This window comes from Apodemus sylvaticus, chromosome 2 (genome assembly GCF_947179515.1).
Source record: "Apodemus sylvaticus chromosome 2, mApoSyl1.1, whole genome shotgun sequence".
NCBI classification, from domain to species: domain Eukaryota; kingdom Metazoa; phylum Chordata; class Mammalia; order Rodentia; family Muridae; genus Apodemus; species Apodemus sylvaticus.
Genome location: NC_067473.1, coordinates 149,871,711 through 149,942,325, shown reverse-complemented (window position 1 = coordinate 149,942,325; position 70,615 = coordinate 149,871,711). Strand labels below are relative to the sequence as shown.

Genomic DNA, 70,615 nt, shown 5'->3' with positions numbered 1-70,615 from the left:
CTTGCAGGTGACCTTCCTAGAACAAATAGTGGCCAGTGTTGATGTTCACTGGTCTCTGGAACTCTTAGCTGTTGATTTCCTGGAATGTCAGTAATCTCTCAGTTACTAAACCTTAAAATGTGCATAGTCATAAACAAACATCACAGAAGGTAGAGGGAAACTCTCTTCAGCCACTTACAGAGCCTAACATACCAGCTACTTAAGTTTATTTTAGCCTCCATCCAGGGAAGGGACTGATGTTAGTTAATGCCAGTCTGCTCTGTAACCACATTGTGTGTTGAGTGCTAGGGGCCCGGATCATTTCCAGTGTACGTGTTTGCTCACAGACCTTGTATGTATCAACCAACAACTGCCTCGCCCTTTGAGGCCAAACTCAGGCCAACTATGCCAACCTTTTGCTTTTGCCTACTTGAGTCTGGACCACAAAAGCTGCAAAGAAATACGTGCTGAAGCTTCAGAGGTACCTCGGGGTAGTCTTTTAGGCTAGTGTGTTGGAAACATACTTCCCTTTTTCAAGAGCCAGAAGATCATGTGTCTCTGTGTCTTGTTACTTCCCCCTAAAAAAAAAAAAAATGCCAACTCCAATGAAAGATTCCTTCCTCTCATGTCCTGCCATGTGGCCAGCTTATTTGGGTGGAGAACTATCTTTAGATCCAAGAACATATCCTAGATAAATGTTTCCTATATATATATATAAAAAAAAAGCATACTGCCCACTGTATAAAGTAAGCATTTCTCCCTAGGCACACAGAGTGGGGGGCGGCCACCCCTCTCCTTTAAGCATGTTCCCATAGCATATTCAGCTGCCCCTGCCTGTGAGGGCTAGTCAGGAAGAGCAGGGACTCTGCAGATTTGCCACCCTGGCCTCTACTGCCAGCCAATAGAGAAAGTCTCCTGTCTTTGCAGCCTTAGCTGAACCCTACAGTTTCCCACTTCACCGGGGAGTCACAAGATGGAACATCTTAGGTATGATCTTGGAATCATACTTTGCATATAGAGAGTGGTTAATTGGCCACATGGGTATTCCCTATAGCAAGGCCAGTGACCCTCTTGATAAGCCTCATTGGCTTCAGTGCTTCAGAAACATACTGAATGTTAAAAAAAATAAAAATGACAAGTTTATCATTGTGACTATTAAATTGGGTGTTATTGCAAGCGACAAGTGATTCTGCAGCTATGGAGACATGTTAGATTATAAGACCTGGCTAATGAAACATCTCAGGCATGGGAGTTGACAGGAACACATCTCAGTGTGGTGGCACTGCAAGGAATGAAGACTTGGAGCCCACAGCCTGAGGCCATCTAGCCACTCTGACTTTAGCAGCTCTGTCCTATACTAGGATACTTGTATCACATGACACAACAGTGCAAGTTAAAAATAAGTGTTGCTAAGGTGAGGGAGATACATTCCACAGCTTAACTATAATCACCAATTTTCAGTTTGGGGAAGACATTTTTGATATTTCATAATGAAGATAACTTGAACATGGTCAGCAGCATCAATAAAGGCTTAAGGTCCTGAGTGTCTGTTTCATCTTTTTCATGTTCATACATAGGACTGGCCCAACTGTGTTTTGTTTTTGTTTTTCTCCCTGTTTTAATCTCCCCTCACTTCGATCCTTTCGTGGGTTTAGGAGTGTGTTGTCCATGCTTAGGTAATACTTGCTGCTTACACTACCTGCGGTCAGAGGATCATGGTGGATGGTGCCTGTATCACAGCCCCATTGGAGACCTCCATTCCTATCAAGGCATGGCTTCCACATATCTTGGGTCTCCCTCAAAAGATTTAAAGGACTTGGGAATTTTCCTGGTGACTCAGGCCATCGAGCCTTGTAGACTGACATTCTTGAATTCTTGAAAGACAGAGGGTTTTTCAAGGATTAGACCTGAAGCTTGAGGAGCATTGTCAGTTTATTGATAGAAAAGTGGGCTTATGAAGAGTGATCCTTGAGAACAGGAACAAGGGGCTGGAGAGATGGCTCAGCGGTTAAGAGCACGGACTGCTCTTCCAGAGGTCATGGGTTCGATTCCCAGCAACCACATGGTGGCTCACAACCATCTGTAATAAGACCTAATAGTGTCCTCTTCTGGTTTCTGAAAACACCTACAGGGTGCTCATATAAATAAAATAAATTAAAAAATGTAAAAGTTAAAAGAACAGGAATAAATGCTTACCAGACATGGAAGATAACAAAAATCACAAAAATTGTGAGTATTCTTGACACTTGGGAGGCTAAGACAGGAAGGTCACCACTACAATGTATGACTCTGCCTCAAAAAAAAAAAAAAAAGGATGAGTTTAAGGATGAAAGAGTTCTGGCTTCTTAGAAAATACTCAGAGAAGGAAGTATTGTAGCAGATTTCAATTTTAAAGGCATATGACAGGAATTGCCTGCATCGTGGCTGCTTATTACTTGCAAAGGATAAGTAAGTTCTTTTTGTTGTTGTTGTTTTGTTTTTTGTTTGGGGTTTTGGTTTTTGGTTTTTTTGGATTTGTTTTTTTCGAGACAGGGTTTCTCTGTATAGCCCTGGCTGTCCTGAACTCACTCTATAGACCAGGCTGGCCTCGAACACGGAAATCTGCCTGCCTCTGCCTCCCAGAGTGCTGGCATTACAGGCGTGTGCCACCACCGCCCGCAAAGGATAAGTAAGTTCTTAGCTGCTAAGGGGAGAAGACTCCAACCTTTTGAACTGCTTGCAATTTGTGCAGAAAGCCCCAGGGGCTCCAGCTTCTATGGGTTGATTCCCATGCTGGAGTGGGCTTTTGCTAATGCAGCTGCCGGTGGGTCATATATGCCATTGTAAGTCACCCAAAGAAACTCTTGGGTACCCCAAGTCTCTGGTGCTCTGAATAATGTCTGTTACTGGTTCCCTGTGTGGGAGGCATAGAAATTTGTTCGTGTTTTTCAGGAATAGTGTCACACAATAGATAGGAATGAACTTGTCTGAACCTGTGAGGCATTTCAAAGAGAAATTAAGCTAACATCTATCTGACATTATCTGGGGCTGCCATGCCACTCTCTTGGGGGCACCTGAGATTAAGAAAGAAACCATCCAAATTCCTCCTCTTGAGAGTCAGAATCTAAACGTATGTTTTATAATGCCTTCTTGAATCTCACCATAAATCATCCTTTCTGGAGTTACTTGGTTTTAGCCATAGCTTTAGGCTTTAGCCTCCTGTTTAGCATAATAGTTTGACATAGCAGTTTTTTTATTGAATATATTCTTCATTTATATTTCAAATGTTTCTCTACTCCAAGAAAGCCCCCAGCCCACCCTCCCAGCCCCTGCCTCCAAGAACATGCCCCTCCACCCAACCCACTACCACCTACCCCACCTCTATTTCCCCATGCTGGGACATCTATCGCGCTTTCACAGGACAAAGGACCTCTCCTCCCACTGAAGCCTGACAAGACATTCCAGTGCCACACTTTTGGCTGGAACCATGTGTACCCCTTGGTTGGTGGCTTAGTCCCTAGGAGTCCTGGGGCATCTGGTTGGCTGACATTGTCGTTTATCCCATGGAGCTGTAAACCCCTTCAGCTCTTCCAGTCTGCCGTCCTCCATTGAGGACCCCATGTGCAGTCCAATGGTTGGCTACTAGGATTTGCCTCTGTATCTGAAAGGCTCTGGCAGGCCCCTCCAGAGACAACCATAACAGGCTCCTTTTGGCACCCACTTCTTGTCATCCATAATAGTATCAGGGTTTGGTGAATATTTATAGGATGAATCCCCAGGTAGGGCAGTCTCTTGGTGAGCTTTCCTTCAGTCTCTGCCCCACACTTTGTCTCCATAGTTGTTCCCAGGAGTATTTTGTTCCCTTTCTCAGAAAAAAACAAAGCATCCACACTTTGGTCTTTCTTCTTCTTGAGCTTCCTGTGGTCTATGAATTGTAACTGGTTTACTTTGAGCTTTTGGGCTAACATCCACTTATCAGTGAGTGCATACAATGTGTGTTCTTTTGTGACTGGTTTACCTCACTCAGGATGACACTTTCTACTTCCATCCATTTGCCTAAGAATTTCATGAATTCATTGTTGTAGCTGAATAATACTCCATTGTGTATATATACCACAGTTTATATATCTATTCTTCTGTTGAAGGACATCTGGGTTCTTTCCAGGTTCTGGCTATTTTAAATAAGACTGCTATGAACATAGTGGAGCATGTATCCTTATTATATGTTGGAACATCTTCTGGGTATATGCCCAGGAGTGGTATAGCTGGGTCATCAGGTAGTAAGTACTATGTCTCATTTTCTGAGGAATTGCCAAACTGATTTCCAGAGTGGTTTTACCAGTTTGCAATCTCACCAGCAATGGAAAAGTGACTCTCTTTCTCCAAATCCTCGACAGCATCTGCTGTCCCCTGAGTTTTTTCATCTTAGCCATTCTTACTGGTGCGAGGTGGAATCTCAGGGTTGTTTTGATTAACATTTCATTTATAACTAAGGATGCTGAACATTTCTTTAGGTGTTTCGCATTCATTCGAGTTTCCTCAGTTGAGAAATCTCTGTTTAGCCCTGTACCCCATTTTTAATAGGGATATTTGACTCTCTGGAGTCTAACTTCTTGAGTTCTTTGTGTACACTGGATATTAGCCCTCTATCAGATGTACCATTGGCAAAGATCTTTTCCCAATTTGTTGGTTGCCATTTTGTCCTATTTACAGTGTCCTATGCCTTACAGAAGCTTTGCAGTTTTATGAGGTCCCATTTGTCGATTCTTGTTCTTAGAGCATAAGCCATTGGTGTTCTATTCAAGATAATTTCCCCTGTGCCCATGTGTTGAAGGCTCTTCCCCACTCCCTCCTCTGTAAGCTTCAGTGTTTCTGGTTTTATGTGGAGGTCCTTGATCCACTTGGACTTGAGCTTTGTATAAGGAGATAAGAATGGAGCCAGGCGTGCTAATGCACGCCTTTAATCCCAGCACTTGGGAGGCAGAGGCAGGCGGATTTCTGAGTTCAAGGCCAGCCTGGTCTACAGAGTGAGTTCCAGGACAGCCAGGGCTGTAGAGAGAAACCCCGTCTCGAAAAAACCAAAAAACCAAAAAAAAAAAAAAAAGAAAGAAAGAAAAAAAAAGAAGAAAAAAAAAGAATGTGTCAATTTGCATTTTTCTACATGTTGACCTCCAGCACCATGTGTTAAAAATGCTACCTTTTTTCCACTGGATGTTTTTAGCTCCTTTGTCAAATATCAAGTGACCGTAGGTGTGAGGGTTCATTTCTGGGTCTTCAACTCTATTCCATTCCCGCCTCTCTGTACCAATACCATACAGTTTTTATCACTATTGCTCTGTAGTAGCGCTTAAGGTCAGGGAAGGTGATTCCCCCCCAGGAGATCTTTTGTTGTGGAGAATAGTTTTCGATATCCTGGGTTTTTTGTTATTCGAAATGAATTTGCAGATTGCTCTTTTTAGAGCTATGAAGAATTGATTTGATATTTTGATGGAGATTGCATTGAATCTGTAGATTGCTTTCAGCAAGATGGCCATCTTTAGTATATTAATCCTGCCAATCCATGAGCATGGGAACTCTTTCCATCTTCTGAGATCTACGATTTCTTTCTTCAGAGGCTTGAAGTTCTTGTCAGACAGATTTTCACTTGCTTGGTTAGAGTCACACCAACATATGTAATATTATTTGTGACTGTTGTGAAGGATGTCATTTCCCTAATTTCTTTCTCAGCTTGTTTATCCTTTGAGTAGAGGAAGGCTACTGATTTGTTTGAGTTAATTTTATAACAAGCCACTTTGCTGAAGTTGTTTATCAGCTTTAGGAGTTCTCTGGTGGAATTTTTTGGGTCACTTAAGTATACAAGCATATCATCTGCAAATAGTGATATTTTGACTTCTTCCTTTCCAATTTGTATACTTTTGACCTCCTTTTGTTGTCTAATTGCTCTGGCTAGGACTTCAAGCACTATATTGAATAGATAGGGAGAGAGTGGGCAGCCTTGTCTGGTCCCTGATTTTAGTGGGATTGCTTCAAGTTTCTTTCCGTTTAGTTTGATGTTGGCTACTGGTTTGCTGTATATTGCTTTCACTATGTTTAGGTATGGGCTTGAATTCCTGATCTCTCCAAGACTTTTATCATGAAGGGATGCTGAATTTTGTCAAAGGCTTTTTCAGCATCTAATGAAATGATCATGTGGTTCTTTTCTTTGAGTTTGTTTATGTAGTAGATTACATTGATGGATTTCCATATATTGAACCATAGCTGTATCCCTGGGATGAAGCCCACTTGATCATGGTGAATTATCGTTTTGATGCATTCTTGGATTCAACTGGCCAGAATTTTATTGGCTATTTTTGCATCAAAGTTCATAAGGGAAATTGGTCGGAAGTTCTTTTTCTTTATTTGGTCTTTGTTTGGTTTAGGTATAAGCATTATTGTGACTTCTTCATAGAATGAATTGGGTAGTGTTCCTTGTGTTTCTATTTTGTGGAATAGTTTGAAGAGTATCAGTATTAGGACTTCTTTGAAGATAATAATAGAATTCCCCACTAAACCCATCTGGTCCTGGACTTTTTTTTTTTTTTTTTTTTTGGTTGGGACACTTTTAACAACTGCTTCTATTTCCTCAGGACTTTGTCCATTTTGTCCAAATTTTCCAATTTTGTTAAGTATGAGCTCTTGTAGTAGGATCTGATGATTTTTTGAATTTCCAGTCTCTGTTGTTATGTCTCCCTTTTCATTTCTAATTTTATTAATTTAGGTAGTGCCTCTGTGCCCTCTGGTTAGTCTGGCTAAGGGTTTATCTATCTTGTTGATTTTCTCAAAGAACCAGCTCCTGGTTTTGTTGATTCTTTGTATAGTTCTTTTTGTTTCTACTTGGTTGATTTCGGCCCTGAGTTTGATGATTTCCTGCCTTCTACTCCTCTTGCGTGTATTAGCTTCTTTCTGTTCTAGAGCTTTCAGGTGTGCTGTTAAGCTTTAGTGTATGCTCTCTGCATTTTCTTTTTAGAGGCACTTAGAGTTACGAGTTTTCCTCTTAGCACTGCTTTCATTATTTCTTCCTTGACCAAGCTATCATTGAGTAGAGCATTGTTCAACGTATATGTGTATGTGTGCTTTCAGTTGTTTTTGTTTGAACTTAAGACCAGCCTTAGGCCATGGTGATCTGATAGGGTGCATGGAATTATTTCAATATTCCTGCATGGTCAGTTTTGGAGAAGGTACCATGAGGTGCTGAGAAGAAGGTATATTCTTTTGCTTTAGGATGGAATGTTCTATAAATATCTGTTAGATCCATTTGGTCCATAAATTCAGTTAGTTTCACTGTGTCTCTGTTTAGTTTCTGATTCCATGATTTGTCCATTACTGAGAGTGTTGAAGTCTCCCACTATTACTGTGTGGGGTGCAATGTGTGCTTTGAGCTTTAGTAAAGTTCCCTCCACCACCACCTCCCGCCGCCGCTGGGCAGTGGTGGTGCACGCCTTTAATCCCAGCATTTGGGGGGCAGAAGCAGGTGGATTTCTGAGTTTGAGGCCAGCCTAGTCTACAGAGTGAGTTCCAGGACAACCAGAACTACACAGAGAAACTCTGTATCGAAAACCAAAAGGTTTTTTTTTTTTTTTTTTTTTTTTTTTTTAATGAATGTGGGTGCCCTTGCATTTGGAGCATAGATGTTCAGAATTGAGAGTTCATCTTGGTAGATTTTTCCTTTGACCAGTATGAAGTGTTCCTCCTTATCTTTTTTGACAACTTTTGGTTGAAAGTTGATTTTATTCGATATAAGAATGGTGAGTCCAGCTTGTTTCTTGGGATCATTTGCTTGGAAAATTGTTTTCCAATCTTTGACTCTGAGGTAGTGACTGTCTTTGTCACTGAGATGGGTTTCATGTATGCAGCAAAATGTTGGGTCCTGTTTATGTATCTAATCTGTTAGTCTATGTCTTTTTATTGGGGAATTGAGTCCATTGATATTAAGAAATATTAAGGAAAAGTGGTTGTTACTTCTTGTTATTTTTGTTGTTAAAGGTGGAATTCTGTTTGTGTGGCTATCTTCTTTTGGGTTTGTTGAAAGATTACTTTATTGCTTTTTCTAGGGTATAATTTTCCTCTTTGTGTTGGTATTTTCCACCCATTATTCTTTGTAGAGCTGGGTTTGTGGAAATTTGGTAAATTGGGTAAATTGGGTAAATTTGGTTTTGTCATGAAATGTCTTGTTTTCTCCATCTATGGTAATTGAGAGTTTTGCTGGGTATAGTAGCCTGGGCTAACATTTGTGTTCTCTTAGGGTCTGTATGACATCTTCCCAGGATCTTCTAGCTTTCATAGTTTCTGGTGAGAAGTCTGGTGTAATTTTGATAGGTCTGCCTTTGTATATTACTTGACCTTTTACCCTTACTGCTTTTAATATTCTTTCTTTTTTTTAGTACATTTGGTGTTTTGATTATTATGTGACAGGAGGAATTTCTGTTCTTGTCCAGTCTGTTTGGAATTCTGTAGGTATCTTGTATGTTCACGGGATCTCTTTCTTTAGGTTAGGGATGTTTTCCTCTATAATTTTGCTGAAGATATTTATTGGCCCTTTAAGTTGTAAATCTTCTCTCTCTTCTATACCTATAATCCTTAGGTTTGGTCTTCTCACTGTGTCCTGGATTTCCTGGATGTTTTGGGTTACAAGCTTTTTGCATTTTGCATTTTCTTTGAGTGTTGAGTCAATGTTTTCTATGGTATCTTCAGCATCTGAGATTCTTTCTTCTATCTCTTGTATTATGTTGTTGATGTTTGCATTTATGACTACTGATTTCTTTCCAAGGTTTTCTATCTCCAGAGTTGTCACACTTTGTGATTTCTTTATTGTTTCTACTTCCATTTTTAGATCCTGGATGGTTTTGTTCAGTTGCTTTACTTGTTTGTTTGTGTTTTCCTGAAATTCTTTAAGGGATTTTTGTGTTTCCTCTTTAAGGGCTTCTACCTGTTGATCCATGTTCTCCTGTATTTCTTTAAGGAAATTATTTATGTCCTTCTTGGAGTCCTCTATCAGTATCGTAAGATGTGTTTTTTTTTAAAATCCAGCTCTTGTTTTTCTGATGTGTTGGGGTATCCTGGATTTACTGTTGTGGGAGAACTAGGTTCAGATGGTGCCATGTTGCCTTGGTTTCTGTTGGTAATGTTCTTGTGTTTGCCTTTTGCCATCTGGTTATCTCTGGTATTAGCTGGTCTTGCTGTCTCTGACTGTGACTTATCTGTCCTGCAAGCCTGTGTATCTGTACTCCTGGGATTCTCATTCTCTCTGTACACACAGGTATATAAGCACTCCTGGGAAACCAGCTCTCCTGTGGTGGTATTTGTGTATGTAGCTCTGTGGCCTAGGATCAGATATGTACTCTCAGACCTCTCCACAGACCTGAGAAGTTAGCTATCTCCCTGCTGAATCTGGATATGGTGCACTGTGGCAGAGGATGGTCTCCAGCCAGAGACAGAAATCAGAAGGCTCCCACCTGAGGGTTCTGGACGGGTTCCTCTGAGCTGCAGGGGTGGTCTTACCTGTGCTCCCAGGCCTCTCCACATTCCTGCAGAGGGAACAAATGCCCTGACTGCAGCGGGTTTTTCAGGATGTATCAGGAGATGATGTCTTCACTGTGGTAGACCCTGCAAGAGTCTGTCCCATCAGAGATGTTAGGCAGCGGAAGGAACAGAAAGAGAGTGTTATTTGGGAAAGTGGGGGTTTTGATGGTTGCTGGGTAGCAAGTCACTGACACCCAGCAGCAGCTCTGGGTCTCCAGAGGTGGGAGGGGGTTCCTACCAAATGCCCTGAGTGCAGCAGGACCTCTAGGATGTATCAGGATATGGTCTGCCCCAGCAGACAGGTCCGGCTGTGGTGGAAGGGGCATGAGGAACCAGTTTTTCTTCTTTTAGCTTCAAAATAACCCCTTTTGGTGGAGTCCTCCTCCTTTGGGACAATCATCTCCCTGGGAAATAGAAGTGTAAAAAGCTACTTAACTTGCTGGCCTTTTTTGCGGCAATGTAAGTCAAGAATAAAGTCACAAATATCCAAAGCAATGTACACTCAAAAAAAAAAAAATCCTGTCTTGTGTCTATGTTTGTTCCCTGGCCTGGCTGTTTGACAAGCTGTTGGTGCTATCAGCCACACAGACTGACATTTGTTTCAGGTGGAGGACTATATTCTAATGGAGAACTCAAACTGATACAGTATAGCCTGCTGGGCAACTTTTAACCTCAATGTTGATATATGGCTCATCCACCAGTAAGTATTAGGTCAGATTTCTCATGCGGATCTAATGCATTGGCATGAGGTCAGAAAGCAGGACAGTTACCAGGTTCTTTTCTTTGAAGGGCATCAGAGAGGCAGGAGTCTATGCTGTCGTGGTGACAGGTAATATAAACAGGAAAGAGCAATAGACTCTAGTCAAAAATTAGCTGACCCAGGAGTGGGAAGGACGGAAAAGAGAGTAATGAGAAAGGATAGCACTGGGCAAAACATGATGTATTCAGATGAAAATTTAGCAATCAAAGCCATTATTTTTAAAAAAAAAAAGCAATAATAACTGCCCACCTTCTTGTTGCTGCAGGAACAGAATGGAGGTGTTATTAATGCCAGCCATGAGAAGTCCTTAGTAGAATATGCATTAGGCTTCTCTAGAGAAACAGAACAAATATTATGATACCACATTACAAAGTGGGAACTGTTAGGCTGCCTCCATGGCATGGGCTGCTCAATACAACAATACCTATCTTCACCCTGGAGAGGCTGAGAACCAAGAAGCTCTTCAGACTGTGAGGCTGGATCTGACACTGAAGGGCTGGGGGATTTGCAGAGAGCTGTTGGTCTTCATTTCATTTGGAGAGCACAAAGAACCTGGTTTGGGTGTCAACAGAAGATAGCAACAGGATAAATGCACACACCAGGAAGAAGCAGAGGCAGGCAGTAAGGCAAAAGCAGTGCTGATTTTCTCTTAAACCTCTTTCCACTGGTACCACCATGGGAAGGTGCCACCTGCTCTGGGAGAAGGTCTTTCCCTCAGCTAATCGTCAGGAAGTACCCTCACAGGACCACCCAGAAGCATCTCTTAGTTGATCCCTGATCAAATCAAGTTGAAAGCCAAGACTAATCGACTATAAGTGCAGGTTTAATTATTTTTCTAGTTCTGCCTTTGCAGCACATTTGGGGAAGTGTGGATGATGGTTTCGTAGAACCTACTAGAAGTTTTAATTTGTTCTGCTCCTGCCATTTCCCCTCCCTGACTGGTATGATGCAGAAAGCAAAGATTGATGTGGAGTAATTTCAACCTGCCTGTGCATGGGCTGTTCCTCTGGAAGCTCCCAAACAGCCCAGAGGCTCTACTTGGTATTAACTATCATGGGTCCATTTGAAGAGTATGTATCATTGGTAGGTAGAAATATCTACCTACCAGCCCCCCCCCAAAATGACACGGAGACTTTTTGTTATTTATGAAAGCTTTGGCCTTATAGCTTAAGCTTGTTCCCAACTAGCTAACATCTCTAATGTTAGCTTTTTATTGTGTGATAACATTATAGTCCCGTATTTTATAGCAAATATTTTAGATACAGCTTTAAGAAGTTTCAATCTCATGTTTTGAGTCTTTTCATGGACTGCCTTAGGACAGAGAAATCCTATGGGTCCCTTTGTGGTTAAGTCTACCTGCTTTTGCCATTTAAGATTTCAAATTGTATAGGGGAGTGCCAGGACAGGGAAATGGGCAGGATGGGGGTGGGGGGAGTGTGTGATTAGGAAATAGGTGAAGGGAAGAGGGCTTATGAGACTGATGGGGAGGGGGGAACCGGGAAAGGGGAAAGCATTCAGAATGTAAACAAAGAATATAGGAAAAAAAGATTTCTAATTGTAGAGGTAGGGATAGATCAGGTAATCCTGGATTACATGCCTCTCTCTATCAGATACTGTTGTTCTATGACTAATTACTGGTATTATCCAGGAAAATCCTTAATTATAGTTTGTTTCTAGTTTTTCTGGAAAAAATTCTTTTTCTGTTTCTATTACATTTACTTACCAGGTGTGCATGTGCCCATTCACATGCCACAGTGCATCTAGAGGTCAGAGGACAACTTCCAAGAATCTCTTCTTTTCTCCTAGCATATGGCTCCCCAGGATCCAACTTAGGTCATTAGGCTTTGCAGCAAGCGCCTCTGCCCAGGGAGTCCTCTTGCTGTTGGCCCTGCCCAAAGTTTACATTCTATAGTACATATGCAGCTGATAAGAGGTATGAACCCTTAAAGAGATAATAGCATTTACAGGGACTAGACAGGTATCTGAACAAAATGCAGGGAGTTATAGACAGATGTGGAAGAGGGCAAATAAAATCAGTTTGCATGGATTCTGGGAGATAATCAGAGGGAAGTGATTTTTTTTAATTGGAATTTTATTTGGAGACTTCTGTTTTTGCAATTACAAACTATCTTAGTTAGGGTTTTATTAATATGAGGAGATAACATGACCAAGGCAACTCTTATAAAGGAAACCATTTCGTTGGGGCTGGCTTACAGTCCCAGAGGTTTAGTCTGTTTCCTTCATGGTGGGAAGCATCTCAGTGTCCACACAGACATGGTGCTGGAGGAGCCGAGAGATCTATATCTTGTTCTGAAAGCACCTGAAGACTGAGCCTTCTACCTGGGAGTAGCTGGAGCATACGTTAGACCTCAAAGCCCACCTCCACAGTGACACACTTCCTACAGCAAGGCTGCATCTACTCCAGCAAGGCCACACTGACTCTAACATGGCCACACCTCCTAATAGTGTACTCCCTATAGGCCAAACATTCAAACATGTGTGTCTATGAGGGCCATACATATTCAAACCACCACAAACTATTGCCCATTGGACCTAGGAAATACTCTTCACTTTGGTCTGTAAGGCATTTCTCAGCGGAGTGCTTACTATGTTCAGTTACTTGTTTCCAAATATTCCTTGGTGAAGTAAATGCTTTTCAGAGGGCTCAACATCTGTGATTATAAATACAGTGCAGACGCTCCTTCACTTAAAATGAGTCCACATCCTGATAAACTTATTAGAAGCTGAAAATGCCAGATGTTGCTAAGTATTTACTCCTCCTCCTCACCAAATGAACATCATAGTTTAGCAATACAACCTACTGTAGCATGCTGACTGTTGTCTCTTAGGACTGTGTGGCTAATGAGGAGGTGGGGGAGGGCTGTAGCTCAGCATGAGAGCTCACTGTTGCAGGTTACCAGTGAGGGAAATAGAATGGAGAACATCCACAAGCCAGAGAACCTGAATCTAATTTGTGACCACCCCAGGGAGAGGAGAGAGCCTGTGCAGTCGGCTGTGCAGAAGACCGAAGTGCAAGCGGCAGGAGTCTGGAGTCAGGCAATGAAATGCTGACTGAAATGTCACCCTACCTTTGGTTATCAGGACAGGATCTCATCCACTAAGATTTAAGCCTGATGCTTGCAGTCTAGAGCCTGAGCTCAGAGAGTGAGTCACCCTCTACAGCTGCCTCTCTGTCACTCACTGCTGTGATGCTTGACATTTCTTTATCTTCAGCCATCTACTTAACAACTCTGCTGCATCCCTCCGGCGGGGTGATTAATGTTTAAGGGTCTTATAAGTGTGAGGATAGAGTCTTACAGACTCTAGATAGCAGCGCTGTGTTTGCTTCTACTCCCTCCAACAACTGGGAGACACATCCCAGCCAAAACAGCCACCTCAGGGTTATTAGCCTGGAGATTGAGAAGGGCAGACCTGCTCAGCCCACAGGCTACCAAACGTAAGGAGCACACAAGAGATTTCAGAGGAGAAGAATATTAATATGTGTCCTAGGGATTATTCTTTTGATATTTTGGTGAAAGTGTGGCTGGTTTTTGCTCTTCTGCCTGAGGCTAAATTGAAGATTTTTTTTTTCACTTAACTGCATTTGTAGAGGAGATTTCAAAACAGCCTAGTGTTGACTGTGTCCTGTGGTTATTAGTAGCCAGTCTTATGCAAACCTATGATGAAAAGGAGCAAGGGAAAATACAAAGTGTATAGTTGGAAGAGAAAAGGAGCACCAGGAAGTGTGTACAAATTAAATAAAAACTTCATGCCAAGTGGAATAAGGGCAGTGGTGACCTCCGAGCGAGACCTCATCCTGCTAAGCTTCCAATTTGTAAAAAGGAGTTTAAAAAAAAGGAATTAAAGAAAAGCTTAGGGCCAGGCATGGTGGTGCACATCTTTAATTATAGCACATGGAAGGCAGAGGCTGTAGGATCTCTGAGTTCAAGGCCAGTCTGGTCTACAGAGCAAATTCCAGGACAGCCAAGCTTAGGCAGAGAAGGAAACCTTGGAAAACAGAAATCTAGTGAAAACGTATTTGAATAAGGGGGCCAGGTTGCTGTTCCAGCAAGTCGTAAACTTGGCAGCTTTGACCATGTGGCTCTGGCTTTAGAGTCAAAGGTACAAGAAAGGGGCTTTGAAATCCCACCCCCCCCCCAGTAGGGAAAGGCATTAAAGCCAGGAATATATCAGGCACGTTCTTTATGGAAGTCCAGAGAAGCCATTGTGGGAAGCTATGCAGATGAAGTCAGGATTACTTTGGAGATCCCAAATACCAGACTTGTGGGATACCTGCAAGGAGAGCTGCTAGCTAGGAATGGAAGCAGCCCAAGAGAAAGAGACGTACAGCAGTCAACAAGGCTGAGTGGAGCTGGAGATCTGAGGAGTGCTTTGACATCAGACATGGAGATGCCGAGTTCAGAGTTTGCTCAGCTGAGTTTTGATCTTGCTTTGGTCCAGTATTTCTTCATTTTGCTCTCTTTCCTCCCTTTTGGAATGGTAATGTATATCCTGTACCCACTGTATGTTAGAAGTATGTGATCTACTTTTTTATTTACATTTTGTAGAGATAATAATTAAGAGATTGCCCTGAGTCTCTGAAGAGACTTTGGACTTTTAAACAAGTTTAAGACTGCTATAGACTCTGGGGACTTTTGAAGTTGGACTAAATGCATTTTGCATCATGATATAGCTACAAGCTTACAGTTGCCAGGAAGTGGAATGTGATGGCTTGAATGAAAATGGCCAGTAGGGAGTGGCATTATTGGAGGTGTGGCCTTTTTAGAGTAGGTGTGGCCTTGTTGAAGGAAGAGTGTCACTGGGGGGCGGGGGGGGGGGGGGGTTGAGGTTGCAGATGCTCAAGCCAGACCCAGTGTCTCACTTTCTTCCTGCTGCCCAATGATCCTGCTGTAGACCTCTCAGCTATCTCCCCTGCATAAGTCTGCCTGCACATCACCATGCTTCCCGCCATGATGATAATGAACTAAGCCTCTGAAACTGTAAGCCAGCCCCAATTAACTGCTTCCTCGTAGGAGTTGCCAGGGTCATGGTGTCATTTCACATCAATAAAAACCCTAAGACAATGTGCATATAATTGTGTTTTCATTTCTATACATATATGTGCATGCCTGTCTTGTGTGTGTGTGTGTGTGTGTGTGTGTGTGTGTGTGTGTGTAGGTCTTAGGGATAGAAGAGACTATGACTGGGAAGAAGTTATCCTAAGGGAAAGAGCCAATCCTATTATGGTGTTGTGCGGCATTCCTCCTGGGGAGACCTGAACAAATGTCTACTCACTCCAGATAGGGAACTGACAACAAACAGATCACAGTGGTAAAGATACTGCCAAAGTCCAACATGGAAAACCAATGAGTTCTATTGGAGTTACTTATAGGAGCAAAAAGGACTCAGAGAGCTGCATCGCCAGAAGCTCCAGCAACACGGGTGACGGCTTGTGAGAACTGGAGCTCACTGTACAACTTGAAGGCAGATCCACAGTTGGAGATGATCGCTTCTAGATAGCTCAGATAACTTCTCCGGGCAGCCAAGTTGCCTGAGAGTGTCCTTTAGCAATCCTTGCTTTAGAAGAGAGGTAGGTAGGTGGTATGTCTGGTCAGTTTCAGGGACTTCCTGATGCTTTTTTGTTGTTTCCTGAGCTTAACTACGGTGGGGTGGAATGTTTCACCTTTAAAACATTCTTAAGGAGCCTGATTCCTCCTGGGGAGACCTGAACAAATGTCTACTCACTCCAGATAGGGAACTGACAACAAACAGATCAAAGTGGTCTTTCCAAGATGAAAGATTTTCTGTTGAAGGAAATTGCTACATAACACCTGTGCAGTGACTCCCTTCTGTTGCTGTGTAAAAATACTGACCAAAATCCACACAGAGAGGACACAGCTTGTCTGACTTTCACTTCCACATCAAAGAGCACTAAGATCACTAAGTCAGAGAAGTAACTCAGCTAGGAGCCTGAATGTGGGAACTGAAACTGGAGTCACAAAGAAAGCTGCTTACTCGATTGATTTCCATGCTTTCTCGATGTACGGTCTTATACAACCCAAACTGTGTATCCAGAGCTGGTGTCACCCACAGTGGTCTGGGCAGTCCTACATCAGCAATTTATTAGGCCAATCTAATGGATGCAAGTCTTTAGGTGATGATCTGTTTGTGTGTCAAGGTGATAAATTACAACAAACACAACCTAGACTATCTTCCGCCTTTTCATTTTCTCTCTGGAAACTGAAGAGCCAAACTGTAGGTTTGGGACAGATTCAAAGGCTCAGCTGAAGAGCCAGGAGACACACCCACTGCACAGTGTGTGCACTGCATAAAGAGTATGCTCTGCCTGAAATGTGATCAGGAAGGAAGGAAGATAAAGGGAAGACAGCAAACACAAGCAGGATAGACGCCCAGCATCTGTGATGCTAGAAAAGAAGGAAAAGACAGAAGGCCGTCAGTGGACGGATTGCCATGTGCTAAAAAGTGGGCTGGTTTTGAATTTGGTTAGTGGGGACATTTATTTCTCTTTTGGGATTTGCCAGAATTTGTCCATTCACAAGTTCAGTTAGAGCCTGTGTCTGGTACTGAGATGCCAGAAACTGCAGAGGAGGTCTCTCTCATTCTTTCCGCCCTAGTCCCCATCCAATTTAAAGTGTCCCTAAGGAAAATCCAAGCCCAACCATTTCCACGGCTGAACATGAGCCCAGAGGGCACATTCTAAAGGTCCCTACATCTGTGAGCTTTCTGTGTGTGAGACAGGGTGTTAGTATGTATCCCAGGCTGGCCTGAAACTTACTGTGTAATCCAGGAAGTCCTTAAAGTTAGGATTTTTCTGCCTCAACCTCCTGAGTGCTAGGAGGCCACACCTGGCTTCTGGGGACTTCTCAGTAACTGTTAATGAAATGTCAGGTATAAATGTAGGTGCACCCTAGATATGAACTTGGACTAAAAGTGTCTGGCATCATGATTCGCTAAGATTTCAGTGAGGTGACATTTATAATTACTCTACTAGTACTTAGACAACTTTTGCCTTATCTTGGCAAATTAGCAGTGCTGGCCACTTAATCATTTGCTAAAGGTTCCCATGCTCCAAGTCTCCTAGGAGAGAATTCTTCTGCATTCTTACACTCATATTTGGGACTATGGCTGGTAGACAGCATGCAGCTAACCCATGCGTGTTGACTGTTGTTTGTGAATGTACCAGAGCAGATGGATGGCTGATGGGACTTCAAAGTGCATCCGAAAGAAGCAGCTTTCCAGGGGAGAAGCTTTGTTCCTGACTACAACTTCCTCTACTAGCTGACAGTTGTTGAACTATCTTCTGCCCTGATGGTCTCCTCTAATGCTACAAAGGATATCCTAAAATCTTTAAGGGTCTGGACCACCTATTTCTAAGACAGGATTGCTGACTGCATATCCAGTCTCTTCCCAACTTTGTCAGCATGTGCATTTCTGAAGAGGCTAGATTTTGACCTTCCCTGAGCAGAAGGCACGTTGCTATCCGCAGCCTTCCCACTAGTCAGCAGCTCTCTGCTAGGTTAGCTTTTGTGTGAAGATTAGCCACATGTGAATCTAAAGTGTCTCTAGTGCATGATGTTCCCAGGCTATTTATCCCACAAGTCTTGAGCACCCAACTCAGCTGTCTGTCAGTAGATGAATCAACTCTGTCAGCTCTGGAGCTTTCTGTGCAGGCTTTAGGACAGAAGAGGGGAAGAATGGGTGTGTCCTGGCTATAAAGAGAAAGGCCTGGCCCTGGAGGGCGGGACTTGGCCGTGGGAGGCGGGACCTGCATGTTAGAGTGCAGAATCTGACTGTGGAGGACGGAGCCTGGCTGTGGTGGGCGGGGCCTGCCCGTGGAGGCGGGCTCGCGACGGCACCACACCCTCATTTCCCCTCATTTCCTCGCACGCGCCGGAAGTGGCGGTGCTCCGCGGCGGCGCGCCGGGCCCGCCAGCGCAGGGCGCTGGCCAGGTGTGCAGTTCCCTAGAGGCGGCAGCGCTGAGCTGCGGGCACGGTGAGTACCGCGGTCTCCGGCCGCACCTCTGGGCGGCGGCCGGTCCCTTCCGACGAGCCCGCTGGGCGCGGAACTTCATTGACGCGCCCTCCCGAGTCTGGTTCTGTTTTGGAGACCGCTGGTTTGCGTGTCAGTTTTTTTTTTTTTTTAAAGCCTACTCATCATCATCTCTGCTGAGTGGCTCAACTTTTTACTGTGGGGTTGAACGCGCCCTCTGGCAGCATCCCTGCTGCCTCTGACAAAACGCCCCCCTTTAAAAGATGCTCTTGGGGTAGGAATTGGTGACCCCGGAGCCTGGAAAAACCGAGAATTGTCAGAATGACCAGATAGTTTAGAAAATTCCTGCATTTCTGAGCAAGTGACTGGGTAATTTGTCAAATATCATAACGGTGCTTGTGTTTGTGATGATGACATTGGCAGCATGACAGTTTGGTTAAGATCTAAAGCTTTTCTTAAGTCCTTGTTAAATCTGGAGGTGTGCTTTAGCCTGCTTTTGAAATGTCCATGCAGTGTCCTGACAGTTCATGTCATTGAAGGCCCCTGGGCCTCTAATTCTTTGGGAATTAATGCTGTCTCTTAAAGGTGTATTTAAAAAAAGCACCTTTGACTCCGAGGTAATAAGAAGTGTTTTATGGCATAATGTTCAAGAATGTTTGCTACTATTTTTTTTTAATTATGTGACTAAAAGAGTACAAAAAAGGATGTTGGGTTTTCAGTATATGAGGCATAGAAGAGTTGATAGTAAACAACTAGCTTTAATTTCAGATAATTAAGAAATTATTGTTTATCCTTCTACACTTCTTTTGTAGAGATATAAAATATATACGAAGTCAACAAATGTATAAAAATTAGCTGTCAGTGAATCTTTTCATGCTTATCACCTTGTCTACTGCTACACACATCAGATTGTAATTGTAGAGCATTCCCATAGTTCTCTGCTTCTTCCAAATAGGTTGTACCCCTGCTTTTACGTCAGTATTCTGACTTTCTCATCAGCCATTAGTTTGGACTATTTTAAGCTTCATGTTATTGGAGTTAATATATAGTATTTTCAGAATATTGCCCGTGGAAGTCACCCTTCATGTTTTTTGATATGATACCATTCATATCATGATAGGGTATTGATAATTCTTTCTTACGGTGTAATATGCCATTGTGTGATGTGATTATTCTTCTGTTCATAAATATGTGTGTTTTTAGATTTGTGGTATTATTTGTTTTAGATTTTAGGAATGTTATAACATTCTTGTGAATGTCTTAGCATGTGAATACATTTTGTCAGATGTAGAATGACTGAGACATACAATAGGGAAAAATTACATCTTAACTAACATGGACCCTTTCCCTTTTAAAAGATTATCTTAACTAATACAGCAGTGAAGGTTAGTTTTAAAAGTATGTCTATTAGGAGTTAGGGCATGGTAGTGCACACCTTTAATGCCAGCACTCAGGAGGCAGAGGAAAGTATCTCTGTGAGTTCCAGGCCAGCCAAGAATATACCCTGAGTTCCTGTCTCAAACAAATACATATATATTCATTAAGTTACAATTTCCATTTTGTATTTGCACAAGTGACAATCTTCTAGAAGACTCATTACATTTAACTATCTTTTACCCACAAGTCAGTTAGAGCAGGCCTTGATATGACTGTACAGTTTGATAACAATTAGGTAAGAACTGTGTTGCTTAACTTAGTGGCTGTCAGGGGAAGTGGTAGCTGTTAGGGGAAATGAAGCACCAAAGGATAGCACCAAAAATGGATTGGAAAAATCATGAGATCATAGTTACTGTCACTCCACAAGTACTAGGTATCAGTGTGAAATTGAATTATAAGGTTAGTTTCAGATGTGGATTTTTTATATTAGTATTAGTATTTAAATAACATAGCAATAATCACTAAATATCTGTAGGAAGCCAGCATGTCATTTGCACAAATACAAGAAGAAGTTGAGTTTTAAGTATTAGTGCCCTTAAGTTTGGAAAGGTGCTTTGCCTACTGAACACATGCGCACACAAGCACACACAACCACTCAATCACTCAGGTTTGGAATATTGAAAGAGAGATGGCGAGACAGAGACAGACATCAGGGACAGGACAGATACTGGCAAGCATAGATCAACCTTTCCCTTTCTAATTTCTGGTTTTCTCCTCTGTGGGCAGAGATGAACTGAAAGAATGACCTTTCAGAGAGCATGTGGATAGATACCTATGCTAGCAGTTCCTGAATTCCACTCTCCTACCAACACATAGAAGATACCTAATATGTATCAAGGAAATAATGATATTTCTAAAAGCAGAAGTATAGAAGTTTATAAGTAAATTGATACAGCAAAACTCTTAATATTGTTGAAGACACATCCTCAGATACATCATAATAAAAAGTTTAAACTATGGAGAAAATTTATATAATTTTATAAGCATCCAAAGATAATGTTTTGTTTGTTTATAAAGGACTAGAAGTCAGTTTCTTAGACATTGTCTGACAGCAGTGTGGTCATGCATGTGTGTAGTTCCAGCACTGTGTTGATGACTGAATTGACGATTGTGAATTCTAGGCCAGCCTTGGATACATTAGGAGACTTTGTCCCGGAAAATAAACCGAACAACCAAAAAATGCCCATAGGTCTATTTTGAATTTACAACCTTACCTCTAACCCAAATCATTTGACCCACATCCAGTAGAGTATACAGAATATACTGTATCAAAATGAAAAATTTAGAAAAAATATGGAGTTCAAAGAAAGCAGCAGTAAAACTTACTTCTAAGTTTCAAGTCGTAGACAAATTTAACTAAGAAATTTAATGTAATGCTAAGGATTTTTTAAGTCTCTTTTGTTTGTTTGTTTTGGAGGGGGTGTTTTTGGTTTTGTTTGCTCAAGACAGGGTTTCTTTGGGTAAAGCTGACTGCCCTGGAACTTGAGACTAGGTTAGCCTCAAACTCAAGAGATCTACCTGCCTCTACCTTCCTTGAGTGTAAAGGTTAAAGATGTGTGCCACCATATCCAGCCTGAATTTTTAAGTCTTTAATAAACTTTAATGTGTCAGTCAGTGTTCTAGTATTGGGGATAAAAATCCCTAAACTAGAAGGGAAGGGTCATCTTTTTCTTGAGTCTCAGCTTGTGCTCACTTGGCCCCGTTGCTTTGGTTTTATGGCAGTATAGTCAGCATGGTGGCAGGAATGTATGGCTTACCTTGGGTCCAAAAAGAGAGGGGGGAACCCAAGCTCCAATATCCCCCACCCCAAAAACACACCCCCAATCACCTAGCTCCCTTCTGCTGTCCCATAAGCAGTGCTAATGGTTCTGCTACCTCCATTTGGAGGGACAGTCCAGATCTAAGAGCAAAGGAGAAAAGTAGGTAAAGCTATTAGAAGCTTACCCTGGCTAAGAGACAAGTTGCGTAAACTAATTATGTTTAAGGGAATTTAGGCAGCAGTTCCATTTCAAGGATTTGTCTGTTAGTAAAATCCTGTGTTCAGAGTTGAATATATGAAAGCCAATCATGCCAAGATGTTTAATTGTGGCAAAAGATTTCAGAAGGATATATAAAATTTGGAGGTGGGGGTGAGTTAAGAGAGAGACTTTTCACTGGATACCCTTAATTCACAGTCGACCTTTTTTATCCTATGAGCTCACTTTATGATATTTTAGAATAAATATCTTTAGATATCTATCTTTATCTATCAGCCCTTTCTTTTTTTAGAGCTGGGGTGGTAATGTACCACTGCAGCCTAGCTTTCTAGGAGGCTGAGGCAGGATGATCACTTGAGTTCAGGAATTCAGGCCTAGTCGGAGCAACATAGACTGAGTCTCAGGAGAACTTAGACATCTCTGAAAAATAAGCTTCAGAACAGGAGTAGCTCTAACTGGCTGGCTACCTAGACTACTATGACCTATGGCCCAAATGGGACAGTTATATTTCTAAAAAACTGTGGGAAGGTAATACACTATGATGCGAAGATTATATGAAGTTCAGACTTTCGTGTTCCTTGAAACTCAACTCCTTTTGTAATTTCTGCTTAGTCTGTGGCTATTTTGTGTTACAAAGGCAAAACTGACTGCCTATGACGCTCTGACCTAAAATGTTTGCTTACCTCTGGTTTAGAGGCCAGATAAAGACCTCTCGACATAAAGGCATTTTGTGTATGAGAAAGCTGCCATTCCAAAGGAGTGTGAAAAGAGTAATGAAACTTTCTTACCTGCTTGAGAAAAAGGTGTGAATTTTGTATTAGGATCACCTCTAGTAGAGAAGCTAAAACTTAAAAGTCATATAGGAAAAACTTGATAGAAAAACATTGCATAGCAGAAAATAATACCTGATGGTTACTGAGCACAGAGTGCCTGTCGGGGTTCCTTGGCTGGTGCGTATGCCTCCAAGGAAAGATCTATAGTCAGCCCCACGTAGATGAGGAAACTAAAGCTCACAGAGATGGAGGAACTTGTCATGTAGAGCAGCTATCCAACTCTGACGCCATTTATAGAGACAAGAAGAACTGAGAAAAATAATTGACAACATATTAATGCCATTTATAGGTAATATCTGTGTTGAAAGAAGGATCTGCTTCATTTAAATATTCTGTTGTATAAATGTCTATAGTTTGCTTCATCCTTCCTATCTTTTGTTTTTCAATAAATTGCTTCTATTTCATTTTTTAAAAATTATTGTAAGAGTATATTTTGCCTGCATGTATGTCTATACACCTTGGAGGCCATTGAAGGGCTTTGGATCCCTGGAACTGGAGTTACAGACAATTGGGAGTTGCTAGATGGGTGCTAGGAGTTGAACGCAAGTCCTCTAGAAGAGCAGCAAGTAGTCTTAACCACTGAGCCATCTCTCCAGCCCTAAATTGCTTTTTATTTTTATTCTCCTATTATATAAACATATCTTATACATTTGATATTATATACTAATATTGAGAATTGTACAGTAAAAAATCTTAAAAGTGGAATTACAGATTACAGAAAGAGTGTATGTATTTTTTTAAATATGTTCCACAAAAAGGAGTGCATGTATATCTAGTTTGTCCTTGATTAAAGGAATCATAATGTTTTGGAAGAAAAAATGGCTATCTAGGAGCTATTAAAACTGCATCTGGCTCTAGCAGGGGACTTGAGTTTGGTTTCAGTACCACACTGGGAAGTTCATAACTGCTTGGAATTCCAGTTCTAGGGAATCTGACACCTATTACCTCAGGGCACCTACACTAACACACACACACACAATTAAAAGTAAATAAAAATTTTAAAAATGGCTATTCTAGGCAAACTGCCTCATTTTATAAAAGAAGTCCAGAGAGGTTAAATATTATGCCCAAGATTATATAACTGTTATGTAGCTGACTTGATTCTCAAACTCATTTTCTACCACAGGCTGGCCCATTTTGTGCCATTGTTTGGCCAACATTCAAGAACTGTGAATATAGTTTTCTCCAGAAACACCTTATCAAAAGGATCTCTTTGCTGTTATTCTTGGTACTCAGCACAGTACTTGGTACACAGTAGGTACTCAAGTATTTGTGGAATAAGTGCTGCTTTCCAGTGATCAATCCCTTTGTTTTTAAATACTTAAAATTTGTAAATGCTTAAGTAAATGGTTCTAAACGCCTTTTTCCCAGATACTTATACTTTAGAATATTATTCTGATAGTGATCATGTCTTTCAGATAATTCTGTGGCTTTGTTTTGCTGTGTTAAAAAAATAACTTTAAAAGTGCTGTGGTAGCTCATGTACATAACAACCCTAGCACTTGGGAGGCTAAGGCAGGAGGATAGCCATGCATTTGAAGCCAGGCTGGGCTACAGAATAAGAACCTGCCTCAAAATGAAAACAAACAAAAAAACCAAAAACCAAAACAAAACAGCCAAATATAGCAGCACTCCTTTAATCCCAGAAGGGGAAGCTCTGTGAGTTTGAGGCCAGCATAGAAAACTGGGCTACACAGAGAGACCTTGTCTCAAAAGAAGGAGGAAGAAAGGGAGGAGGAGGACTTAAAATGAGGTTTTTTGTTTTTTTGTTTTGTTTTTTTTGTTGTTGTTGTTTTTTTTAAATTTACAGTAAGAAACCAGTTACCAGTGTAGTGTTTGCATTGCTGGAGCTTTACATTGCTTTTTCTAGATCTGTTTTTCTTCTGTCCAAGGACTTATAGCATAGGTGTGATAGTGATGAGTTCTCTAAGCTTATTTTTAATGTCTGAATAAAAATATTTTAGCTTTGTTTTTGAAAGATTCTTTTGATGAATCCTATACTAGCTCAGTTGGAAGAGTGGAGAACTGTAGCAAGCACTCTCCAAGGTTACTTTGCTGGGCATGGAATTCTAGTTTGGCCTTTCTTAGTATTTAAATTGTTTAGACTTATTTGTTTTATTTTATATGTGTGATTGTTTTGCCTGCATACAGGTATGTGTGCCATGTGTGTGCCTGGTGCCCTTAGAGGTCAGAAGAAGTCATGGATCTCCTGGGACTGGAATTACTGTGGTTGTGAGCCACAGTGTGGGTGCTGGGAACTGAACCCAGGTTCCCTGGAAGAGCAGCAAGTGCTCTTAATGCTGAGTCACCTCCCTAGCTCTTCAAGTATTTAAAATACCACTCCATTTTTCCTCACTTGTATGGTTTCCAAGAGTTTATTTTGTTTCATTAATATTTTGTGACTTTATTTTTATTTTTGTGTTTGGGTGTTTTCTGCATGTATGTGAGTACACATGTGTGCAGTATCTGAGGAAGCCCGCGAGGGTGGTGGATCCTCTGGGGTGGCAGTTCCAGATGCTTGTGAGCTCCATTCAGGTGCTGTGAGCAGTGTTCTTAGCCTCTGAGCCATCTCTGCAGCGCTCACAGACCTGGGTTACTATTGTCCTTGTTCCTTTGAAGGTTGTCTAAAAATAGTCTGAACTGCTGTATCATGAGACCCTGTGACTTCTTTATTGATCTTATATTTGGGATTGATGAAGCTGCTTAGATTTTTTTATAGTTTTCGTAAAATTAGGAGATTTGTCAGCCTTATTTCTTTATATGTCTTTTAATTCCTCCACCTTTTGTGGACTCTAATCACAACCTTTCTACATGCTTGAGTTATCACATATTTACTGATTCTGTTTATACTTCTTTTTTCCCTCCTGTTTCTGTTGCTTTGTCTCTAATTAACTAAAATATTTCTTCTGAATTATCTAAGAGATAAATCATACTTTCTAATGATTTGAGTATAAAATCTCCCGCTGCTATCTCTAACCCCGCCCTTTCCCCCTAGGCAGGTTCATATATTGAGCTCAGTCCCAGTGTGTTTAACTTTTGTGGAGCTTTGAGGTAGGGCTTTGTTGGCAGAAGTAGATTGGTGTGGGTAGGCCTTTAAAAGTTATTCCTATACCTTGTTCCAGTCTACCTTTCCTGGCTTCCGCTGGTGCCTTAGGATTCCACAGCCATAAACAGTGACATACTTCCCTCTACCAAGATGGACTGAAATCTCTCAGAACTGTGAGACAAAGTAAGCCTTTCCTCCCATAACTTGTTTCTATACAGTATTTTGTCATATGATCAGAAAAGTCACTGATATTGTGCTTCTCTGTATCTCAGACTTTGAAATTTTCATCTGTGTTGGCAGCACTAAATCAGCTTTAAATAGTGATGTTCTGATATTTTCCAATATGACTGTTATTTTTTTTTGTTTTATTTTCTTTCTTTCTTTTTTTGAGACGGGTCTCAGGTACCTGAAGCTGGTTTTAAAATTCCTATGTAGCTGAGGTTGGCCTTGAACTCCTGATCTTCCTCTCTGTACTACCCAAGTGTTAGGGTTTCAAGTGTGCTCCACCATACATAGAATAATTTTTATGTGAATGTCAGATATTGAGAATTATATTTTGTTGTATGCTAAGTGTTTTATGTTCCTATAAATATTCTTGAAAATTATGGTATTATGTGGAAACAGTTTAATTCTTTCAGGATTTGTTTTTAATATTTGTTGGAAGGACATAGATGAATGTTTATTATTAATAATTTCCCATTACTGAGGCAAGCCTTTTTTGAATAACCAATTCCCCATAAGTTTAAATTTTCAGTTCGTCAGCTAGGAACTTATACTATTCCTGGCCTTCTATAAATGCCAGGTTTGTGTCCTCTAGTTTTTTATAGTCTTTTCCTTGGCTTCTTTCTTTATAAGCCTACACTAATGAGCAAGTATTCTGCTGAATACCCAGAGGATGCCCACTTTAGGTCTCTGGAGTTGTATGCTTTGAACCCTTACTGCCTTGGTCCTTTCAGACAGTTGGGTCCATCCTGTCAACTCAGAGAATCTTCCGGATTCTGCTTACACTTGCCTTCCTGAATTATGCGTACATAGATTTTATTTAATATCAGAAACAGTTTCAGTAAGATTGGTAATCATTTCTGTTCTTCATTTTTCCAAGGATCACTACACTTTATTAACCAATGCTCAATAGCTGGAAAACTGTTGTTTTATGTTTTGTAGTGTTTGCAGGGTATGATTTAGTTGTTTCAAACATAAAAGTAAACCTGGTTCCTGTTTTTCCATATTGGGATGAAGTCTTAGTCTCTTTTTGGGTTGGAAGTGATTACTCTTAAAAATTCTTTCAACTAACTCTAAATATATTTCATTTTTGTCTTATGTACCTTTACTATCTGATTTTCCTGTCACCACAGTCTTCCTTTAGCTTGTCAGACATTTCACTGTGTTTAGGAGGCTGGTTGAATTAACTCTGAGCTGTGAATGAACATCATATGTATAATGGATGCACAGAAGGTAGAATCAAGATGTAATAGCAGAAATGGGTATGTGCATGTGGGTGGTGTGTGTGTGTGTGTGTGTGTGTGTGTGTGTGTTAAATCTACAACCTCACTCATGCTTGCAATTTTCCACCACTGAACTATAATTCTAGTGCATCTAAGATTCTTAGTATTTTTGTATTGTTATAATCTGGTATTCTAGTATGTGATAACAAAGTTCCTTTTAGGAATGAGGCAAGTAAAGATTTAAACAATTAATTACCACAGAATTATACAAGTACATTCTAAAAAGTTAATTGCAGTAGCCTTTCTTTCAAATCAATGGATATCAACTGCAGCATTAAGCCGCACTGATATTAGAAACCTATATTTTTTTATTAAAATGAGAGAACACCTTAGTTTTAATGCTTCCACTTGGTGGTTATATAACCTTATTTAAATCTGTTCATTTCTGTACAATTTTTCTTCTATAAAATGAGACTAATACTACCTCTATCCTGAAAGGATTGTATAGAATATTCGAAAAGTGCGTTTTAAACTAGTGTCTTTTAGGATTTTTTTTAATTACAACCCAATTATTAGTATGTTCTAGATGGAGATCTCATGTGTGTCTGTGTATATTTGTGTGCGTGTGTGTGTGTATGTATGTGCATATTTATATATATGTATAAATATACATATTTATATACATATAAATATGCATACATATATATACATACATGCATATACACACATTAATCACAATGTAAAACTTATTGTTACAGTTGGTATTTCTCTTTTCCTTGAAAAGTAAAGTGGCCCATTATGTATTATAAGTCATTGAATAAAATATATTGTCAACACAAAGGAAAGGACTATAAGGTGACCTATTAATAAAAGGCTGTCATCCATAGGGCATACGTTGCTTTATGATCAAGTTATACCTCAAAACCATTTGAGTTTATTGTAATAGTTAAGTATATCAATCTTTATTAGCAGGTTTTGGTTTTGATCTTATTTTTTCAAGGCAGGGTCTTACTATGTAGTCTTGGCTTTTCCAGAACTCACTAGATAGACCAGGCTGGCCTTAAACTCAATAGAGATCCACCTGCCTCTGCCTCCCAAGTACTGGGATTAAAAGTGTGTGTGCCATCATGCCTGACTTACTAACAGCTTATGAAAAATTATGTTTCTACTTTTTCAAATGCAGCCTTTCTTTTCCCTAACAAGTAGGATAGTAATAACTTAAATAGTTAAGAAATATCCTCAATTTATTTTTCAGTAAAGACATTTAAATGGTTCTTTTATTGAATATTATATTTTTGAGTAATGGAGAACCCTTAGAACTAGTATTAGCTTTGCATTTTCTTTTAGTTTTTTTAAAACTTAAGCCTATTCCCATTTTCTCTAACATTTAGGTAAGATTTGCAATCAGATGTCATAAGACACTCAGTGAATTAAATTTTTCAGGATACTTGGTAGTCATTTGGTTTACTAAGGTAGCAAATGGCTTAGGGAAATTAAACCCATTATTTGTGGTCTTTTTTGTTTGTTTGTTTGTTGTTTTTTTTTTTAAGACAGGGTTTCTCTGTGTTGTCCTGGCTGTCCTGGAACTCACTCTGTAGACCAGGCTGGCCTCGAACTCAGAAATCAGCCTGCCTCTGCCTCCCAAGTGCTGGGATTAAAGGTGTGGGCCACCACTGCCTGGTTTATCTGTGCTCTAATAGTAATACAAAGTTTTAATCTTGACTACATTTTAGTGCAAACGTGCCACAAAAAATATATGTTGCAGAAATTTCTGGAGAAGGCACCCAGGTTTTCCTAGTGACAACACAGCAGACGATTGACTAGGACGTCCTAGTGGTCAGCTTCCAAGGTCGTGGTGCACTGCAGAAAGCATCCCTGTGAGCAGTCGCTGTCATGTCAAGTTATCCTGCATAGAAGTGCTTGGTTGGAATGGAAGTTCTGTTTGCGGCAGAGGACTTCTTGCCTCTTCTTGCCTGGGCTTAATCTCTTCTATTTCTAGAGTTAATAATCCTACTTTAGAATTAGACTGGGAGGGCTCACAAGACTGGTTGGAGCATGAAAGGTAGTGTGTAGTGTTATAAATTGACCATTTTTCTCTATACAGACAAATATAATTAACTCATTTGTGGTTTTTCTCTATATCAACTCTAAATCTTCCAAAATTGTAAGGAATCTTGCTGTGTCATACAGTGGAAAGTGATCTAATGCTCAAGTAATCTACCAGAGAACTTTGATTGTAAAAATGTTTTTAATGTGTTTTCCAGATGTCTGTGACCTTTTGAAATTGTACCCCACCCCGCTTGATTGAAATTAATGAGCAAGAGTATTTGGGTATAACTGGAGGAACTTTTCCTTGCAGACAATCATTATTACTATAATAAAATTACTTACAGAAATCCAATTCCCACATATTATATGATTTTTGGGGGGAAGTGGTGTGCTAATAAAGAGTTATAAGCAGCATGATTTTAAAATAATTTAATTATTAAAAAACAGCATAATTTTACTGTATATAATTTGGATGCTTCTTGATTCAGGAGGTAATGGGTGTTTAAAAAAACAGGCTTAATGTTTTATACACAATATGTTAGTATTTTGTGTGGTATTTTTCTGAATATTTTCTTCTAGTGCTTACCAATTACTCTAAATTATATTATCATCTCCATGGAACTCTATGTATAGTGGTAACACAGCCACGCTTATTGAAGCTGCCAACGATGATATACGTAAAGAAACAAAATTCTGATTGACTCTGATCTGTTTCTTGCAGAAAAGTCACCACCCAGATAATGGATTTTATAGATCAGATTGCTTAGTGTGGATATCATGGTAACAATACAGGAAGTATTCTTAATTTCTCACTTCTGCAAATAGTTATGACTACTGAAGAAAGAATCTTTTAAAACTACAGCAGAGTTCATTTGGGTAACTTCTATGGAAATCCTAATTTTGTTTTAACTTTTGGTAATTGCTAAAGTCATGAACAAGCAGAGTGCTTGTCTTGTCAGGCAAACCCACAGTAGTGAGGATGTCTAGAAGAGGACCGATTCTTCACAGCCGGACCCAGTGGCTGCTGGTGGGCCTTGCTTTGCTCTTCAGTTTGGTGTTATTTATGTACCTCCTGGAATGCGCCCCCCAGACTGATGGAAATGCTTCTCTTCCTGGTGTTGTTAGAGAAAGCTATGGTAAAGAATACTACCAGGCCCTCCTGCAGGAGCAAGAAGAGCATTACCAAACCAGGGCAACCAGTCTGAAACGCCAGATTGCCCAGCTAAAGCAAGAATTACAAGATATGAGTGAGAAGATGAGAGCCTTGCAAGAGAGAAAGAAGCCAGGGGCTAACGGCGTAGGCTATCAGGGCAACAGAGAGCAGACACCCAGCGACCTCTTAGAGTTTCTGCACTCTCAGATCGACCGAGCTGAGGTTAGCACAGGAGCCAAACTGCCCAGTGAATATGGAGTCGTTCCCTTTGAAAGTTTTACTTTAATGAAAGTATTTCAGTTGGAAATGGGTCTCACTCGCCATCCTGAAGAAAAGCCAGTTAGAAAAGACAAACGAGATGAATTGGTAGAAGTTATTGAAGCTGGCTTGGAGGTCATTAATAATCCTGATGAAGATGATGAACAGGAAGATGAGGAGGGCCCCCTTGAAGAGAAACTGATATTTAATGAAAATGACTTCATAGAAGGTAATATGAAAAATATGTTGGTAAGATTCATGCAAGTTGTCATCTGACCTCCATCTGTGCGTACAGACATGCAAATATAAAAACATTTTTTAATCTTTTGGTAAATTCTTATGTTAGTATGGCAGCATTCTAGTAGCATGTGCTAATATATCATTACTACTACAGTGTTAAAGCAATTATATTTATCCACTTAATTTCACCAAAAATTTGAACTGGCTTTTGGACAAAGTTAAAATGAGATCATAATAAAAACAAGAATAAGAATCAGGAAAACAGAATAAGTCTAAATATAAGAACACCACGTTGAAGGGCTCTTGTGGGCATGTGATTTGCATTCCTTTCTTATCTGGTGTTGATGTTCCTCTTATGTTTTTTAAAATGTATGAACTAAGGCTCAAATGTGAAAATCATTTGATAAGGAAGGAAAAGTCTAATGTAGTAGGTCAGTGGTATTTCCATTTTTAGAGAAGTAAATGGTCACAGCATCGAAGGAAGTATACGATTTTACATTTGGAAACAAAGTGATAGCACATTTTAATAATACAGATTGCCAAATCGCGGTGAGGTCTTTCCTCTGTTTATATGTGTATAAGTGTTTTGTCTGCATGTATAGTGTACCTTGTGTGTACAGTGCTTGCAGAGACCAAGGAAGGTGTCTGCTGGAAATCAAACTTGGGTCCTCTGGAAGAGCAGCTAGTGCCCTTGACCACTGAGCCATCTCTCCAGGCCCAGCATATGGTTTTAAAATGCTATGTAGCTTAAAGGTCATATAAATTTCAGATATTTGTAAGTTTTAAAAAAAAAAAAAGAAGTAAATGTATATTCCTGCCTGTCTCCATATTAATGCCCACTGCTAGGCATTTCCATGCTACTGCAAACAAAACCATTTTAGCTGTGAGTGTTTTTTAAAAGTTTGTTTTGCTGTATTCTATAAACAGCCTACCATGTACAGCATTTTGTTGGACTCCAAACCATCATGGCTATTACTTAGCTATCACATGACTTCTGAGGTCTATCAGTCCAGGCATTCTGCTTTGCACGGACATTTTAGCTATCTTCTTCCTATGGCCTCTTTTTCTGCTACCAAGTCATGATATTTTTTTTTTTTTTTTGGTTTTTTGGAGACAGGGTTTCTCTGTATAGCCCTGGCTGTCCTGGAACTCACTCTGTAGACCAGGCTGGCCTCGAACTCAGAAATCCGCCTGCCTCTGCCTCCCAGAGTGCTGGAATTACAGGCGTGCGCCACCACCGCCTGGCCATGATAATTTTTATTAGTTGTTTCTCTCAAAAGAGAAGCATTCTTCCAAGGTTTTGGAATGCTTAGTTTTTTTTTTATTTCATAGCAGAATTGAAAGCTGCAGATGCAGTAGGACAGTAAGTTGCCTGTGCCACGTCCCCATTCCCACTCTTCCTTAAGAGCAGGTAAATAGTGACAGCTGTGTGCTCTGCTGCTTCTGCTTATAATTCCCTGTCGCTTCTGTAGACTGTCCTTCCTGTTTCCTCCACTGTGCCATGATTGTCTCCTAAACTACCAGCAACCTCGGAACAACTCCCATTCCTCTTCCAGGCATTAGTGTAAATGGCATTCCTTCCAGGAAGAGGCCTCTAACATCAAGCCTAAAATATCAGTGCTTTCTGTGTCACCCCTATAATGCATCCTCTGTCATAGAACTTGTTGCATTGTGTGCTGTTGCCATCTCCTGGTTGAGTTTTCTGTCTAGACTAGAATCCTTAGAAGAGGGTAAGTCTAACCTTTCTCTCCTGAGTACTTAAAAAAAAATCATACTGCCCAGTCAACCACCATACTTTTTTCTAAACACATCTCAGATCATTGTATTGAAATCTATACTAGTATTCTTTGACTACAACACACATACACACACACACACACACACACACGTACACACGTACACACACACACATGTATAAGAGAGAGACACACACAGTATATATGTGCATATCCATGTGCATATACACATTGCACATTATATTACTAGTGTTTATATTTCTGACCTTTTCACTAGACTGGGCCTTGCTCATAACCGAGACCACATGGTCTCTGTATCCTCAATGACTAACATGAAAGTACTTACTTCATTTTTGTTGAATTGAACAAAGTAATAAAAGTTTGGACTCTTGGGCTCAGAATTGAGTATTCCAGAAGCAGTTTGTTTGGCACAGTGGCAGTAGAGTTTGGATTAAGGGGAAGGAGTTGCATGTAAAGAGGAGTCGTTACCACAGCAGGTTATTTTGTGGATTGGATAATGTAGCAGAGCTTTGTTTGCAAACCTCTCTTCTTCAGAGTAGCTGTTTCTAGCTGTAGGTAGGGGAGATATTTCCACAAACAGATGAAATCTTTGTAGTCTGGTTAATGCTTTTGATCCTTGCCTGAGTGAAATCTGTATTCCTCTTGAATTTAAATATTGACATGAACTTGTTTTTGTTCCAAACTCTTCGCTTTAGGCTATTATCGCACTGAGAGAGATAAAGGCACACAATATGAACTATTTTTTAAGAAAGCAGACCTTATGGAGTACAGACATGTGACCCTCTTCCGCCCTTTTGGACCTCTCATGAAAGTGAAGAAGGAACTGATTGACATTACAAGATCAGTTATTAATATCATTGTGCCACTTGCCAAGAGGACAGAAGCATTTTCACAGTTTATGCAGAACTTCAGGTAACTCGGAACTTGCAGATTTGGCTAAGTTCTTTACCTTATTTTGTGCAGACTTGCTCAATTTATCTTCAAGTATGATTACACAGAGTTATGGAATAACTATATAGGCTTTACAGGATATTTTTAGATTTTTATTTTTCTCAAAGCATGTTTGGTGCATTATGTTTCTTGACAGTTTGAATTATGATACAAATTTGAGGGTGGCAACTACTTGAAAATTCATTTTGATGACTTTATAATTGTGTTTGAATTTAAGACAAGCTGAACTTTTCAAACAGGTTTATTTATGTACATGATTGTTTGCTCTCATGTACATAATGTGTACAACACGTGTGCAGTGCCCATGGAGGCCAGAAGACTCCATCACGTTCCCAGGAACTGGAGTTACAGGAGGTTGTGAACCTCTGTGTAGGCGCTGGGAACCAAATCCAGGTCCTGTGCTAGAGTGGTTCTTAACCACTGAGACATCTCTCCAGTCACATTAAGTTGAACTTTTAAAAGTCAACCTTATTGAAGATTAACTCATGTACAATAAAAAAATCCATCTAGTCTAAAGATAACGTAAAGGATATTTGAAGGTTAAGTCATGTTTTCACGACTTCTGACAAATGTATAACCTCACAAACCACCACCTCAATGAAAACCTAGAACATCGCCCTCTTCCAATAAGATCTCTTGACAGCAATTTGAACTTTAAGATTGAAATAAACTTTAAAATGTAAACAGTCAACTAAAAGTAGAAGAATTTATGTCTTTTGTCTTTGCCATCAAGTTGTATTTTAAATGTAAGTGTTAAAGTTATATTAGAAAAAAATCAGTTAAGGAAAATGCTGCATCTTTGTTTGAATTTAACAGTTGTTTTAATACACTAATTTTACTTCTTTATTTTCCTATTTTAAAGTTAGCTAACTCTATCCTATGGTAGAATATCCAGAAATCATATTTCCAACTGGGTTTTGCCTGTTTGAAATAGCGCCATGAGATACGATTTCCTACGACTTTTTAAACTTGCTTTCCTTGCATTTGCTTTAAGAGGCCTGCCTCATTATTCTTTTTAGTAAGTAACCTGCATCATAGTAGCTACCTTTTGATCATAGGTATCATCACCGTATACCAGCTATTTTTTTTAATTTTGTTCCATTTGAAAACAGCCTCTTGATCTGAGACAATTATTTATTTATTTGAATTGATTGAATTTATTCTGAATTGATTGGGCATACTTTCTTGAATAGTTTTTAATTTGCTACTGAAAGCCATCCCACTGCAAGTGTTCCAAAAATGTTTCTAAAATATAACAATAGCATAGCCCTGGCCCTCAGATGGGTTATCTTCACTGACCCACAGACTTTGAGCTTTGCTGTAATATCTCCAACAATTAAGTGGTAGCACCACTTTAATATTAGCTTAATACTGCATGTGATTTCATTCTGTATTGGTAGTATCTTATTTATTTTCTTGCCAAAACTTCATGTAATAGATTTATGAATGAGTGGTGCTTTGTATGTTTTTTTAAACAAATTTTATTTTTCAATTCTGTTAGAGATGTTTGTATTCATCAAGACAAGAGGATTCATCTCACCGTTGTGTATTTTGGGAAAGAAGGACTATCTAAAGTCAAGTCTATTCTAGAATCTGTCTCTAGGTTGGTAAGCCAAGGCATACTGAAGTCTGTAATGCTGTGTTAAAGTGTGAGAGAAGAGTGAATATCTCAGATACATAGTGTTTAAAAGTCTGGTGGAGGGGCGGAGGGGCTGAAGGGCGGAGGGGCTGAGGGGCAGAGGGGCTGAGGGCCTGGGGGCTGAGGGGTGGAGGGGCTGAGGGGCGGAGGGGTGGGGGGGCTGAGGGGCGGAGGGTTGGAGGGGCACTCAGTCAGCAGAGTGCTGCTACACAAGCCTGAGCGCCTGAGCCTGAGTCCTCAGAGCCCAGAGAAAGCTGGGCATGGAAGCAGGCATGTGGAACCATGTTATGACAAGATGGCAGGCAGAGACAGAATCTCCAGAAGTGCACAAGCTGGTGTTCAGTGACAACACAGAGACCCTGTCCCATACAATGTAGAAGAAAAGAATAACACCCAACATTGTCCCCTGATGTTTACATGCATGCACACAAATGTGCACACACATGTGCATGAATGTATATCATACATATACACGCATGGCACACACTAAGTTGCCTGAGCATGTATGTGTATGTGGCTGGTTGGTAATGACAGTAAGTTTTCATCTTATGTGACTCTACAAATCCCTCTTCTCTTCTTGCTTAGCAGGCAGCCCGGGGTGATCAGGTTCTGTTTGCTTTTCTAAGTCTAATCTCTGTTTTGATACCATCATCTCACCTTTCTTCCCTCTGCATACCCATGCCTCTGCTCTCTCCTGAAAATGGTGCTTATATCTCCTATGTCTTCACCACTCCCACCAGCTGCTGCAGTACAAGTACACAGTAGACACTGTTTTGTTTCTGTTCTTTTATATCCAAACTTAATGGAAAAGTAGTTCTGCAGTAAGTGGCCCATGTTGTGCCTGGCATATAAGTGTCCGAGGATTTGAATAAATAATTTAGAAATTCCTTAATAATTTTTCATTCTTTAAGATGAAATTTTCTTCTCCAAATCGTGGGCCCAAATAGAAAACTCAATTGTCGCTGGGCGGTGGTGGCGCACGCCTGTAATCCCAGCACTCTGGGAGGCAGAGGCAGGCGGATTTCTGAGTTCGAGGCCAGCCTGGTCTACAGAGTGAGTTCCAGGACAGCCAGGGCTATACAGAGAAACCCTGTCTTAAAAAAAAAAAAAGAAAGAAAGAAAGAAAGAAAAAAGAAAACTCAATTGTCAAAGTCAGCCTTTTTCTCTTATACCCCATTTGTTGGTTCTTTTACATTTGATAGCCTAATCCTCCTCCTTTAAAAATGATATTATGCATGTAAGTTTTTCTCTTCCTAATGTAAAGATGCTGCATTCTGTTAGGTTGGTTAACTGCTCTTACTACACACAACCCGCATATCTTTCATTGCTTTTTTATCTTTCTGCTGGTTGGAAACAGCCATTTTTCTAGAATTATTCGGCTCCCATCTGCTGTGTCCCACCTACTATGTTCCAGGTATGCTTCTTGAGAGTCTAACTCAGGCGATACGAAACATAACTGAGAGAGTAGAGCCCGTCCCTGGCCTGCAAGGGCTCTCACAGCCTTGATGGGCATAAATATGACTCACCGTCTTTCTTTCCCACATCATGGTGGCCTTCTTTGAGCTCAGGATTGGGCCATTTTCATGGCCCCTGGGCCTCATACCTGAGAGCCATGTGTCTTTTTACTGCTAATTGTCTCTGCTGAGTTGCTTTCTATTTGGGACCTTTTCTCTGTCTCTCCCTTGCTTGTGCCACAGCCTAATTCCAGTCCTCACTTCCCTGTTCCCCACTCCCCTCTTTATTGCTTTCAGTCACCTACTGAGCACCAGTCACTTACCCTGGTGGATTACTGAAACCACCTCCCTGTGTTGTCAAGATTCTTCTGTAGAAAATGGTGGAGGCCTTGAGTCTGCTTAAGGAGACTGTGAGTAATGTTGAAGGGTCTTGGTTGCCTCCCAGAAGTGATGGTGCAAACAAGCTTGGAGAAGAAAGTAACAAAAATAACTTTGGAGCCCAAAGGACTGGAATCAGACACTTGACTGCCATGAAGATTTTCTGTGGTTTTGTCTGCTTTCTACATGTTGACTTCATTCTCCTACTGCAGATTGGCTTCTTCCACATAACAAAGGATCCCAGCTCACACCTTAGCTTTTTCGTCAGAGAGTTTCAGTAGAGACAATCCCAGGAAAGGATGGCTTACCCACTCTTGAGCTACTCAGTGATTGTGCTGAGTGGAGTGGAGGCTTCACAGGTTGGCCACAGAAGCCTAGTCCTTAGCATATGCAGTTACTGCTGTGGTGGGAAGCTGAACCACAGACTGAAATCAGGGAGGCTGGCAGTGGGAGAGATTTTATACCCTAAGATGGAAAGGGAGTCTGGGCACCCCATCACTCAAGTCTCTCCATGCGATGCATGGGTCTTTGCTTTCTTTCCATTACCATGCTGTGCTGTTGTAAGAGCAGGCTTCCTCACAGGCCTCCTAGTTCAGTGGTTCTCCAGTTAGTGCCATTGGTGTACCTAGTGGGCGTACTAAAGCTGGAGGCCTTCACTCTGAGAATCACTGACCTATGGAAAACCCTACTGACTCCTTCCTTTTCAAGTACTAACATAGTTGTTTGTCCCGGGATGACCGGTGGACTCAGGCTGGCTTTCCTCATTCTTCCTGTTGTAGGGTTCCTTGGTGTGGCCCTCACACCTTCTCGAATGCTTATTCTGACCCATCTACTTTCTCTAAAATGTTTTGTGCTCTTGTACTTACCTCTATGCTTCTGAGAATTGTTGGAAATGGCCTTCCACTTGCATTCAGCTGACTTTGGGATTCTACCAAGGTGTAATTCAAGTTCACTATCTGACATTTAGCTACTGTAGGCACAAGCAATCTCTTCCTGAAACCACTGTTTGTTCATTAATTCAGTAAATATTTACTGAAATACTTGTGAGGGCCAATGTGTCATATTAGTGAACACAAAATCTATTTTGAATGAGTAGGGAGATACACAAATAAACATGTCACATGATACTAAGGGAAAGAGCCGAGGAAGAGAGGAGAGAGGTTAGAGAGCCTGCTTCCCATGTGGTATCAGGGAGGAGCCTCTAACAGTGGAACGTTTGTGTGAGGACCTGAAAGGCAGCAGGAGAGCACTCTGTGTGTCTCATTTGTATAGAAGGCATCGTTGCTTACCCGAAGCTATGGCTGCATTTCCGTGTATCTATGTTTCTCCCACAATGCATTTTTAAGATCTCAAAAGGCAATGCCCCTTTTGAAAGTCATACCATTAGTATGTTGCTTCAAATGTGGACTTTTTGTTAAAATCTATTCCTGATAAAGAACAAATGCAAGAAGCTGAAGGTTTCCTTTCCTTATGTAAATAAATAACCAACATAATAAGTTATTTGAAATATAGTCCATTGTAAGTTCTGTTGACGAAAGGACATTGCCAAACTTTTAATGGGACTCATCAGCTCTTGTTTTTGCTTTCCTCATAGTGAGTCTAATTTTCACAATTACACCTTGATCTCATTGAACGAAGAATTTAATCGTGGACGAGGACTAAATGTGGGCGCCCGGGCCTGGGACAAGGGAGAGGTCTTGATGTTCTTCTGTGATGTTGATATATATTTCTCAGCTGAGTTCCTTAACAGCTGCCGATTAAATGCTGAGCCAGGTGAGTAAAACACCATCCCATGAGCTTAGAAGGGTATCAGCATGGTCCAGCACTGAGTCACACTAATCTGAGGGGAACACACTTTATTAAACCTTGGGAAGGTTTTAAAAGTATATTAGGCATAATTTAATTGAAGCAATGAATAGTAAGTTGAAACTTTGACCTCTGATGTTCAAATCCTTTGTTTTCTTGGCATCAAATTCCAGTGGTTCTTTCTGAAGGGTTGGGGAGATCTTAGTGGTAGACTGGTGCCTAGCATATTAAAACCCTAAAGTGGTGTGGAGGCATGGAGAAGAAGGAAATGCAGAGGAAGGTAAACCTGGAAATTGATGATAAAGAGGCAGCTCAGAGCAGGGAAAAGTCACAGGTGCTGTAGAGGAGAGAGTTGGAAGCTCTTCGTCTCGGGAAGATGGTGTGTGCACACACCTTACACGGGCATGCAGAAGTATGCTATGTACAAGTAGTGGTTGGTCTCCAGATTGGACATGGTAAAGGGACTTATCGTACATCACTTTATAGTATAGATATAAAACAAATTTGTAAATTTATAAGTATAGAAAAATTAAAAGGCCGCCATGTAAGGGTTCCTTGAACATTACTGAATACTTGATGCTCGAATATCTGGCTGAAGCCATTCATTAGCAAGGGTTCCTCTGCTGAAGGGAAATGACCTAGTTAGCTGGTGAGGTCCCTGAGTGCCATCAGTTTGAATGACATGGTCTTCTCAGAAGATCCTAGATCTTGGTTTAAATCTGTCTGCAGTTCTGTTTTACTATTCTTTATATATCTATGCATTGTGCAGTATTCTGTGTACTTTCTGTTTTTAATGACTCTTTGAAGAGTAATAGAAATGTTTGAGTTTCTTGATGCTTGTCAGAGGTTAACATACATCTGTTACTGCTGCCTAGTGAAAACTGAGAATATGACTGAGAGAGGGAGTGCCTTTGTGTTCCTCCTGTGCTTGAAAGGAATAGGGTGCAACATCCTTGAGTCTGTTTTTATTGTTGTTTTTGTTGTTTTGCAGCTTCAGTTTCAGTTTGACCTGTTGTGTGTTATCAAGTGAACCTTGGTATTCCAGAGTATTGATAAAATTAGCACAATGACAAAAATAGAAAGTCTCAATAGATACAGTAATAAAAGCCCTTCATTTATGTGAGATAAACATCTATTTTTATTTATAGGTAAAAAAGTGTTTTACCCTGTGGTGTTCAGTCTTTACAACCCTGCCATTGTCTATGCCAACCAGGATGTGCCGCCCCCTGTGGAGCAGCAGCTGGTGAGACTTTGTATCTTTGTTTATGAAAGGCTCCATGGTTTTTTTTCTAGTTTCCTTTATGTTTGTTGTACAAGTAAAAATAAAGTTTCAATTAAAAAACATAGCTGTTTCAAGTCCCATAACCTCTTTTGCATTTCCACCTCAGTGAAGGCTTTCATTTCTGTTGCTTTAGTGATAGAAGACATTGACCACAGGAAGGCTCATATCCCAGAAGGTCCTGATTATACAGTCACATTTCTTCCAACATGCTCTGGGAATGCTAAAACTAATATTAATGTTTAAACTCCATTAACTATAAATTAAAGAATCACTATCAGGGAATAGGATGCTATAGGAGGTTATGTAGAGTAGCACGCTATGGGAGGTTATGTAGAGTAGCACGCTATGGGAGGTTATGTAGAGTAGCACGCTATGGGAGGTTATGTAGGGTAGCACGCTATGGGAGGTTATGTAGAGTAGCACGCTATAGGAGGTTATGTAGAATAGCACGCTATAGGAGGTTATGTAGAGTAGCACACTATAGGAGGTTATGTAGAGTAGCACGCTATAGGAGGTTATGTAGAGTAGCATGCTATAGGTTATGTAGAGTAGCACGCTATAGGAGGTTATGTAGAGTAGCACGCTATAGGTTATGTAGAGTAGCACGCTATAGGAGGTTATGTAGAGTAGCATGCAAGGCAGTTGCCATGCATCGAGCCCTACAGTTAGTACCTGAGCTTTACTTAAGTGATTTTGGAAATGTTACATAAGCTTACTGTTTGAGTAATATGGCTCACAGAGATGTTGTAAAGCTGGCCTGCAGTGCTCCTGTGCTTCATTCACTGGCTTTCTCAGGTTAGATGGATGTCCCTTCCCCTCTGTGAACGGCAGGATTGTTTGGGAATATATATACAAATAGAACCAAAATGACAATTGTCACTCACATCCACCTTAATCTGATACCCCAAAGCCCTTGATCTCATTAGTATTTAAAGTAATACTAACAATAAGCAGTAACCACACATAATAGAGAAATGAGCTAAAAAGCCGACAGTAATTCACACATTAGTCACCTTTGCTAAGAAGGAAAGAGCTTTGTGAAGTTACTTCTTTTAAAAGTCACAGCCATGCAAGTGAGGCTAGTGGGAATATAGGCCAGCTCTCTAGGCTCAGGTTTAAACAGATTCATATCTGTTATTGGTAATACCTACTCCTGGGATCTTGGCTGAGCAGATAGATAATCAGGGCCTAGAATAGTAATATGTATAAAGTGACATTAAACACAAGCAAAACTTTAATTAAAGAAATTTACGAGTAGTATAGTGAGTATTATATATCAAGAGGAAGGCTTGAAGTGTAAATAAAGTAAATATCAAAGTGTAAGTGTAGAGAAAACAGACATGTGGTTATTTCCAGATGACTTTTTATTGTTGTTATTTTGGAATTTTCTTTATTTCTTTTCTATCTCCCTCTTTTCCTCCCTCCTTTTCTTTTCTTTCTTTTTGAGCCAAGGTTTTACTGAAGCCCAGGCTTCAGACTTAAGCCTCAGATACTGGGTATCACAAGTATGTACCACCATGTCCAGATAGATGGCGTTATAACAACAGTTAATGTTTACGTGCCCTTTACTGTCTGAATGATTCTGTTCCATTCTGCCTGTGTGTTAACTCAGTTAGTCCTCCTGACAACCCTCTGAACACAGCTGTGTTACTGTTGTATCTGGTGAACTGAGCAGCCTGGTGCCCAGGCCGTGTGCTCCATGGTCACAGTCAAGCACTGCGCAGACTGTCTCTGTTATGGTAGTTCATCTAACAGTGAAGATCTGTTAAGAAAAACACTGGGCACCTCAGCACCCATGACCCTACCTGTTCACAAGGATTTTTATTCTGGAAGAAGACAAAAATAAAGTCAGATGATAAACATGATTAAAACAAACCAAGTAGTAAAAACTAAGGAGGTGATTTCTGTGTTGTGTTCAGTTACAAAGGCATTTCAGAGATGAGGCTGTTTATAGCCATGGAAGGAAGGGGCTAAGCAGTGACTGGGTGTCCTCTGGTGCTTAGAGCACAGCTGGCAGGGAAGGGGCAAGTGCTGGCCCAGGTCACATAGAGTGTATGGGATCTTAGAAGGAGTAGGCATTGTATGCTACCTGTGCTAGCATTTAGAGAGAAGAAACACTATAACTCTGACAGGAAGCAGCCAGTAGGGCTTTAGCAACAATGGAAGTGGAGATGTGGTTATAGCTTGGCAAAAGGTGTTAATTATACAGAATTAGAGATTTTTGAACACAGAATTGATTATCTGTTGTTGGGGCAGATATGGAAACTGAGGAAAAAAAAGAAGTGGAAATAGGAAAGGTCAGGGGTTAGGTCTGGCCACGGTAGATGTGTGTTACTATATACACTAGATATTCCCCTGCTATTCCTGGGGATGGGATTGTGGGGGCTGACATATGTAGGTTTTGGTTAGTGTCTTAGTTAGGATTTTATTGCTGTGAAGAGACACCATGACAAAGGCAACTGTTATAAAAGAAAACATTTAATTGAGACTGGCTTACAGTTTTAGAGGTTCAGTCCATTATCATTATGAGAGAAAACATGGCATTGTGCAGGCCGGCTTGGTGCTGGAGGAGCTGAGAGTTCTACACCCTGATCTGAAGGCAGCGGGGAGACTCACACTGGGCATAGCTTGAGCTCAGGGACACCCTGCATCTGAGCCACTGTGTCTGCTCTCTTCTTACTTTATATAGCCCACAAGCTGAGGATTATATTTATAGTGTTAATGGTTTAAAATTTTAATATTTTATCACACATGAAAATTATATGAAGTTGAAATCCTAGTGGCCATAATAAAGTTTAGTGGAGCATAGCCTGCTCATTTAATTATTTATTGTCAGTGACTGTTTTTACAGTAGGAGAATTGTGGCAGACTTAGTGTTTCTTACAGCCTAAAATATTTATTCCGTGGAACATTGGCTACAGTAGCTCTCCTTGAGACTTACCATCCCTAATCCCTACTGGTCTTCTTGCCTGCAGGCCTTTGTGAATTGTCACTCGCAGCACGTCTCTAACAAGGTTCCCCTATCAATCAGAGCTGACGTCCCAGCTTGTTTCTGCGGGCAATTGTCTCAGTGTCTGAGTTTGGATGCGCTGCCTTGCTTCGTCCTCCTCACCTCCGCATCCTTCCCCAGGCTGGGCCCGGTGCACCGGAAGCAGCCTGGGTGCTCTCTGTGTGCTCGCCTCCTTTGTCTCCCGCTCTTTCCAGTGCTCTCCCAAGCATCCCAGCCTGTTAGGGTGGCTGGTACCTAGACCCCGGGGAGGCTAACCACAGTCCTGCTCCACAGTGGTCTGCCTCAGCTGCCCAGGCCTGGGCTCCTGAGCCGCCTTGGAGCCTTGTTCTACCTTCTCCCTGTCCCTGGAACCACGCAGATCACTCCTGCCTCTCCCCTTCCAGAAGCCTTCACCTTCAAGTACTGTGTTTCCTGTTTCATTAGGAAAGATAAACATCTAGTTCTTCATTTCCCCAAGAGCTCTGTCTTCCTTACTGCCCCAGCCTCTGCATTCCCAGCCGATGAACTGCCCATAGGAGGGGCGATAGGAACAACTTCCTGGGACATGCTGTCCTTTCCTTGTAACTGATCTACCCCGTTAACAAGCACGCCTTTGCCATCGCTCCTCACTGTGATCCTAGCAGGTCTAACCTAACCTTCTTGTAAGTCACACTAGGGCCTCGCTTACTGCCCTCTCGCCACAGCCGTCCCTTCTCCCTTCTGTGTCGAACACTCAGCAGAGCTCTGCGCTTGCTCTTCTCCTGGCCTGTAGTGTTGTCTCCGAATGCTTGCATAGCTTCTCTCACTTCAGTCAGGTCCCTGCATGGCTTACCTCCTTAAGGAAGTGTTGTGTAAGCAACTGTTGACAGGATGGGCCCTCCTCTGTCAGGTTCTCCCCTTGTCTTGACATGTGGCACAGCCTTTGAAAAGATTTATTAGTTTGCTAGTTTCCTACACATCTTTGGTTTTGTGTTTCTCTACTTGGATTTCATCAACAACAACTTTATTTTAATGTAGGTTTTCCTCACATAGGAAAAGGGTTTGGTAATTCCAAAGGTATCTTCACCAGCTGTTGGCAAACTTCCTGTAAAGAGCCAACGGAAGATATTTTCAGCTTCCCAGGCCAAATGATCCAGTTGTAACTACACAGCTCTCCCCCTGTATTGTGAAAGCCCCATATGTCTTTCTCATGATAACTTATTTACAAAGCATGTGGCAGGCCAGAGTTAGCCCAGGGCTGTAGTTTGCTGACCTCTTGCTTATGCCACATAAGCAGAACAAGTTGCCTTTTCTACAAACTCACTCATGAGAGTAAAAGGATCTTCAGTTTCTAATGTGCCCAACAACCCTCCCTTTTTAGCTTGTTGGTTTGAATTCTGTCTTAATACCTGTTAGTGAGCACCTTACACTAACTGGAGTAAAAGCTGTATCTCAAGGCTGCAAAGTATTCATATCCTGTTGAAAAGCTACAGGTGACAAGATTATCAGAGGAAGCCAGGAAATGGTTGCTGGTAAACGCCCACATAAGGTGTGTGTCTTAGAGAGTCTCTTGTAAGCATCATCTGTCAATACACAAGCTGATGGCCACTGAGCTGAGGCAGGGAATAGGAGGTGGGACACTGGAGGAAGAAAGTGGATTCTGGGAAACAGAGAACAAAGGGGAACGCAGAGAGCGATGTAGGAGAGACACTGGGAGATGCTAGAAGATGCTGCTGGAGGTGCTAAGGGAGGAGCAGCCTGGCCTGAAGGGGAGGTGACTAACCATGTGGAAGACAGAATATTCTGAATGGGTAAATAAGCTACCAGCTAGTCAGGGAGTGAAGCAAAGCTTCAACCGAGGCATTTATGAATAAATATGTCTCAGAGTTGTCATTCTGAGAGCAGGGGCTGGAAAGAGGAAAACATGGATTTTTTTTACAGTGTGTAGGGGTGCTGGTTGTAAATTATTTTATACACACACACGCGCGCACACACACACACACACACACACACACACACACATATTTAACTCTTGTCCTCCTATCATGAGTCCATTGAAGTCAGGACCATTCTCTTTTGTTATTAGTAACCTCAGCTTGAATGCAGTATAGTAATTGAGGTCAAGTGATAAAAATCCTGTGCTCGTGCAGATTAGGATATTTGTTTGTTTTGTAAGGACTTAACAGCATATGATCCTTTAAACAAATGACAGGAAAAAATTTTTTGTAAAGTAGTTGTTTAATTATTGATTAAAACTTCTAGTTATTAAAGATTAAATTGAATTTTTTCTTCTTTATCATAAGGTTCATAAAAAGGACTCTGGTTTTTGGAGAGATTTTGGCTTTGGGATGACTTGTCAATATCAATCAGATTTCCTGACTGTCGGTAGGTATGCATCCATCTGAGGATAGAACTTGATGCCTTTCTTCTAGGCTTATGCCGTTGTCCCGAAAGGTGTCAGAATTGAGTGCCTTTAGTTACATTGTGAGCATGTATATGTGAAATATGAAAGGTAAAGCAAAGCTCATAATTAATGTCTTAGATTGTAAAAATGAGGTTGCAAAGGCAAAAACTAAATTTACTAGTTTCTTTAAAAGCAAGCAGACAAAAAAGAAATGATTTATTGGCATGTTGCTGTGTTTACAGTTGTTTGGAGCACTCTTCCAGAGCTTTCCAGAACCATACTGTTGGTCTTTAGGTGTTATAGCCACTGTAATCCTGGAGTACCGAGTTAAAGCCTTTCTCTTTTTCATGTAAAGACAAAGCCCTTTTCAGTCTTCTGTCCGAGTACTATGCAGAACCTCAGGAGGGAGATAAAGGGGAGGGGCATCTCGGAAGTGGGCATCCCTGAGGCCAACAGTCTGTCCCTCGCCCAAAGAAGTGCTCAGCCGCCTGGGGTCACCTCCCTCTCCCCCTCAGTCACACTGTACCCACAAGAGTGCTAAGGAGCAGTCTGTAAAGAGAAGAGTCTTACAACTGCAGGTTATCTACTGCCTCCATTTCCATAACATAGGAGAAGCCATAGGATGCAGCTTGTGATAGTCTTAATCTATATGAAATTCACTTCTATAAAGTCCCTCCACTCCTGTCTCTTTGTCATTATACTTGAATAATGGAAAAGCAAGAAGTAATGATAGAACAAATGCCATCTTCCTGATTTTTTTACATATTAAAATAGTATTTACTGTCTTTCAGAAATAGATTTTTGTAAACTGTAAAATATTGTGATATTTTGAGTAGTATATTGATTTACAGATTACATGTAAAATTTAGCAACTTGAAATGTTCAGGTACCTAAGTTGTCTAGTTGTCACCATTCACTTTAGACTATTATCACCTTAAACTTCATGCCCATCAGCAATTATTCTTCATTTTCCATCAGCTCCTTCACTCCCAAACTCATTGACCTGCTTCCTATTGGTTCGCCTCTTCTGAGCGCTTCCGTAATTACAGTTGGGCATGCCATGGTCTTTCATTGCTGCTTTCTTCCGCTCATCGTGGTGTTCTCAGGGTTCAGTGCTTATCCTCAGATGTGTGTCATGTATTACGTACCTCATTACTTTTTAGAGCCAAATAATGTTGCACTGTATGGTTAGAACACACATTTTCTATCAGTAGATAGACATTTGGGTTCTGTTTTTAGGCTATTATGAGAATTTCTACTATGACAATTTAAATATCTGTGTATATGCTTTTGTGTAGACATAAAATTTTTCATTTTTTCCTATGGTAAAATTGCTAATTATATGGTGTGATGGTTCATCTTGAATATCACACTTGAAGGGATTTTAAATCCCAAGGGAAACAAGACTGTAGACAGTCTGTGAGGGATTCTCTAGATTGGATTAATTCAGATGGGAAGACCCACACTAAATTTGAGCCATCCCGACCACGGACTGGCATCCTGAGCTGAACAAAAGAAAGCAAGCTACACCCACAATTCATCACTGTCTGCTCATGACTGAATAAAGTGCAACTAACTGCCTCGCACGCCTGTGGCCATGCCTTTCCTGCTGTGAGGCACCCGCAAACGAGCCAAAGTCATCTTTCCTTAACTTGCTTCATGTTGGATCTTAGTCACAGCAAGGAGAAAATAATACATCAGGTTCTCAGAAACCACCGTGGCACCTTCAAAAGCACTGCGCCCTTTCCATTTTCTCAGCAGTGCACGGGAGGGAGTTCTAATGTTTCTACATCCTCAGTAGTTTGTATTATTATCTTTTTAAAGCTTAATTAATTAATACAATTAATTAATATAATACATATTTAATGTATGTATCCTATGTATGAGTATGCTGTCTACATGCCAGAAGAGGGCATCAGATCCCATTACAGATGATTGAAAGCCACCATCTGGTTGTTGGGACTTGAACTCAGGACCTCTGGAAGAGTAGCTAGTGCTCTTAACCGCTGAGCCATCTCTCTTCTCAGTCTTGCTTTTTTGTTTTTGTCATTGTTTTATTATTACTTCAACTGTTAGAGTGTGTATGAAATAGTATCTTGTTGTTGGGGTTTGCTGTTGTGTTGTTTGTTGAGGTCTCAGTGCCTTAGTAACCCTGTGGTCTGTCTAGAGGGGGATGTAGTTGGGTATTGCCTTAGTTTAAGCTCTGACTTAAGACAACAACCAAAAAAAAAAAAAACCCCTCAACAGGCTAGGTTCTGATTAAATACTTTCTCTTGATGTCAGGCCTTATAAAAACTGAATTCTCTTCCCATAGAGGTGTTGCAGGTGTGGCTGCTGTGTCACATGTGCGTCAGTAGGTGGCAGAGAGGAGAGAGGCTATGTCTATGCTCAGTGTTCTGACCTGTGAACATCTGAATGATGAGTAGCTTAATACGTTCTGTAAAAAGCAAGCCCCAGAACCGCCAGTCTGGCACCAGGCAGTCCCAGATGGGCTGCCAGGATGGGGAGCAAGCCAGAGACTAGAGGAACCCCGTCTGGGACCACAGGCCCTTGGTGGGTGTGAGCCTGAGATAAATGGCCTTCACAAGAGGCCACTCAGGCAGGCTGGGCAAGAAGCAAGCCTGGATGGCCACCATGCTGGTGCCATGGAGCTGGTCTGAAAGCTACCCTGAGATGACCACCAGCCTGATACTGTGCATGCTGGGGGCATACACCATGCCTAAAATGACCCCTGCCCAGTGCCCTAATGCACCATCCGGCATAGCACTCCTGAGACCACTCATGAGACAACCCTAGACACTCAGAAACACCAGGTGCCACTACAAGGAACAAGTAAGTGGTACAGAAAGGAAAGAGAAACAGAAGGATGTGGGCAGAGTGAAGAGACTAAGGGTAGTGAGGGGCAGCCTGGTGTGAGGAGCTGGGCATGGGTCTGTGGCCCTGCAGCAGCAGGGATCTGTTACAGCCAAAGCCCTGGTCTGGGTTGCTGCCCAGAGACAAGTTGATGTCCAAGGGATGTGTAGAACTGGCCCCACCCTTCTTCTGGGCATCATGGGAGAGGTGGCCCCGGAAGCAGGAGAGCAGGAGAGCAGGAGAGTGCCCCTAGCCAGCTGCAGTACTCCGGAGAACAGCCAGCTCAGCGCAGAGGATGCAGGTGAAGGGGCCCTGAGGATATGATCATGGGAGAGACGGCCCTACCATTCCTCTTCCATGCAGTGGTGCGGGCAAGGGAGAGATACCCTCCTCCCCTCTTGGTTGTCACCACCTGTGGCTGGCAGGAGACCTGGTCCTGGGACCACAAGAGCCGGAAAGTTGTCCCTGCCCCTCACTAGCTCAGCATTCAAGAGACCAGGTCCTACACTTTGCCTGGGCAGCACAGTAGAGTTGACCCTGGTGGCAGAGGCACAGGCAAGCCAGCCCCAGGGTTGTGAGCCTGAGAGAGCTGGCCCTGCACTTCACTTGCTGCAGCTCTCAGGAGAGCAGACCCTGCCCCTTGCCTATGTGGCACAGAGGAGCTGGCTCTGGTTGTGGGAGTTTCTCATGAGCCATCCCCAAGGGCATGACATCTGGAGAGCCTGCAGGCTGACCAGCTCAGATACCTCTCAGGCCCAGATCCAGAGCTTTGAATTGGCCCACCCTGACATCCACCCCATAGGTGAACCTCTGGAATGCATGAAGGAGCCGATCCTACAGATCCAAAACTACAGGATCTCTATAGCACAGGGCAAAAACAGGCTCTCCAAGAAGAACCCCATCAGGTCCCAGTGCTGATAGAGTAGCAAAAACCAGAGGCCTCATACCAAACCAACATCATCGTAGTGAACATTTGCAAGCCAAGCAATGTGGACAAAAGGTTATACAAGAGGACACACTGTGACATGCTACACAATGAGATTTTTCTTTTTCTCTATTGGGAGGTTGCAAGCATGGAGAGTGGTTACAAGGGGAGGAGGAGATGAGTGGGATTGGATTCTTGATGTAAAATTCACAAAAAACCAATACAAAGTTTGCTAAAACTTAATTCACTACTATAATTCAGACCCGTTTCCTATCCCCACTCTTATACCTCGGTTTCTAGAAATAAAGTGTTTTAAAAACCTGGAGGATATTTTTTCTGTCTTCACTGTGAGAACCTAGTGGAACTGGAGGTGCAATTTCCCACGTGAAGTCCCTCATAGGTAGGCCCACGTGGAGCCCTAACTCACACACCTGCATTCAGGAGTTAGAGTGTTCCTGTTCCAGACTGGCTCCTGAAGACATTTCTTCTCTGGAAACTAGTGATATATATATATCACTATATATATATTTTTTTTGTATCTGCTTGTCTCTCTCCAAGCTTCTCAGAAAGATCTACGGGAAATGGTTGATTTTTCAATGTGTTCAGCTTTTTATCTGTTGGGACTGTGTGGTGATTTCTGAGTTCCTTATATCTACACTTAAGGCATTTCCTCTGTATTACTGTAAGCATCTATATGATCTATCTTTAATATTTAAGCAGCTCATTCCTATTTGTAAGGGAGAAAACCATAGTATATCACATTTAGCGGTTAGTACAGATATGACAGCTTAAACTATAGCGATCTTAGGCATGAATGTTAATTTAGAAGCCTGGGTCTTAAAGAATTATTTATTTATTTATTTTATGTATGTGAGTACAATCTCATTGTCTTCAGACACACAAGAAAAGGGCTTCTAATCCCATTATAGATGGTCATGGGCCACATGTCATTGCTGGGAATGGAACTCAGGACCTCTGGAAGAACAGTAACTGCTGATCTATCTCTCCAGCCCAGATTTTTTTTTGTTTTTTAAAACTATTTTCTAACTGTTCAAAAAGCTTTGAATACTTTTTTGTTCTTCCTGCTTTTTAAAAAAAAAGTCAGTTGTTTAGTGTGAACCCAATTTTAAGAGCTATCTCCATTTCACCATCACCCACGGCTGTCAGCCTTTGTCCTACAACTTGTCAGACTTGTGCTAGTAAGATTATAATTACATCTATATGCCATGGCCACTGGCATGCTCTTTCTCTTTAATTTCTTGGTACTGAGGACTGGACCTGGATGCACAGCCGTTACGTTTTTGAGACCGGCTCTTACAGCTCAGACTGGCTTCAGACTTAAGATCCCCTGCCTCTTCCTCCTGGCTGCTGGATTATAGGTGTGCAGTACCATGCCCAGTGCTCTTTGGTTTTGTTTTTTTCTTTTTCCTTTTTTTTTAGTTCCTATTTGAGTAACAGATATCTGGCACTTTCTTCCTCAAGTATCTTCTTCAGTTGGCTATAATTTTGGTGTCTTTTACAGAATTGTTTCCCTTGCTAGAGTTCATGTCTCCACTTCTGCCTTTCTCTACCTATGTTTAACCTCTAAAATTTGGCATGTGTTAGTATTTAAACCTAAGCCTTATTTTTTTCTGCAACTCCTTCAGCAACCCCAGTTTATTCCTGTGAGTTCAAACCATGTGCTGCTAAAATTCCTTCCTTAAGGAGGATGTAAGTAATATCTCCCTTTCCTCCAGACATCCCAAGGATTAAACCAAGGTCCAGTCCAGCATTTTACTCCAGTGAATGTATTAGGCTTACTTACAGACCTGTGGGAGTTGCAGGCAAGAGCATAGGTGATTTGAAAGCAGCCACGTGGGAAAGTATGCACCCAACATGGATCAAGAGTGCCTGGGACCCTCTCCCTAGCCCTTCTGTACTGTGTACTTCTAAGCCCTCCAAGAGGCCACCTGCAGTTGAGACAGAATTGCATGTCCCTGCATGGGCGACACGGCAGGATGCTGCAGTGGGGGTCCCTGCTTCTCCTGTAAAGGAGGTCAGTGGTCTACAAGTCCAGCTGTGGTGAATGCTTGCAAACAGACACAGCTAAACTCATGAAGATGGAGGCAGTGTGGCCCAGACAACAGTTCTGTGTAACCCCATCTGTGCACCCAGTCTTAATCTTCTGTCTCCTGTTTGTCCAGTTCTTGTGGTTTTTCCTATGGAAAGGTTTTTGTATCCCAGAAGATCTTGTTTCTTGAAAAATAGAAAAAATATTAATGGTGGGGCGTGATTTATATTTCCTTCTCCTTTGCCTTTCTGTAGAATTTGGTGTTCTAAAATATTTATCATGATAGCAGTGTCCTCAGCAGCTGATGTTGAACTCTCATAGTCTAAATGTCAGTTGGAAGTTATCCCGCCATGCTGTAGTCTTGTGCTGTACCACACAGCCTCATTTGAAGCAGAGCATCTAATACTCAGATACTTGTTTATGCTCTGGCTGTCAGACACTGAGAGTGTTAGTTTGTACCTGCAGGTGGATTCGACATGGAAGTAAAAGGCTGGGGTGGAGAAGATGTTCATCTTTACCGAAAATACCTACATGGTGACCTCATTGTGGTTCGGACTCCAGTTCCTGGTCTTTTCCACCTCTGGCATGAGAAACATTGTGCAGATGAGCTGACCCCTGAGCAGTACCGAATGTGCCTCCAGTCCAAAGCCATGAATGAGGCCTCCCACTCCCACCTGGGAATGATGGTCTTCAGGGAGGAAATAGAGATGCATCTTCGCAAACAGGCTTACAGAACAAACAGCGAGGCTGCTGGGTGACAGAGAGTCGACGTGTGAAAGTCTGAACGACAAACCAGCACTGTTTATCCAGCCTTAATTCCAACTCTAGATTCTGTGCCTCTTCCAGAGAAAAACTTTTACATGTTCTTTCTGAAATTTCTTTGTAGCTCAACTTGATGTAAGAAGAAAACGCGGGTGTCTTGATGTAAAGCCTGCCTTGTGAGAGTACTGTAGTATGAAACAGTTGACAAAATGAAATTTGATATTTGTCCCCAAAATCATTTGAATTAGAGTCTGCCTGGTACCTGTGTTCTGATTGGTCCTGGATGCGTGGGAGGCTGATGTTGAGTTGGTCAGCACACTCCTACAGGGAGCACAACATTGGTTGGTCATCATGTTCGGGCAGATAGACCTGCTGACCACTAAGTCAATCATTTGACTTCAGTCTTTAGATGAAAGCTTTCATTGATCATGTGTAGAATATTTCTGCACAGAGAATAATTAACATATCTGAAATCTACAGCCTATCATGAAGGCATAAATCAAAACTCCTTAGTTTCATGTTGCTTTCCCTTTTAATATGTTTTTAGGCAAATGGATATAGTAGATGTAGTTTAGAATTTATGGTTTGATTATAAATAAAATATATTGTTATATTACCAATGTCCAAAATGCATAGTCAAATTGTAGTAGATTGTTTTGAACATTTTATTATATTGGAATGCAGGAAAATAGCTATGTTTGGGAACATCTTTTTATATAAGCCAGATGCATCAGAACCTTCCTGAAGAGGTGCAGAAGATATGAACATTATAGCATGGTTTTGTATGGCTTTTGTTTTGCACTGTCTTGTTTAGCATGGGTACATATATTTTATTTTCTAGTATGTTAATTTTTGCCACAATTGTGTTTGCATTTGTATTATACTTTTAGTTGAAAGAGTTTTATTTAAAAAACAATTTAATGCATTATATAATGAGATCACCCTTGATTTGAGAAAAGGGAAGGAAGGAAAAGTGATCTGATAAAAATATGAATTATGGAATACTTTAAAAAATGTATAGATTGAATGCTATTTTAATTGAAATGTAAATTATATTAATGAGACAAGATGAATAAGAAATTATATTCCAGTGGAACTGTGCTATAGTATTTATCACATATGGATATTTTATCATTGGGCCATTTACTAGATCCAGAAACTGGATATAAAGTAAAGGCATACATGATTTTTAACCCCTGACTTAAAGGGACCTGCTATTTGTATATAACCCATGAGAGATCAGAAAGAGTCATTTTTGTTCAGTAAATCATACCATCTCAAATGTTACAAATGCCAAATTTCTAGGTGCTAATGTGAATCCGATTCAATAATAACTAATTGCTGAGGGTTCTACCTGGGTTAGTGTTGAGGTATTTTCTAAAATGTATAAAGTGCTTTCTGCAAAATAAGCAGAGCCAGTGTCTCCTTTGCACATACTTATTTATTGTAGAGACCAGTAACCATGGTACTTAAAACTAGGGTACTTCATGATTTACAAAGGTGGCTTCAGCTAGGTTTTGAGATAATCAAATGATTTTTACTTTAACACCTATTTTTTTAAAACTAGCTTTTATTTGAAGATGGAAGTTAAGTAATGAAAGTATTACTCTATTTTTTACATTAAGTGGTACCAATAAAGTATTTTGTTACCAAAAGCTAAATGAAAATGTGGTAAATTAATTTCTTCCTAATTTAAAATCTAAGTTCATGAATATTCACGGCATGCAGTTGTGACATTAAAGAATAAGGTGAGCACCAGCGCCCAGCGCCCGCGACACCGTGCCCTGCCTGACGTGCCCTCCCTGCCTGGCGTGCCCTCCCTGCCTGGCGTACCCTCCCTGCCTGGCGTACCCTCCCTGCCTGGCGTGCCCTCCCTGCCTGGCGTACCCTCCCTGCCTGGCTGGCGTACCCTCCCTGCCTGGCATACCCTCCCTGCCTGGTGTACCCTCCCTGCCTGGCGTGCCCTCCCTGCCTGACGTGCCCTCCCTGCCTGGCGTGCCCTCCCTGCCTGGCGTGCCCTCCCTGCCTGGCGTGCCCTCCCTGCCTGGCGTGCCCTCCCTGCCTGGCGTGCCCTCCCTGCCTGGCGTGCCCTCCCTGCCTGGCATGCCCTCCCTGCCTGGTGTGCCCTTCTTGCTGTACACATCCTCACCTGTCACAGGCCAACCCTGTGTCTCTACTGTTCAACTTGTCTGTTTTTGAATTCTTGTTATTATTTCATTATAGACTTTCTATAATGTAAGGCATTGTGTTCTTAAAGTTCACCCACGTTGCTGGGTTTGGTGGTGCATGCCTTAGATCCCAGCTCCCAGGAGGCAGAGGCAGGTGGATCTCTGAATCTACAAAGTGAGTTTAAGAATAATCACAGGTGTTACATAGAGGTTTACCCATGTTAATATTCAAATTCATTTTTATTACTGAGTAATATTTTGTAAACATACTCTGATATTGACTTCATTGATAATATTTGTGCCTCCAGAGCTTTTTTGTTTATTTACTTTTGTTGTTGTTTTTGTTGTTGTATTGTTGGTTAGCTTTTGGTTGTTTACACTTTTTACTGTTTTCTTTTTCTATTACAAGCAGAGCTATTATGAGCATGACTATACACACTTAGAAGTGTGCCACAATTTCTGTACCTTCAGCTGTAAATATCATGAGTGAACTTACTTTCTAAAGTAAGTTACTTGCACCAGACCTGAAAACAGTACTCCTCAAATAATTCTGTAAAATAGCAAAGGAAGGATCTCTTTGAAATTATTTTTTTTACAAAGCCATATTACCTTAATACCCAGGCCAGACAAAGACCCTGCCCTCCTACCCCAACGCCAAAGAAGAATGAATTGTAGGCCAATCTCACCCTTTACACAAACCAATTCCAACTGGATCAAAACCCTACATGTTAGATCTGAAGCTGAAGGAGCAGTGGGTACACTTCAGCGTGGCTCACCTAAGGACTTCAGAGCAGGACTTTGGCAGCTCAGGAAGTAAGGCCAACAACCAACAAGTGTGAGTTCGTGAAATTCAAATGCCTCTGTACTGCAGAGGATCCTGTTAATTCACTGACAAGGAGTCTGCAAAATGGGAAAGATTCTCTGTCAGATATATCTGACAGAGTATGGGTGTCTATAATATATGAGGCACTCAAAAGGTTAAACACCAATAAAACAGCCCTGTTCCTTAAGTGAGCTAAGAAAACTAAACAGTTCTAAGAAGTACAAATGCCTAAGAGGTATTGTTAAAGTGTTACCTGTCCTTAGCTGTCAGAGAAATCCAACTTAAAATTTCTTTGAAATTTCCCAGTCAAAAAAGCTAAGATGAAACAGAAGAACAAATGTGGAGGCTGTGGGAAATGGAGACTCCTGGAGCGTTTGGTGGTGGGAGTGAAAAATTTGATTAGCTGCTGTGGGAATCAGCATAGCAGTTCCTCAGAAAACTAGAAATAGATCTATCTACCTTATGGCCCAGTGATGGCACTCCTGAGCATAGACCCAAAAGACTATTTCCTGCTATAGACACACATGCCCGCTTATGTTTATAGCTGCTCTATTCACAATAGCTAGGACATGGAAACAACCTAGATGTCTACTAATTGATGAGTGGCAGTGCAGTGCGGTACCTATATACAGTGTGATACCTGTATACAGTGTGGTGCCCGTATACAGTGTGGTACCCGTGTACAGTGTGATACCCATGTACAGTGTGGTGCCCATATACAGTGTGGTACCCGTATACAGTGTGATACCCATGTACAGTGTGGTGCCCGTGTACAGTGTGGTGCCCGTGTACAGTGTGATACCCATGTACAGTGTGGTGCCCGTGTACAGTGTGGTACCCGTATACAGTGTGGTACCCGTATACAGTGTGATACCCGTGTACAGTGTGGTGCCCATATACAGTGTGGTACCCGTATACAGTGTGATACCTGTATACAGTGTGGTGCCCATATACAGTGTGGTACCCGTATACAGTGTGATACCTGTATACAGTGTGGTGCCCGTATACAGTGTGGTACCTGTATACAGTGTGGTGCCCGTGTACAGTGTGGTGCCCGTGTACAGTGTGGTGCCCGTGTACAGTGTGGTGCCTGTGTACAGTGTGGTGCCCGTGTACAGTGTGATACCCATGTACAGTGTGGTGCCCGTGTACAGTGTGGTGCCCGTGTACAGTGTGGTGCCTGTGTACAGTGTGGTGCACGTGTACAGTGTGATACCCGTGTACAGTGTGGTGCCCGTATACAGTGTGGTACCCGTATACAGTGTGATACCCATGTACAGTGGTGCCCGTGTACAGTGTGGTGCCCATGTACAGTGTGGTGCCTGTGTACAGTGTGGTGCACGTGTACAGTGTAGTGCCCATGTACAGTGTGGTGCCCATGTACAGTGTGATACCCGTGTACAGTGTGGTGCCCATGTACAGTGTGGTGCCTGTGTACAGTGTGGTTGAGGAATTTTTGGGTAAATGGATGAATCTGGAAAATGGAGTGAGCCTACACAGACGAAGAAGGACAAACATGTTCTCGCTAACATGCAGCTCTTAATGTAGACGCTTTAGGGTCTCTGTGTGTTTAATCTTGAGTACGTGTAAAATCTGTGGAACTACAAAGGGACCATCAGTGGAAAGAGGTTAGAAAGATTTTAGTGAGGGTAGATATAGCAGGTAATATGAAGGAGAAAATGGAAAGAGTGGGAGAGAGTTTGATGTGGAGAGGGCAGCGGCATGGGTAGGGGGGAGAATTACTCACATCTAAGGATCCTTGTGGAAACCTGTATTGTATAAGCTGCCAGCACGGCAAGACACGTCCATGGGCACTGTGGTAGCTGATCATGGTTGCCAAGTTTATTGAAAACTTAAACTGGGCGCTCCGGGGAGGGATTTGCTTATTCAGATTATTGGAAACAAGAAGACCCGCCATAAATCTGGGCCACATCTTCAGGTGGCACCCTATATGAAAGCATATGGAAGGAGGAAACTTTGCTTTCTGCCTGCTGGGCCTCACTCTTACCAGCAAGTCCGTTTGTCTGTTGCTATGTTGTCCTTTCGTCAGTGTTGGAACCAACTTCCTGGTGACTCCAATCTCAACCGCTGAGACATCCAGCCTTGTGGACTGAACCATCACCGGTGTGAGACAGTGTGGCTGTACCACATGTTGTAATTCAAAAAGAAAACGTGTGTGGAGAGAGAGCATGAGAGAGAGAGAGACAGAGACAGAGACAGAGACAGAGAGACAGAGAGAGAGAGAGAGAGAGAGAGAGAGAGAGAGAGAGCTCCTATTATAGCATAAATGTTGTAGAATAACCAATGACTTTCCAATTGGGTTTAAGGTCTGTTCCACAGAAGGAAACACATGGTGTCTGGTACTGAAAATCTGACCAAGAACTTTTTGCAGGGAAGCTCACAGACCTCATGGGTGAAACTAATACTATCATTTTGCTAAATACATGTAGTATCAAACTGCCCTCTAAATTTGTATCTTTCTACATGTAGATTAGTGCAAATCCCATCAAAGAAATTTCTTTGTACAATTAATATAGAAACTCACAACTGGCCAAAGGGTTGATAATTAGGAAGTATTTATGATTATCCCCGAGGCTTAGGGGCTAACATGGAAGGAGTGGAAAGATTGTAAGAGCCAGCTGTTAGGAGTGACTGGAGCAAAAGCAGTGTCTTCTGGACACGGCAGGCCCTCCGTCTGCACCTTTGAATTTCGCCAGCTGTAGCTGCCTGCACAGTCAGCATTCTAGCATGGGACAGGAAGGAATTCATGAGCCCCCAGCCCTAGCTAAGGGGCTGGGAACAGTCATAGCTTCTGGGGCAGGGAACGTCATTTTACTTTAAGGCTGTGGCCCCTGGTAGACTGACCGTACTTCAGTCACCGGGGTCACCTACTGTGTGACCGGTATCCATGGACAGGATATTTGGAATCAGTGAGTTATTAAACTTTTTTTTAAAAAAAAAAGGATACAGCTTTAAAATGGAGCAGGGAGGTATAGGGATTGATCTCAGAGAAGTTAGGGGGAAGAGTTGGGTGTGAATGTGATCAAAATATATTTTATGAAATTCCCCCCAAAAAATTAATAAACATTTATTTTGTAAAAACTGAGCTACTCTCGGGACTTGAGATCATGAAGAACAATCAGAAGGCAGACAGAGTTGTAGAGATCAGAACATCCAGACATGTAGACACTCAAAGGCACAGACAGCAGCAGGCTCAGCTCAGGCAGGTAGCTAGATACTCAGGGAAAATTAACCCTCTCCTAACCCTCTGGCTAGGACATGATCCGAGAGTCGTCCAGAGTTGCACAGTATTGAGCCTGAAGCCAGTCAGTGGATCAACCTCTCTCTAGAGCCAGCTACCTGTCACCGCTGAAGAGTCACTCAGGTTCCAGGAATATACTTGATACACCACAGCCTCATTCCTTCAGTAGGATGACTAATACCCAAGACTTCTGGAAAGCAAGAAGACAAGTCCTCTGCCTGAAAAGACCCCAGCCTCTGATTGATTCCCACACTCTCATGGGACCTTGGGAGACACACATCCTAAAGCTAAAACATTAGTAGCCCCTGGGGGTACCATCTGAGGGGTCTCAGGAAGGTGAGAAAACCTGCTCAGTTTATAGACTGCAAACTTCAGTGTGGCCAGCAGGGGCCTCTGGTATGCAAAGAAAGGCAGCTGTAAGGTAAAGAAGCTCAGGCAGACGGCAAACACTTGTCTAGTCCAGTCACTGGGCAGTGGCATAGACCGGGATCTCAAGGTCACCCTCATATGCATAGTAAATTGGAGACCAGCCTGAAATATATGAGCTCTTGTATTAAAATAAGTGAACAAGAAATCAGAAAGATCTTAAGTCACCCAGTGAAACACTTCAAAGTCTTAGAAAAATAAGAGCAATCCAAAACCCCAAAACAATAAATAGTAGAAGGAAGGAAGGAAGGAAGGAAGGAAGGAAGGAAGGAAGGAAGGAAGGAAGGAAGGAAGGAAGGAAGATAGGTAGGTACATGGGTGGGTGGGTGGATGGATGGATGGATGGATAGATTAGATAGATAGATAGATAGATGATAGATAGATAGATAGATAGATAGATAGATAGATAGATAGATAGATGGATGGATTAGATAGATAGATAGATGGATGGATAGATCGGGGAAGAAATTAATAAAATGGAGATGGAGAGAACAATACATACACTCAATCAAAGACCCTAAAAACTTCACAAGAAAGTCTTAGAATATCATTTTTCTCTTTCTCTTTTGGAAAAAAAATCTTCATACAATCTACTCTGATAAGTTTCTCCTCCCTCAACTCTTCAAAAATCCTTCCCACCTCCTCCCCCCGCCACCTCCATGGACTTTATTTATTTTTCTCTCTTTAGAAATCAGGCAAGCAAACAAACAACAACAAAAAAATTTTTAATGAGAAAAAACCGCAAAAAGACCACACAGAAACAAACCCCATAAAAGCAAAAAATGATCACTTTCAGCAAAGTGGTAAAACACACAATTTCTCTACAAAGATCTATAGCTTTTCCATACTGACAATGAGAAAGCTTCAGAGAAAGCAGTGCTTCTCAGCCTTCCTAGTGCTGCAACCCTTTAACACAATTCCTCACGTTGTGCGGACACCAACCATAAAATTATTTCATTGCTACTTCATAACTATAATTGTGTACTTATGTGACCCCTGGAAAAGGCACATTCAATCCCCAGGGAGTTGCAACCCACAGGTTGAGAACCACTTATGGTGGGGGTGGGGGTGGGGATAGGGGGATCCTATTCAAATAGTTTAAAAGAAAACGTAGGAATAATCCTAATAAAAGGGTGGAAGTCTTACAAATAAGAATTGGAAGATACTGAAGAAAGATAATTGGAAAAGACACGGCAGACAGCAAGGCCTCCCACGCTCATGTATTGGCAGAATTAATACTATTGTCCTCATCAAAATGCCAGTGGGATTCTTCACAGAATGATTTTTTTTAAAAAAAAAAAAAATCCTAAAATCCCTGTGAAAACACAGACGTGTCCCAAACAGCCAGTGCAATCCTTAGAAAGCACTTCTGGGAAAGAATACCACTGACAGCGGGCGTGCTCGAGCGTGGGCAAGCTGGCACAAGCTCAGCTTGGGGCCGGGGTTAAGGGCACTGGCTTCTCTTGCAGACCCCAGCTCAGTTCCCAGCACCCACTTGGCAGCTCACAGCCACCTGTAACTCCAGCTCCAGGGGACCTGATGTTTTCTGGCCTCCATGGGTACCACACATCCACATATTACACAGACATGCATGCAGGCAAAACACCCATGCACATAAAACAAAAATACATGTTCAATATTTTTAAAAGAAGATCCCAGGTCCAGAGTCAGTGGGTCTCATACACTAAGGAGACTTACACATGTTTCTAGAACGTTGTAAAAACTAGACGTATTTGTGGGACGGAACAATGGCTCAGCAGATAAAAGCACGCACTGCTCCCGCAGAGGATCTGGGTTAGATTTCCGGTGTCTTCATGGCAATCCACAGTTATTTGCAATTCCAGTCCCCGGGGATCTGACACCACCTTTGGGCCTCCAAGAACAATAGACACACACATAGTTCTATACATATACGCAGGTAAACATTCAAACACATTAAAGATAAATACTTCTTCAAAAAAAAACTTGGGTTTTTTTCTATGAATAGTTGGGGCGCAGGGGGGAAGACCTGTAAGCCATTATCTAGAAAGATTGTTTTTAATCCACAAGTTCAACTTATTTAAAAATTCAACTTTTCTGCTTTTTCTCTAGTTTTCTCTGTTTTGAGTGAGTTGTTTGGATACATTACAATTTTATAATGGTAAAATAGAGTTTAGATGAAATCCATAATGTTGCTTGGATTATGGTCTTGCCTTCTATGCTATCGACAGAATTTAGGCTAATACCACCTCGTTGTCATTACTAATATCATTTATTCTTGTCTTCTGTTTTGTTTCTCGTCAGCCTTGTCAAACTATTTCCAGTCCTTTGCAGTGAATACCCCTTATCAGTCATGAGAGGCCAGCCACTTCAAACCCTCCCCACGCACGACTTTTTGTGTCTTTAGTTAATATACATCAAGTAAGTCTAACCTCCGGTAGGTGGGGCATCTCATTTTGGCTTTTAGTTTATTCTTAGGGAAGAGGTGGTGGATACCTTAGCATTTAGTCTTTAGCCATCTTTTGGGAAATACCTGTTCATGATTTGTTTTTGCCAGTTTTTTTAAAAATGGCTTGCTTTGGATTATAATATTAATTTGACATAACTTCAGTCACCTGCAAAGGAAACCTCAGATATGAATTATCCTGATTGACTTAACTGATGTGGGAAGACTTGGTCCAAGTCTGGAAGCATCCTAGGTGAAAGAGGATGTGTCCAAAGAAAGATGATTCCGGGTTTGCTTGCTGGCCTTCCCTTGCACTGAGTTGATCTATCCTGTTGTTGCTTGTTAGGCCAGACCCCCTGCTTACTCAGGCACAAGCTGGGAAACCCCGACTGCCCTCCTTCCTCCCCCCCCCACCCCCCCACCCCCCGTCACTCACACACAGAGAAAATCTCCCACCTGGTAGCAGAAAACTCCAGGCTAATATGTCATCGCTCCCAGTCTCTGTATTTCCGTTTCCAGCAATCCACCCAAGAGTGCCCACCCAGGGGCTGAGTTTTCTACCGCAATCGCAGATCCTAGCTGACACATCATCACTCCTTGCCTAAGGTCTGTAAACGCCCTTGCTTTAGCCTGGATGCTGACTGCCTCCTGTGAGACCGGTAAACCAGATAGAGAGCTGCCTCCTAATAAACCTACATTTACCTGTTTTAAATCTGGTCTAATCTGGCCTATATCTGCATCACTGATAGAGAGAAAAAACATTATTGCTCATGATGCTCCCTTCACTGATATCAGTTCCAGTATCTCCAGGTTTCTATCATTAACTAAGACTCTCCAGGAAGCTTCAAGGTCTTACGCGCCAGATTGGGACTGCTGAGACAGCCAACCTCATGGACTGAGCGACTTAACTACTAGGTTGTCGGCCTCCCCAGGGTGAGACAGCTACCGTGGAGTTACTCTGACTGATGAGAGTTAAATAATTACTGGGTTCACAGTCACTCAGGTGTGAGAAAACTATTGTTACCATTGTAACATAAGCCAAGTTAGTAATATATGTAATTATATATAATATATATTATGTACACATGGGTTCTGTTCCTCTAGACAACGCTGACTGATGCGAATTGAACAGAACAGTATAAGACGCTTCGTGGCGCCCATGGTGCAGTGCAGGCTGCTCTGTGCTACTTAGGCCCAAGTTGGATTTGTTCCCAGTGTTTATCACAGCAACAGAAAGCAAACTAGAACAGACATCAGTAGCAAGAGTGGGGGTGCTACGAGAGTGGGGTGCTGGGATGGACCTGGCCACATCCTTTGTGCCTTGGACTGTTTGAGAAGAAAGGTAGAAGATTTTGGAGCTTTGGGATAGAGAGTCAAGGAGTGCTCAAAGCTTAATGAGCTATTGTGGGACCGTGAAAATAGTACTGATACAATGTGGATAAGGACAGCGGCTCGTCAGCTTTTAAAGGGAAGCTTGAGCGTCCCGGAGACTCTGTCAGGACCCTCTGTGTGATATATCTGGATCTAGAATCATCGGAAGGGAAACCTATGCTTTACTAGGACAACAGATGCTGGTCAGCTGGAGCTGGGGAATTGTCATCATTAAGATTTTCATCATCAAGGCAACGTTCTGGGAGGTATTTCCGGCAGGTTTGCGCAGTCCCACCCCTCCAGCCCTGCCACCCGCCACACGCACGGCTCGTCTCGGAGGCTCAGGCTCCCCCGCACTGCACACCTGCTGGTATCCTTGATGGACACCCCTACAATCATGGCGTCCCCACTGCCGCTCAGGTGGCACCTTCACCAGCAGCCTCCTGGCATTTCTGCATGGACTCTGACCTTGCCACATGATGCTAAACCTCAGTCTGCGACACCTTCAATCCTTCTAAGCCAGTAGCATGTGGGTGACTCTTACACCTTATTTGCCAAGTTCTGCTGACAGGTTGATGTGCAGCCCTGCCCTGATGGACCACAGCTTCTGTGCTTATTATTAAAATCTCACCCAAATTCTGGATTTGAGACCTTTTAAGATGCCTATATTGTAAATAATTTCTTCTGGGTGTCGGACTATTTTTCACTTGCTTGGTATAATTGAAAATTTTTAATTATAATGAAGTTCAATTTGTCAATTTTCTTTTATAAAAATTTTCTAAATTTTTTTGCATTTCATACATGAATACCATATTTATATCATTTCCCCCTCCCTCCTCTCACCTCAAATCCCACCCTTGTTTCCCAGTTCTCTCTTAAATTCATCTCTCTCTGTCTCTGTCTCTGTCTCTGTGTGTGTGTGTGTGTGTGTGTGTAACCACTTAGTGTGGCTCATACGTGCATATTTACAGCTGACCACTTGGGGTTCAATAACCAATCAAGGCACTCATCCCCAGAAGGAACCGACTCTTCCTCTCCCATCAGTCACTGATTTCCTGTAGCTCTTCAGCGACAGCTAGGGCCTTGGGAAGTAACTCCCATCCACGTTGGCATGTCAGTTGGTGTGGACATTACATAGGACTCCTTCAGCCAACCCTATTGTTGAGATATCACGGGTGTAGCATCCCGGCCATGTCTAGAAGAAACTATCCCAACAGCTGGTGTCCCCTGGCTCTTACAGTCTTGCCCCCACTACTAATATTCCCTGAGACTTAGAAGTAGGGGTGTCATTGTCAATGTGTCCATTGAGCCTGGGCTCTCCTGGCCATTTGTTCTCCATATTTTGAGCAGTTGTAGGTCTTTGCAGTTGCCTCTGTCTCCTACAGAGGCAGTGTCTTAGGCGAGTCCTGAGAGCTAGCTTCTCTACTTCAAGGGTGAGCATTTAGAATACAGTAGGTGAATGACAACAGGAGGTTCTCCTCGTGTGTCTATGAGCTCTCCAGCCACATGTAGTGGGGTTTATAGTGCAAGAATCCCCACCTGTTGAATAGGCCTTAATTAGATAACTGTTGTTTTCCCCAAGGTGGAAGTACCCCTACTGAACCTGGGGATCTTACCAGGCCAGTCATTGTCCTGGTTTGCAGACTTCACTGCTGAATAAGACTGTTAATTACTTTTCTCTTTTAGCAGCCTGCATAACGCCTTCAGTTTCTATGAGAGCTAGTCCCCCAGGAGTCAGCTGCAGCTCAATTCATCTAAGTTCCATCTCTGAACAATGTGGTGCCTTCAACAGCAGGGTCTTACATCTGAGTTTGGAGGAGGGCAGCCAAAGGCAATGGCTGTACTGTTTTAGGGGTCTCTTAGACCTCCTACCAACAGCTGGAAGGGAGGTCTCCTTTGCCTGGTACTGGGTTTTTTTTTTTTTTATTAATCTGTGACTCTTTTGAATTTTTACTTTATTATTTTACATCTGTGAATGTTTTGTCTGTATGTCTGGCTGTGCACCACCTGCATATAGTACCTGCAGCGGCTGAGGAGGATGTCAGATCCCCTGGAACAGGAGTTATGAAGGGTCGTAAGCCACCATGTGGGTGCTGAAATCAAATCCTGATTTTCTGCAAGAGCAGCAAGTGCCTTTAGCTGCTGAGCCATCTCTTCATCCCTAGTCTGTAACTCTTGAAGGAGTACTGTCACCCTGTGAACGTGTAACTCCATTGACACTGGGGTACTCTCTCTCTCTCTCTCTCTCTCTCTCTCTCACACACACACACGCACACACACACACAGCCTTTTCAAACATCCTTAGTGTTATTTTTCTCTCCTTCCTATTACTCTCCCTTCTCCCCAGTTAAGCTCCTCCCCCTCCCCCATCTCCCTCTCTCCCTTCACAGCATCTAGACCTACCATTGCCCTCTCAAGAGCTACTGCCTCCCTTCACGGTCCACTTTCCTAGCTTCCTTGTTTGCTTCCAGTGATGTATTTAAATCTAAAATTTCAGAGCTAGGGCCCACAAGTCAGAGACTAGAAGCAGCATGTGTTTCTTTGTGGCTGGGTTACTTCGCTGAGTATGATATTTTTCCAGTTCCATCCATTTACCTGCAAATTTCATGATTTTGTTCTTCTTCACAACTGAATAGGATTCCATTGCGTGAATGTACCACATTTTCATTATCCATTTATCAACTGGGGACATTTAAGTTGTTTGCGGCTCCTAGCTGATGTGACTAGAGCAGCAGTGAGCGCAGCTGAACAAGTGACCCTGGGACAAGCCGCTGTCCTTTGGACACAGGTCAGGAAGTGATCCATCTGGGTCATAGGTATGAATAAGCTATATTTATATATTAGGTTCAGCATTTTGATAATTCTCCACACTGATTTCCAGAGTGCCCACCCACAGTGATGAAGTCTCCCTTTCCCTACATCCTCACCATGATCCTCAGGCATTTCCTTAATCCTTCTGGCAAAAGTAGTTCTAATTTACATTTTCCTAATGCTAAGAATGCTGAGCGCTTTTTAAGGCATTTCTTGACCATTTCTCTTTGAGGTGCTCTGGTCACATCCATAGCCTTTTTTTTGGATTGGACCATTTGTTTACTTGATTCCTTTTGAGTCTTTGCATATTTTATAGTATGTTGTGTTCCTTGTTTCGCTTGCACAGTTACTAATCTGAATGTCTACGAAACATTTTCCAGTTCCAAAGTATAGAAGAATCTTTTATGTTATCTCTTAGACTATTATGATGCTTTTTAAACTTGCATTTGTAGTCCATCTGGAGGTGGCTTTTACCATCATGGGTTCTGGTAGAGGTTAAGAGTGTTCCTCTGAAGTCTCTTTTGATGAAGATCTTCTGATAGCAAACTCCACTTTAGTATGTATCTTGTATTTTCTGGTTTAAAAAAATATATGGTTTTGAAGGGCAGACAACTCTAGACTGACACTTTTTCTTCTGCCCCAGGAAGGTCATTCCCGGTGTGCTGGACTCAGTTTCCCGTGTGAACCCCATGCCTGGCAGACGGCTTTACAGGAAGGGATAACAGGGTACCTGCAGGAGATAGCAGTCCCACAGGCAAGAGAATCTGACTAATCTGACGAGCAGATGACCCTAACGTTTATGTGCACACACTGCACCCTTGGGTGTGTTGTTTGAGAAAAGCAGGACTACACTCACCCTGTGCATACTTTTTCCAGTCTCATTAATCATCTGAAAAGTCGTTTGTCAGAATGTAGTTCAGCTGCAAACAAAAGCTGCTTGCTGGGTTCCCTGTCTTTGAAGCCTACAGTGGGTCCCTGCAGTCCCTGCAGTCCCTGCCACCTCCTTCCTAACTCCAGGCTCCAGGGGCGCGCGTGCGCGCGCGCGCGCGCACGCACACACACACACACACACACACACAAGACAAGGGAGAAGAGCGACATGTTCTTTTATTGATGCAGGTACATTCAGTCACACCACAGCTGACATCCTGCGTATGGTACAGCTTTAGATCAGAGATCAACTCCAAATACCAAAACATCAAATGGACGGTGGATCAAAGTGGGGCAATAAAACAGCAATGTAGACACTTTCTCAAGAAGATACTGGAACCGGTGACCCCTGAAGCACACACATGGACTGAAGGCTCTTAACACGCGTACAGAAAATGCTCTAACATTATATTCCAAATATATATTCTCATTTCCAGCCTTTATCTCAAAGACATAAACAAATCGATATGTACTATCAATATACAATCTGTACCAGCTAGAGGTCTGAAAAGTGCAATCACACTGTGACAATACAGTGTAGCTACTCGGCTCCCCGAGGCTGAGGGTGGCCACTTAGCTCACCTCCCTATGGCCTGGCCGGTCATCTCCAGGCTGTCCAAAGAAGCTCTGGGAACCGGACCCACCATTCCATACTGGGCCTCTTGACAGGCCGGTCCCGCCCAGGCCAAGCAACTCAGTGCAGATCTCTCCAGCTGTCTGAGGGACGGAGCCATCCCACCCATGACCCAGGCTTCACACCAGGAAGTCAGACAGGAAAGGTGAACCGCAATCCCCTGTTTGGTTCAGAAATACACTGCTCGTGTTGGACAGTTTGATCCGGAAGTACTCCTGTGGTGGTGGGGGCTGCCTGGCTGAGTTTCCGATTACTGGGGGTAGGGGGCTCCTACCAGAGGGAGGGGAGGCTGTCTGCCACACACCCTTTCTTCTTTCCCTTCTCTTTGTGTTCCAGCTTCAGACACTGCCCTGCCATCCTCGAGTCTGCTCTGTGTTTTCTTCCTGGCAGCGCCTCCGCACCCGGGAAGACTGACAACACTATAATAACCCTCCCCAGATCCGCAGAGTTAGGTTGTTTTTGTTTTTTGTTTTGTTCTTTTTGTTGTTTTCCTCTTCTAAAACACAATTGAAGAACGATTTGCCAAACATATTCTCACAGAAAATATGCTGTCAGGCGCCCCCTCACCCCTCCCAACCCCATAAATCCCTGATAAAGGAAAATGAAAATGTAAACTTTGGAAAGCCCGTATGTAAAGGTTCCCTTCCAGAAGTGTGCACGCGAGACTTCCGGGCCACTCCAGCCCTCCCTGTGGGAACCTGGTGGCCCAGGCTGCTGAGGGTGGGTTCCTTGTGGCACAGGACAGAGTTGGCTTCAGTTCCGACAATGGAACAGGAAGACTGGACCCCCAGTACCCTCTAAGGCACTAACCCCAACATCAGAGACACTGGCTGGAGAGGCTGGCGTCCGAGCAGGCAGGGCTCACATTGGTTTTGGTTGGGTTATTTTAAATTTTTTTATAGGATGTTAATCATCAAAAGTAGAAAATAAAAATCTACATTTCATTAGAATAAGATGTTACCATGGTTACCATCTCCCATGATACTCTTTCCCGCCCCTCCCCAAAACAGGGCCCTGCCCTGTTTAAAATAAATAACAACAACAAAAAAGGACTGTGTAAGCGCCAAAGGCTGATGCGTGAGATAATTACCGTCTTCTTTTTCATAAAAGTTATATACAAAATGGACCCCAGCCAGTGAGGCCTCGCCGCTCCTATCCTACATCCATCCCAGTGTCAATGGGATTCGCATTTTCTGCTTCGTCTGGCACCCGCAGGCTGCATCCTCAGGCTCTGTTAAGGAGAGTGGTCCTGCGGGTGGACAGAAGCAGCTGCCTCAGGCTCTCTGAGCAGGCAGAGGGCAGGCCACAGCTCTGTGAGAAGAATGCCCAGGCCAGCCAGCCCAGTCTTCAGCATCTTACCAAGCCAGCCTTAGGGAGACCAGAACTGGTTTTGCCATGCCTACCCTCCCTCCCCAGGCCCAGGTGCGCCTGGCCCACCCCCCACTCTCCTTCCCCAGGCTCAGGTACACCTGGCCCACCCCCACCCTCCCTCCCCAGGCCCAGGTGCGCCTGGCCCACCCCCACTCTCCTTCCCCAGGCTCAGGTACACCTGGCCCACCCCCACCCTCCCTCCCCAGGCCCAAGTGCACCTGCCCCACCCCCACCCTCCTCCCCAGGCCCAGGTGCACCTGGCCCACCCCCACCCTCCCTTCCCAGGCCCAAGTGCACCTGGCCCACCCCCCACTTTCCCTCCCCAGGCTAAGGTGCACCTGGCCCACCCCCCACTCTCCTTCCCCAGGCCCAAGTGCACCTGGCCCACCCCCACTCTCCCTCCCCAGGCCCAAGTGCACCTGGCCCACACCCCCCACTCTCCTTCCCCAGGCCCAGGTGTGCCTGCCCCACCCCCACTCTCCCTCCCCAGGCCCAGGTGCACCTGGCCCACCCCCACTCTCCCTCCCCAGGCTAAGGTGCACCTGGCCCACCCCCACTCTCCCTCCCCAGGCCCAAGTTCACCTGCCCTACCCCCACTCTCCCTCCCAAGGCCCAAGTGCACCTGCCCCACACCCACTCTCCCTCCCCAGGCCCAAGTGCACCTGTCCCACCCCCACCCTCCCTCCCCAGGCCCAGGTGTGCCTGGCCCACCCCCACTCTCCCTCCCTAGGCCCAGGTGCACCTGAAAGTCCTACCTGAGTGCCTTCCAGCTGTCCTTCTCCATGTGATTCTCAGGACCCTCACTTTCAAAGGAGGCGATGAAGAGAGCTGAGGATGGAGAGCCCCTGAGAGCCAGCATCCCCACAGGGTTGCCCTTCCAGGGTCACAGGGGGCCCGGGACAAGAGGACTAGGGACTCCTGACTGACTTCTTGGGCCACCTCAACAGGCCAAGGAGCCTGGGTGGGCATGGGAACAATTGTGCTCTTGGGGAGATGGGTGTGCTGTCAGAGACACACCCTTACCTTCCTCGCTGTAGATGGGCGCTGTGAGCAGGTAACTCTGAATCTTCTTGTCCTTCTCAAAGGGGCATTCCACCTGTGTCCATGTCATGAACTCGTGGATCTGTCTGGAAATTTCCCAGAATTTCTGAAAGGACAAAATCACCAACCATGTGCTCGCCTGAACGAACTCAAAGCATCAGCGCCTCGGTCCCTGTATCTGTTGCTGCTGCTGTTGATGATGATGATGATGATGTTAGTCCCAGAAGGAGGAAGGCAATTAGGCCTACAGCAGGGCCTGTGTCTCTCCTGCACAGGGGACCCAGAAGGCCCCATCTGTGATTCCAGCCTGAGGCACTCCCCAGCTACACCCAGCAAAGGGAGGGCCACTGGCAGGACAAGCCACAGTCTTCCTTACCAGAGCATGAATGCACAGTATCCAACTATCCCTCAGGTAATGTGCCCTACACTTCCCAAGGTAGCTTTGTTCCACTCCCCAGTTTATCTGGAATCCTGCTCAAGTTCTTTCTTTACCTAAGTCCCTCTTCACCCCTAAGTCCCTAAGGATGGCTCCTCCTCTGTCTCCTTAGTGGCGTCAGCACTGGTACTTGGTCCTGAATAAACACAGACCCTGTGGCAACAAGCTCTGAGATCGGCCGTTCCCCACCAAAACGACAGGACCTGCACCTTAGGACTGAAGAGCAGTTCATCCGGCCCTGAAGGACCTTCTAGAGCTCAGGCAGGACTTGGAAACTACCCCCCTGCTACAAAGCCACTGTCTGGAGCTGCAGTAGTGCAAGAAGGCTCTGGCTGCCCCACCCGCGCTGGGACCACAAGCAGTCAGGCTCACTTTGAAGTTAACGTGCCCATTGGGCAGGTGGTTGGTGTGGATTTTGTGCAGAAAGTAGACGTCCTTAACGAAGAGGTTGAACACGGGTATGACGATCTTCTCACGGCTGCTGTTGGCGGTCTGGGACCTCTGCGTCGCCCCCTGCAGGGCGGTGCGGTAATTGCAGAAGTTGCTGGAGGGGTCCATGTGATGCTGCAGGCGCAGGGAAGATTACAGTTATGAAGTAGCAATGCAATCATTTTCTTGCATGGTTGGGGTCCCCACAATATGAGGAACTGTATTAAAGGGTCGCAGCATCAGGAAGGCCGAGTGCCCGCCTTCCTGATGCTTCCTGAGTGTCTTTGCTCCACTACTCCAACCAGCACCTCTCGGGCCCCACCCACTCCACGTGCTTTCTAAACAAGTAGTCTGTGACCAAATACATCTATGTAGAGCTCCCGATGACCTGTCTGCTAGCCTCTGGGGACACAGGTGGCCCAGGATCAGGAGACGGTGACGGCTCAGTGGCCGGCTTCCCTTGGTCAAGCTCCCGCCCTTGCTTGGTTTAGGTGTTGAATCCAAAGCAACAGGGCCGAGGAGAGCTCAAGTGTCC

The 70,615-nt window shown here is 42.7% G+C and overlaps 2 protein-coding genes and 1 non-coding gene across 4 annotated transcripts in view; 2 read left to right on the top strand and 1 right to left on the bottom strand.

The window, feature by feature from the left end:
- The first annotated feature begins 18,178 nt into the window (after positions 1-18,178).
- Csgalnact2 (chondroitin sulfate N-acetylgalactosaminyltransferase 2) lies at positions 18,179-53,617 on the top strand. Of its 2 annotated transcripts, none has more exons than XM_052174678.1 (8): positions 18,179-18,290; positions 29,795-30,713; positions 33,177-33,393; positions 34,934-35,035; positions 38,498-38,676; positions 39,858-39,952; positions 45,263-45,344; positions 51,657-53,617. In XM_052174678.1, exons 2-8 carry the CDS (start codon positions 30,053-30,055, stop codon positions 51,947-51,949), a joined length of 1,629 nt encoding a protein of 542 aa, XP_052030638.1. In that variant the 5' UTR covers positions 18,179-18,290; positions 29,795-30,052; the 3' UTR covers positions 51,950-53,617. The 2 variants fall into 2 exon arrangements, with proteins under 2 accessions (XP_052030638.1, XP_052030639.1); XM_052174679.1 differs by having other exon boundaries at positions 45,263-45,348; positions 51,657-51,818.
- Positions 47,667-47,798, top strand: LOC127679535 (small nucleolar RNA SNORA17). The gene has a single exon (XR_007976835.1). It is a non-coding gene; the product is annotated as a small nucleolar RNA SNORA17 (small nucleolar RNA).
- Positions 53,618-66,339: 12,722 nt separating the features above from the next.
- Positions 66,340-70,615, bottom strand: part of Rasgef1a (RasGEF domain family member 1A) — a 26,000-nt gene continuing 21,724 nt past the window's right edge. The window contains exons 10-13 of the mRNA XM_052174677.1: positions 70,024-70,215; positions 69,198-69,321; positions 68,930-69,002; positions 66,340-68,052 (exon numbers count right to left, since the gene is read on the bottom strand). Coding sequence (XP_052030637.1) covers positions 68,028-68,052; positions 68,930-69,002; positions 69,198-69,321; positions 70,024-70,215 — 414 coding nt within the window. The 3' untranslated portion in view covers positions 66,340-68,027. The remainder of the gene's footprint in view (positions 68,053-68,929; positions 69,003-69,197; positions 69,322-70,023; positions 70,216-70,615) is intronic.

What these genes read in the sequence shown, in the direction of transcription:
- Csgalnact2 (XM_052174678.1), top strand. Translation starts at nt 30,053, where the DNA reads ATGTCTAGAAGAGGACCGATTCTTCACAGCCGGACCCAGTGGCTGCTG. An exon ending in CAGTTTATGCAGAACTTCAG is followed by an intron (nt 33,394 to 34,933) that starts GTAACTCGGAAC and finishes CAATTCTGTTAG; the next exon opens with AGATGTTTGTATTCATCAAG. An exon ending in ATCAGATTTCCTGACTGTCG is followed by an intron (nt 45,345 to 51,656) that starts GTAGGTATGCAT and finishes TTGTACCTGCAG; the next exon opens with GTGGATTCGACATGGAAGTA.